The sequence below is a fragment of the Chenopodium album genome, chromosome 16 (genome assembly GCF_948465745.1).
Source record: "Chenopodium album chromosome 16, dcCheAlbu1.1, whole genome shotgun sequence".
Taxonomy (NCBI): Eukaryota; Viridiplantae; Streptophyta; class Magnoliopsida; order Caryophyllales; family Amaranthaceae; genus Chenopodium; species Chenopodium album.
Window position 1 is genome coordinate 19329739 of NC_137849.1, and position 72089 is coordinate 19401827.

The window sequence follows — 72089 nt, forward strand, 5'->3', positions numbered from 1 at the left end:
TGTGGTGTCAAATGAGCAAGGGCGTGCCATTGGGGCGTTCCCTACTGAGCGACGCGCTGCACTTCCCAGACCCGGGTGCAGTGATAAGTATGTAAGGGTTGCTAGGTCGTCGCCCAGAAGCGACGCGCCATATTGCCCAATTGTGGTGTCAAATAATCAAGGACTTGGAGTTGGGATCAGGAGGGAGCGTGGGAGAAAAGAATTTAGTTTGCGGATTGGTTCTTGGAATGTGGGGTCTCTTACGGGAAAATCAGCAGAATTGGTAGAAGTAATGAAAAGACGACGCGTGAACATCATGTGCCTCCAAGAGACAAGATGGACAGGAGAAGGAGCTCGAGGCTTGGTTTTGGGGTATAAGGTATGGTATGTTGGGCAAGAAACGAGCCACAGAACAAGGAATGGTGGAGCTAGGAACGGAGTTGGTGTGGTTCTCGATGAGAGGTTGGCAAAAGAGGTGATCGAGGTCTATCGGAAGAACGATAGGTTGATAAGGCTGAAGTTGCTATGTGGCAAGGAGATTGTGAATGTTATCAGTGTTTATGCTCCCCAAGTGGGTTTAGATGCAGAAGAGAAACGACAATTTTGGGAGGACCTAGACGAGGTGGTGCAGGGTGTCCACCACTCAGAGAAGTTATATATTGGAGGGGATCTAAATGGGCACGTTGGGGCGAGCCGAGATGGCTATGAGAGTGTCCATGGAGGCTTTGGGTATGGGCAGAGGGACGCCGGTGGTGAAGCTATTATGGATTTTGCCCAATCATATGATTTAATTTTGGCTAATACTTGGTTTAAGAAGAGGGATTCACACTTGATAACTTTTCGGAATGGAGCAAATGCAACTCAAATAGACTTCCTGCTCACAAGGAGCATAGATAGACAAAGTTGCATAAACTGTAAGGTTATCCCAGGGGAGAGTGTGGTCACCCAACACCGGCTATTGGTAATGACTATTCGTCTGAAAGAGAAGGCGAAGAAAAAAGTTAGACAAGAAGAACCAAGGATAAGATGGTGGACCCTAAGGGATGCAAAAGCTAAGGTTTTTACAGAAAAGGTAATTGAAGAAGCGGATTGGGATGGAGAGGTGGATCCGGACATGACCTGGTTACGAATGAAGAACTGTTTCCTAAGAGTGGCCAAAGAGGTCTTAGGGGAAGTAAGGGGAAGAACTTCGGTACAGAGAGATACTTCGTGGTGGAATGAAGAGGTGAAAGCAGTAATTAAGCAAAAAAGGGAATGCTATCAAGCCTTAGGAAAATGTAGGAGTGATGAAACCTTTGCAGCGTATAAGGAGGCTAAGAGTAAGGCAAAGGCAGCTGTTCGCCAAGCAAAAGAAAAGGCATATCAGGAGGTTTATGAAAAGCTTGATTCCAAGGAGGGAGAAAGGATCATTTATAAGATGGCAAAGAGAAGACAAGAGGCAAGGAAGGATATTGGCATGGTGAAGTGTGTCAAAGATAAGAACCAAATGGTCCTAGTGCAAGAGGAGGGCATCAAGGACAGGTGGAAGGGGTACTTCGATGAATTATTTAATGGAAGTAATGGAGTTGTGATAGGAGATACCTCTATGAGTGATGAAGAAATCAACATGGAGTATGTGCGAAGGATTAGGAGAGTAGAGGTGGAGATTGCACTGAGGAAGATGAAACCTAAGAAGGCGGTTGGCCCTGATGGGGTACCGATAGAGGTGTGGAGGTGTTTGGGTAAGATTGGTATTGATTGGTTAACAAACCTTTTCAACAAGATATGGACGGCTACAAGGATCCCACAAGATTGGAGGAAGAGCACCTTGGTCCCGGTTTATAAAAACAAAGGAGACGCTCAAGATTGTTCTAACTATCGAGGAATTAAGCTTATGAGCCATACTATGAAGTTGTGGGAAAGGGTGATTGAACAAAGGTTGAGGGCATGCACAAGCATTTCAGATAACCAATTTGGTTTTATGCCTGGGAGATCTACTATGGAGGCAATCCATTTGATAAGACAAATGATGGAGTTTTATAGGGTAAAGAAGAAAGATCTTCATATGGTCTTTATTGATTTAGAGAAGGCATATGACAAGGTGCCAAGAGAGATACTTTGGTGGGCAATGTTGAAGAAAGGTATCCCACGAAGGTATGTAGACCTAGTTAAGGATATGTATCGGGATGTGTCAACAAATGTGAGGACATGCGGAGGGTTGACAAAAGATTTCCCTATTACAATCGGATTGCATCAAGGGTCTGCATTAAGCCCTTTTCTTTTTGCAACGGTTCTAGACGAATTAACTAGACCAATTCAAGATGAGGTTCCATGGTGTATGCTGTTCGCAGATGATATCGTTTTGGTGGATGAGACTAAGGATGGGGTTAATGTCAAGTTGGAGCAATGGAGGCAAAGGTTGGAATCTAGAGGGTTTAAGCTAAGTCGGAGTAAGACTGAATATTTGGTATGTCGTTTTGGCACTCAGAGGGGGACAAGCAATGAAGTGGTGAGTTTGGATGGAAAGGATTTGACCATGAGTGAATGTTTTAAGTACCTAGGGTCGATCATCCAGAAGAATGGTGACATTGATCAAGACGTGACCCACAGGATTAAGTCAGGGTGGCTTAAATGGAGAGCGGCCACGGGAGTGCTATGCGACCGCAGCATTCCCTTAAAGTTGAAGGGAAAATTCTACAGGACTGCCATAAGACCAGTGTTGCTCTATGGTACAGAATGTTGGGCTTCTAAGAAAGAGCATATTAAAAAGATGGAGGTTACGGAAATGCGCATGTTAAGGTGGATGTGTGGAAACACTTTAAGAGATAGAATCAGAAATGAGGTTATTCGCAAGAAAGTAGGTGTGGCGGGCATTGTAGATAAATTAAGGGAAAATCGTCTGCGTTGGTTTGGACATGTAAGACGGAGACCCGAGGGTGCACCGGTGCGAAGAGTGGAAGAGTGGGACCATGGAGGGATTAAACGAGGAAGAGGGAGACCAAAGATGACTTGGTTGGAAGGAGTGAGGAAGGATATGAAGTGCATGGATTTACGTGAGGATGAAGTTTTGGATCGTAAGGGATGGAGGAGAAAGATTTATGTTGATGACTACACGGAATAATCAAATTTGGTTCATGTTAGCCGACCCCACTTTTGGGATTAAGGCTTTGATTGATTGATTGATTGATTGATTGATTGATTGATTAAATTGATTTTTAAAACAAAGATTAAATTTTTTTTTTATATATTCGAAAAAGGAGGGAGGAATACATAACACATAAAAATTGTTTGCAAAGTATGAGATAGCATGACAACAATGTCACCTAAAAGATTGATTAAAACAGAGTTTCTAAAATTGGACATAGTGAGACATCTACTATTAGTAGGCTGATGCAGGGTTGAAGTCTGGCTTGATTGACTCATCTGGAACCAAGCCAAAGCCATAACTGAAGTGTGCCCTAATCTTGCAGCTTCTCCACCTAGGCCTGATCTTGATCTTGTTGTTATTGGCTGTCTTGATGTCTGCAAACAGGCCAAAGCATAAGTAATCAAAAGTTGGCCTTTAGTGTTAAGAACATACACAAATAACAATGTTAATCAACTTACTGAAGTTATTGCTGACCCATCAAGTGCTAATAGGACACCTATACCAACAAGAAGCTGGTTCCTACCTCTACCTTTGCCTCTTCCCCTAGTTGTTCCCCTTGCAGCACATGTTCCCCTTCCACCAATTGCAGCACCACCACCCCTTGCAGCACCACCTCCCCTACCAGAACCTCTTCCCCTTCCACCATCTGCATTCCCACTTCCCCTACTAGCCTGCCCTTCCATCTCTTAAGCCCCTACCCACGTGAATCATCCTTCCACCTCTACCTAATTGAGTAAGCTTCACAGTCATTGAATGGTGGCTAGAAGATGGTGCTGCCTGAGCAAATGTTATAACTTCTGCATCAACAGGCTCCTTCCTAGGCCTCCCTCTAGGGCTTGGCTAGTGTCTTTCTTAGGACACCTTCTTTTGTTATGTCCCTTTGTGTGGCACAGGGAGCAAGTCATTTCAACCCCATTCTTTGTAATGGTTCCTACCTTTTTGGGGTTTTCAAAAGGATCCTTGATCTTGTTTTTCCTAGGTCTCCCAGATCCAATTTTAATTGGAGGTGGGTCAATTGGACCGGAGACCTTAGGCCAATGCCTTTCCCCTTCACAAGGGGGAATAGATCCTAAACCAAACAAGCATTCAATTAATACTCACCAACAAAATCAAATAATATTACAGAAGGCATAGTTGACTAACTATACAATTAAGATTCATATTTGACTAAGTATAAAATTTAGACACATATTTGACTAAGTAATAAAGTGAAGAGTTTTCAGCTTTTTTAGTATAACATACCTGCATAAGCTTTGAGGTAGGTGACCTTGTGGTAGCACTGATCAACATAATGCTTAGTTTCTTTGCCAATGAAATACCAATAAAATAAATTGAAGGAAATACATGGCAACATGGGATACCAAGCATGTCCCATTTGTTACAGGTGCAGCTTTTGTTCTCCAAATTCACCACCAATTAGTCCAAGTAATAGCTCACATTGAATAGGGTTTCAGATGATGGCATGACCTCACATTCAGCTTCCTTTTGCTTCTCAATGTCCAACTTAGCTTAAATCCTTGGATATAACATTATAGTTGCTTTCATCATTACCTGCCTCTTCACAACTACCCTCTGCAAAGCTGTTCTTATATCCTCCTGGCAATAAAGCACTGGCTTGTATAATGTAGCCATTGAAAGTCTCAGCAATTTTACTTGTAATGGCATCTGTCTTGATGTCAGGTTTAAGAAAAGCCCTACAAAATACTTTGGGATTGTAGGCTTTGAAATCATTGGCAGCATCCATGTTCACTTTGACTAGTTTTTCAATGTTTTCATTGTAGTCAGCCATGTTATAAGATTTAGCAAACCTCCAAAATAGCAACTTCAATTCATCTCCCTTGTATGTCTTGTGCCAATGTGCAAAGATGTGTCTTGCACAAAGCCGGTGCTCTGCATTTGGCAGTGGCAGTACAGTTGAAACTCCATGCAAAATGCTTTGTGAAATAATACAAGGTATATAGTTTCAATAAATTTCCACAACTATTTCATACATAAAAAAACACAAAAAGAAAGTGTTTGGGTCATAACCTGATGCTCATCTGATGTGATTGTCACCCTGCTCCATCCTTTAGATCTAAGGTGGAATAAATTTGCTTAAAGAACCACTCCCAAAAATCATTATTCTCACTTTCAACAATTGCCCAACAAATTGGGAACATATGATCATTGTTGTCTCTTCCCACAGCAAACATAAGCTGACCTCCCAAAAATGTCTTGAGGAAACAAGCATCTACTGTAAGAACCTTCCTACATCCCACCAACCACCCAATTTTCAACCCTTCAAAGCATATGAACAACCTCTTAAAAGTTGGAGGGTCCTTCTCACTGTTAGTAACCAACTCCAAATTAGTACCTAGACTGCTACTATGCAATGCAACCATGTAACCCCCAAGCTTGTTGTAATGGTCATGCATAAAACCATGCAATATTCTATGAGCCTTGTACTTTACTTTATAAGCAAAGTCTCTACTCACCAACATCTTAAATGCTTTCCTAACACACTCTTGAATTTCCTTTGCAGCAAGTGAGGCATTGTCTTGAATACTGTGAAGCTACCCATCTTGTCTTCAGCTGTCTATTCCTGTGGCAAGTATGCACACCCTTTACAGTTTTAACAACTATACAAGCTCTCCTACTGTCCCATGAAGCATACACATAAAAAGGGCAAGTGTCAAGGCATCTCACACCTAACCTTTGTTGCCTTTGATTGTCACTCACTTTGTAATACACATCCCTGCCGTGTAGTATCCCATATCTAGCTACTGCATTCCTAAATTCATTCCTGTTTGCAAATCTCTGACTTACTTTCCAATTGAAACTCCTAAAGTCAGTGTGTGCTGAAGACACTAAAAGGCTTGACTTCCTCTTCTTCTTTAGTTCTAAGTCCTCTTCACCACTGTCAGGTGGAGTATGCACCTCCTCATCACTTTGTTCATAATCACTTTGTGGACCAGAACCCTCACCAACTTCAGTGTTTGCTCCCTCTTCAACTTCTGCCCTGGCACCAGAACCCTCACCAACTTCAGTGTTTGTCCCCTCACCAACTGCCTGCCCTATCTTCCTCCTCCTCCTCCTTTGTGTGCAAACACTTTGCTGCTTCTTTTTTGGATTTTTCTTGCAATGTCAATTAGCTTAACTGTTGTATCTCTGACCCTTTCCCTTGCTAAAGTGTACTCCTCATCCTCACTTTCTAATGGATACTGCAGCTCATCATCCAAGATCTCCTCCCTCTCCTCTACCTCTAAATCCTCCACCCCTTCTACCTCTTCCCCTGCTTTAGCTTCTCCACCTAAACCCTCACCAACTTCTGCCCCTTCCACAATTCTATCTTCTCCACCCTCACTTTCCTCATCTGAGTAAACCTCACCAAAAAAAAGGTTTTACCCCTTTCCCTTTGTCTAATTCTGGTGGGTTGTAAGGAGGGTCTTCTTTGTCACCCTCAGAATTATCAGTTGGGATCAAATCATATATAGGAAGAGGGCTATCAGGTCTTGAATCTTTCCACTCATAATTTTTCACAAGGTCACTGCTAGTTTGTGAAGCTGCAAGAAGGTTTGAGGCTATGGGATGTGTTTTACCAAATGTGGATTTAGGGTTTATAACATATGTAACTCTAAAAGTACTTTGGTTGGGTGAAATACTGGTTGGTGGAATGGAAACAAATGGAGTGGGAGAATCTGGTTTGGCCTTTAATGAGCTGTCATGGGCTTTTTGGGAAGGTTCACAAATAGTCAAGGGTGGCTGACTTTTCTTCCTTGGACTAGATCTCACTTGTGATCCCCTCTTTATAGGCAATTTTTTTGGTCTCACACATTTAGGCTGTTTTGATGTAGGCTTAGGTTAAGAAGAGAAGGGCATTAGGTCATTTTCACCATGTACAGCATACACCTCTACAACCCTACTACTAAGTGACACATAAATCATCTCCCTCATAGTGTCATCATCATTCACTTGCCTCAACCCACCTGCAAACTTAGTTCAGGAACTAAGTACATAAACCCCTGAATTTTATCCTTATATTTTGCACACTTCATAACCAACTCCAGAAGATAGAAAGCACACAGTTCATCAGGGTCCACATTAAAGGTTCTACCTTTACCATTGCTATAACACAACTCACCACTGTCAAGGTGTTTAAACACCCCTCCATGCCACATTTTCAAGGTAATTTTAGTAGTAAACGTACCTAATTTAACATAAACTGCATTACAATCAGGAATAAATTCACACCATGCATTTAGGGTTCGGACAAAAACAACACAAATCAACAAAAACAAAACACCAAAAAAATACAAACCCACATCAATTCGGAGCCATAATTAACAAAGAAATTAAAATTCCATTCACAAATTTATGAATTTCGAGTTTAATTCATTAGGGTTTCAGATTTAGTTGCAAATTTATGTGCAATTTCAGCGAAATTTAGGGTTCAAAAGCTTACCTAAAATGGAAGTTCTTCTCTTTTCAGAGATCCCCTATTGCTTCTCCTTCACAGATTTGGATGATCGTGACGTTAAGGCAAAGTACAATTCTGGTTGAAGCTTCAATAATGGCATCAATTTCCCTTTTTTTTCTCGTTGATGGTACTCAGTTGTAGTAATTCAAGTAGTAAATGAAGGGGATGGAGTAGCAGAGAGAGTAAAGAGAGTAGTCGGGAGGGAGAACTCATCTCCTTAAGGTAACCTTCTAATCCGGTTTCAAGTAAAATTGGTGCAATAGAATTAAAGGTAGGCAAAGTTCGGAGTGATGGTGAATAAACGAAAGTAGGGATTATTATTGGAGGACGAGGCAAAGTTCAGATTATTGGTGGCAATTTTTCCTAGATTTAAAGCTCTCATAATAGAGCCAAATAACTTACAATAGACCAAAGCATTAAGGATAGTCCACGTGGGAAGGAACCCAGAGAGCACTCAATAATATTCACGGATGCTTCTATAGCATCTGAATTGAGACCTTCTTCCATCTTTGCTAGCTCAAATTCAGATAAACGGTTAAAGCATCTCAAAACACATAGTAATCCACAGTAAATCATGAGACTCAATCCGACTGGTTTTGGTTAGAGTTATTATTTACTAATATATTGAAATCAAACATTGGGGCAACATGCGTAATATAATAATTGGAGACAATTCTAGACTTCAATAAACACATTTGTGAGCTACCATGATTATTCTTAGCATCATATAAGTAAACATCTTTTAATTAACCTCGCAACTAATTACACAATGCTGAAAATAGAGGAACTAATTGTTTAAAGCTCCAAACTTCTGAAATTAAGACCATACCTTTAAAGAGACAACCTTCTTCTCAAATCTGCTTATGATCTCACCAACCTACATACTATAAAAATTGATTTTAGAATCGTAACACACAATCTGACACTAAAATCTTCCTCATATAAAAAGTGATTTCAGAATCGCAACACAATCTGACACTAAGATCTTCCTCATACATGGTTACCAGTGCTCAATTAGGTCTTCCTCATACTTGATAATGTCAAACCAAAAATCAAGTTCATACATGGTCTTCATTACTCAATTAGATCCTCAAAAAATTTAGTTCATCCCGACTTAGTCAACCCTAATCAAGTGCTTAAAAAGAGAATTCAGGCAAAATTCAAATCAAATTTCTATGTATGATAACATTTCACATACCATCAACAAATTTTTTTTTTTTTTTTTCAAAAAAAAATCAGCAACTTATTAGGAAGAGTATAATTACAAACATCAAGGTTATGACTTAACGGGCTTTTATAGCATGCAACAGAAAATCCACATACAAATTTTCAAGCAGAAATAGACGATTCCCAAAGTTAAATTAACAAGACTAAAAATCTAATCTGAAACTGAATACTCAATTTGCTATTTTGAATAGATCACCATACTTTATACTGCAATAAATTAAAACCTTAAAAAATAGAGAGAATAAGAAAGAAAAAAGAGAAACCATAAAACTTTTGGAATAAAAAAACAGATTGAATATCAGATGGAATTAACACATCCGGGAATTGAGTCATTAAGCACATGATCCACAACTACCAACTTTCTCCTGTCGTTCAGATCTTTTCTTCCATCCCTCTGATCTTCTTTACCTTCCTATATCACTAATTTCAGTCTAAATTTCATAAATTTTCTACTAACACCTCTAAAATCAAATACTTATGACTTTACATATAGATCGTATTCTTCTTACTCCTTCATTTGATTATCTTTTAATTGTTCATCCTTAAGTAGTACAAATAGGTTTTCTTGGTTAAGTCTTGAATAAGAGTAAATTGTTGAAATATACCTTAGATAGCTAATATGTTTGTTCTAGAATAATAAATTAAACGTGTTTAATCCTCAAAAAAAATTCCCAATTAGAAAAAGTTACAACTTTCCTCAAATAAACTTTATGAAAGAACAAAACCAATAAAAACTAAACCTACTAACATAAAACCAACAGCAAAACATTCTAATTCATACCACTATCTTTGCTTTTTTGCAGATTCTCAGAATTCACTACCTCTGTTGCAACAAAGAGTACATACAGTTACAAGTACGAGCCACCAAAACCTGCCGAAAACAACCCATTTAAGAGGATGTTTAAGGTGATTATTCACCTCCTTCGATGCTTGGGATTCTTCTTTTATGTTCATTCATGTTTCTCTATAAATAAAAGAAGCTTTATTTCTGATTTTTACACTTGAAAAATACATCAAGCATAATAGTGTAAACACATTCTCTATTGGGCATAAGTTACTTGATTCAAACCTTCCACCCAAAAGTGTCTTTGTGTGAAAGTAGTGTGTTAACCTTAGTGCTCATGCCGGCGAATACAATTGAGCACCTTGGTTGCGCCGGAATTTCATTTTCAAATCACCGATATTGTTCCATTATTTGTGAGATTGTCTTTTTGATCTTACTTATATATTTTTATACTATTTGTACTAAATTACCCCTTTTATTTACAACAAATATAACTAATTAAATCTAAATTTTATCATATAATTTTTATTTTAAAACCTTATTTATAATACATTATACATATAATGACCCGAGGCCCGGCCAAAAACTAGTTTTTATTAATATTTCAGTAAAAAGTTAAACTTGTCTCAAAATAGCTTATAGGAATTAATTATCTCAGCAATTTAAGAGGTCATCAAGAATAACATAGTCAAAGGACAATCCTAATGCCAATCTACCATACAAAGTGTCAATACAGATCTCATCTAGACACCACTTACCTCCTCCATTGGAGATTAAATATCAGAAGGGGCTTTGTATGCTCTTCGCCTCTTCGGAATACAAAGCAGCTTGTCCTAGCGCTGTAAGAAAAGTTTTGTCTCCTAGACTAATCAGTAATTTAGCCTCCAAAACAAACACAATGATGTAAAGGGGAAACAAAGGTATAAATGGAAAAAAAAATAGTAATAATAACCTACATTAAGTAGATCAAATAGAATAAATTTGCAATCATCGGTAGCCACAATAATTGGCCTGATTAAATTGTTTTTCCTTTACTATTGTTTCTAGATTCCTATAATTTTTTTTTTTTAAAAAAAAAAAAAAAAAAAAAAAAAAAGGAAAAAAGAAAAAAAAGACAAACAAAAGCAACATAAAATGAATACCAAGATGAGAAGCAAAGATCTCTGATTTACTTCTAATCAAATCCTTTTGAGTATACTTGCACGTCGGTCATATTAGCTTTCCTCTAGAAATATAATGTCTAGGCCAGGTTGTGTAGTAAGTAAAGGGTGCTCTTACATATATAACCATGATAAATCCAAGTCCTTAAACAATTTAATTACATCCCAACCCATTAGCACCAACCACCAAAACTCTAGCATATTACCGAAGACAATCCCTCAACTGCAGATTTCAATCAAACCCACAAAAATTAAAGCAACTCCATCAAAGAAAACAAAGTAAAAAGCTTTAAGCACAACACCTGTTCGTAGTTATGACAACCCAAAAATAATCAGCAATACGTAACCTTCCAGAAAATGAAAACTCTAAAGTCTAAACACAAACCAAAACACATAAAAATCCAGAACCGCAAAATCTTACCATGTTCAAAAACAAGGTGATAAAAGGCAAAGCACAAATGACCAAGCAGACAAAATGACCAAGCCGCTTCCTGAGTCACCAAAAAAATGCACTCAGTCAAAACTCAAAACTATCAACCTTCAGCAGTTTTAATTAATTACAAACTCTAATTGAAATCGACAAATCAGCAGTAATGAGATAGTCTTTCAGAAACAAACTCTAATTGAAATTAACTCCATACTTTTGCAAAAGAGATTTTCATAAACCCGTGTTGTTTAGGATAAAAATACCCCAAGTACGTGGCCCAATCTCATAGTGACACGTGGCCCAATAAGAAGGCGACACATGGCATTATGAGAGGGTGACACGTGTCCTCCTCACAGGGTGACACATGTCAGCTATCTTTAAATACACAATACAACATCAGGAAGAGAAAAAGGCCTTGATTACATCAGGCCTAAATCCCGAGAAAAACCTTGAATGCCGTAAAACGGCGTCCCCCATGACACGTGGCGACCCCTGATTGCGCAGCCAATCACGTCACGAAATTCTACGGTATAAACCCTAGAGGGGCACATGTTCCCACCCCTATAAATACCCCAATCATTTATGATGGGGGGGATTACAACATAACATAAATATAGAGCATTAAAAAGCTCCAACTTCTCTCTACTTTCTCTCTCTAGCTTTTCTGATTTCCGATCTCTAAACGGAATATTCGTCGTTTTGCAGGTGTCCAAGTCTCATTGTCAGAAGAACGCGACCAGTATCCGAGGAGTTCACAAAAAACCCCGAAACATTTGGCGCCGTCTGTGGGGATACTCGTCCGTTATGGCAATAGATGGTCAGACACCTAATATTGGTCCTCGTCCAGGCGAGGACGGATATGTAAAAGACTTACGTACAACCATACATTCTAGCAATCCTTTGACTGCCTCATTTCAAGAGGCTGAACAACCACCTGTTACCCCAGCTACCCTAATGGCCGAGCTGACTAAGCTTCGCCAAGAGTTGGCCTCCAACCAACAAAAAGGGGGAGGAGGTGCTTCCAAGAAAACACACAACAAGACCAATGCAACTGATGCTGGTAATACCCCATTCCGTCGTCCGCATGGAAGGTCTCCCCGAGTCCCACGGACCAACCTCTCTAGTCTGTTGGCGAAAACACAGTCGGCTGGGGGGAGGGGCAGACAGCCGAAAAGAGTTGAGACTGAGCCGTCACAGCGTTTCAAAGACGCAAGGGATTACATTCGGCACAAGCAAAGGGATAGGGCCGCATATTCTGACACGGCCTCTACCCCAACCATGCCGGATGAAGCCTCCAACCAATCTTTCTCTCAATACACCAACACGGTCGTCTCCAGCAGAAGTCAAGCCGCTCATACCATTACTCCCAGACCAGTTCAGCCATCACAATATCAGCCCCCTCAAGTACTCAATGGGTTGATACAGCCAACTCCCCAAGTCTTTGGGCAATATGGGCCGTATGGCCAGGTGTTCGGCCAGGCTCCCTACCTGGCTGGAACGTCCGCGCAGCCTCAGCCCATCGATTGGCAGATGCGTTTGTTGAATTTGGGAGATAAGCCGCCTCCGTTTTCGCAAGATATACTAACGTCCCCTCAACGAGCAAAAGTGAAGAGTGTATTAGTGGGTGCCTATGATGGTACGGGCAACCTAGAGGAACATATTACCTCGTACAGGAATTTGATGTACTTGCAAAGTATAGATGATGCTACATGGTGCAGATGCTTCCCGACCACTCTTAAGGGGGTGGCCCAGGATTGGTTTAACAGCCTTCCAGTTGGATGCATAAATTGCTTTACTACCCTCAGTTTGTTGTTTGTGGGAAATTTCTCATACAACATCCCACCAAGAAAGACAAGTCTCAACTTGGCAACAATTGTTCAAGGGAAGAATGAAGGACTACGCTCATACGTCCAAAGATTTAACCAAGAAAAAGCCCAAATTCATAATCTTCCGGACGAAATGGCATACTCAGAATTTCTCCGGGGATTAAGGCATAATGGTTTTAAGTTTGATTTGGTAAGGAAAAAGATTCGGTCATACGCAGGTGTATTGCCGGAAGTCGAAGCCTATATTGAGGTCGCGGACTTTTGTTCGCTCACCAAATCAGAACAACCGGCCAAGGGGGCTGAAAAGAAGCAATCTTCTCGGCAAGACTCGGCCGGCCGAAAGAAAGAAGGAAGCAAAAGAAAAGAAATTTGGGTAGCTGATGACAAGCAACCCAAGTCAAAGAAAAGCAAGACGTACGAGCCTCAGTATGAGTTCAACAAGGATGGCTACTCCATTTTGATGGAGATAAAGGACAAGTTTGAGTTTGAGAAGCCTCTGCCTTTGAGAGGCTCGGCCCAGTACAGAAACAAGAACAAGTATTGTCATTACCACAAGGATGTTGGTCATGACACGAACGATTGTATCAATCTCAAGAGGCTGTTGGATAAGTTGGCCGACAAGTGTCTGCTGAAACCCTATGTGACCAAGTCCAAGTTCACTTACAAACGGACAGACAACACGTCCGAGAAAAAGCAACAAAGTGATAAGAAAAATGACAAGGAAGATGATGGGAATAGCACTGATTCAGGTTTTGTGGCCGTGATAATAGGAGGCTTTGCTTCAGGCGGCCTACCATGAAAGGAATCAAGCATGACGCTCGAAATTTGTCAAATGTGATGCAAACGGACGCCGTTAAGGCTGAGCCATTTCCTGAAGTGATCATAAGTGAGGCTGACCGTGGAGAGATCAAGGCTTTGCACAATGATCCCATGGTCTTTATCATGAAGATAGCAAATTTGAAGGTGGGACGAATATTGATTGATACGGGCAGTTCGGCCGACATTATCAGCCTGTCCGCCCTAAGAAATTTAAGCTTCCCAGAAGATGCTCTCCAGGACATCACTCACCCCTTGGTAAGATTTGGGGGGAATGTCATTCATCCCGTCGGACGGATTGATCTTCCAATCCGTTTTGGGCAGAAGGGAGAAGGGAGAAGGGAAAAACATGGTCGTCCGTTTCCTTGTTGTTAAAGAGCTGACTGGGTACAACGTCATCCTTGGCCGCCCCACTCTGAATGCAGCCAAGGTGGTCATAGTGCCTCACTTAATGTTATTGAAGTTTGAAAGGTCGGACGGAAAAATTGGAACAATTCAAGGAAGTCAGAAAATGGCTAAGGAATGTAATCAGCTGGCCGTGAAGCCAACAGCGCGCGGCCCAAAATTGTCCGAGTCAAAGGAAGAAGGAACCTCACTCCCAGCATACCAGGTCGGCCAGAAGCGTAAGGCAGCCAGGGCAGAAGAAGCCTAGCAATTAATGACTGTCGGCCGGCCAGATGAGTTGAGGCCCCAGCCGGCCGGCAGCCACCAGGATATAGTGCTTGACTCCAACCACCCAGAACGGACAGTTAGTGTCGGCACTATAGCTTTGGGATTGCTTGGGGATGAGTTAGTTCAGCTTTTAAGAGAATTCAAATATGTGTTTGCATTTGAAGTTGGTGAAATGCCAGGGAAAAGTCCTGACATGGCCATGCACAAGTTGGCCGTGAATCCTTTGATAAAACCTATCCGCCAGAAGAAGAGGAATCACGGAGAAGAGAGGAATCAGGCGCCGCAGCAGAGGTGAAAAAGCTACTGGACGCCGGTTTCATTCGGCAATGCTTCTACCCAGATTGGGTGGCCAATGTAGTTCTTGTGAAAAAGCTGAATGGGACTTGGAGAATGTGCGTGGACTACACGGACTTGAACAAGACCGTTTGGTTGACTCTACGGCCGGACACGCCCTAATGAGTTTTATGGACGCATACTCCAGATTCCACCAAATTCCTTTGTGGGAAGAAGATCAAGAAAAGACAGCGTTTGTGACCGAGCAGGGGTTGTACTGTTACAAAGCCATGTCATTCGGCCTCAAGAATGCCCCTACCACATTTCAGAGGCCTGTTAACACAGTCTTTAGAGACCAGCTCGGCCGGAACATGGAGGCGTACATTGATGACATGATTGTCAAGTCAAAAGAGTCGGTCGACCATCTCAAGGATTTACGAGAAACCGTTCACCGAACTCAGGCGGCATAAGATGATGTTGAATCCAAAGAAGTGTGTATTTGGTGTTGAGTCCGGCAAGTTTCTCGGATTTTTGATTGATCAACGTGGAATTGAGGCCAACCCTGAAAAAATTCAAGCCGTCCTTGACATGAAGTCTCCAAGAACAATTAAGGAGGTGCAAAGACTGGCCGGCTGTTTAGCAGCCCTTGGAAGATTTTTGTCAAGTGTCGTTACTTTTTTCAAACCATTAAGAAAAAAGTCATGTTCGAGTGGACAGAGGAGGCCGAGGAAGCATTGTACAGTTGAAAAGTCACTTGCATACATTGCCTCGCCTCGTCAGTCCGCTAAAGAATGAGAAGCTATATATCTATCTTGTCATCTCTGAACATTCTCTAAGTGCCGTCCTTCTTGCTGAGAGAGACGGCCATCAGGTCCCGGTGTATTTTATCAGCCATGTACTTCACAATGCTGAGCTTAAGTACCCCCCAATTGAAAAATTTGGCCTGGCCTTGTACATGGCATTAGGGCTGTACACCGGTCCAAAACCGGACCGGACCTGGACCGGACCTGTTGAGACCGGGACCTGAATCAAGATTTTTTAAGGACCGGAGACCGGACCTGATTTGACAGGTCCGGTTCCGGGTCAGACCTGAACAATCAGGTCCGGTCCCGGTTTTGGACCGGATAGACCTGAATCACCTTATAGATTTAAAAAAAAAAAAAAAATTCCAAATTCACAAATTGAATAAATATCAATGTATTCTACTCCGTATTATACATTTAATACTTGTAAATATTACTATAGTATCAACAATCAAAATTCAGTAAAAAATTTTCTCAAAAAAAAAAAAAAAAAAAATTCAGTAAAATTTGAACCCAAATTAAGAGAATAAAATTTAAATTACAAATCTAATTTGAAACTTACCGTAAGAAGACTAAGCATATAAGCCTAAACTTTAATTCTAATTAAAATGAACAAATCCAAAAAAAAAAAAATTGAATAATCTAGAATTGTAATCAGTTACGGGGACTAATGGTGGATCTCGCCTCTCGTAATGGACCCTTGGACGGTCACGCGCTAGAGCTTGTGGTGACCGATCGAATGACCGCAGTGGGAGGGCCGAATGTGAAGAGGTGGGGCTGGGTCGCGTGTTGGACTGGTGGGTCGACGGTGCAGCAGTGACAGCTCTGGTGCTTGACGTCGCAGTGGGTTGACGGTGGTGCAGCCGGCGGCAGCAACCTTGCCAGTTTGTGTGGGTGGAGAGAGATTATAGAGAATGATTGAGAATTAAGAGAGAGAGAAAGGAGGAAGGAAATGAGAAATTAGAAGTGACGGTTATGACTCTATGAGTGTTGCATTTAGGGTTTAGTAGGATATTAAGGGAATGCTGAACTTTTTTACAAAATAGAGCTTAAAACCGGTCTTCAGGTCCGGACCTGAAACCCCCGGGTTTGACCCGGACCGGACCTGAAAACCGGAATCCATGTTTTTTACAGACCGGGACCGGACCTGAATTTACCGGTCCGGTTCCGGTCCGGTCTAAACAGGTCCGGATCAGGTCGGGTTTCAGGTCCGGTCTAACTTATGTACACCCCTACATGGCATCAAAGAAGCTGCGGCCGTACTTTTTGGCACATTCAATTGTGGTCTACACAGACCAACCTTTGAAGAAGTCGTTCTCAACGTTAGAAGCAAGTGGCCGCATGCTTAAGTGGGCTTTGGAACTCAATGGCTTTGACCTTGTGTTTGAACCAAGAAAGGCAATTAAGGGGCAAGCTTTTGCGGATTTCTTGCCTGAAATGGCACGGCCTGATCTTCAGCCGGCCGGGGACCAGGTCTGAAAAGTGTTTGTGGATGGTAGTGCAACAGCGACCGGGTGTGGTGCTGGTGTTATATGTGAATCTCCTGAAGGAGACAAATATGAATATGCGTTGAGATTTCAGTTCCAAGCGTCAAACAATGAAGCTGAGTACGAAGCATTGTTGGCCGGCCTAAGGATGTGTAAAGCGGCCGGGGCAACCAAAGTTGAAGTGTGCTCGGACTCCCGGCTAATAATCCACCAAGTCAATGGTGGCTTCGAAGCTAGGGAGTCGGCCATGATGAAGTACATGCAGCTAGTGAAGGATAAGGCCGAGTGCCTAGATCATTTCTCTCTCAGACAAGTTCCTCGATCGGAAAATCATCAAGCGGACGCGCTCTCCAAATTGGCTTCCTCGGCATCATGTGATACTCCAAGATCAGTGTTTTGGGAAGTAAAGGAGAAAAGGAGTATTGATGCCGAGCCCGTTCAGATAATAGATAGAAGTTCAACCTGGATGGACGGAATTATTTCCTATCTAAGGGATGGAATACTTCCGGACGACCCAAAAGAGAGTTGGCTAATGAAGAGGAGAGCGGCCTGGTTCGAGATGAAGGATGGGGAGCTATTCAAAAAAGCTTTTGTGAAGCCTTATCTTAAATGTATAACTCCTGAAAGAGGGCATGATGTGTTGGATGACCTCCATCAGGGGCATTGTGGCTTACATATTGGAGGACGAGCCTTAGCTGAAAAAGCGACACATTTGGGATATTACTGGCCGAGCTTGAATACGGACGCCATGCAAATGGTGAAAAAATGTGACAAGTGCCAGAGGTTTTCAACCCTTGTTCATCGTCCAGCAAATAGTCTATCAGCCATCAGTAGTCCGCTTCCATTTGCTAAATGGGGCATGGACATTTTGGGGCCGTATACTCCTGCATCCGGCCAGAGACGATATTTACTAGTGGCAGTAGACTACTTTACTAAATGGGTTGAAGCTGAGGCCGTCCGGGGCATCAAATGGACGGATGTGTCAGCCTTCAATTGGAAGAGCATAATCACTCGGTATGGGGTACCTCAGTCAATGGTGTTCGACAATGGACCTCAGTTTGAGACGCGCCAACTCAAGGAATGGTTGGGGGACCAGGGCATAACTCATTGTTTTGCCTCAGTCGGCCGACCACAAGCCAATGGCCAAGTTGAGGCCTATAACAAGCTGATTTCAAATGGGATCAAGCGCAAGCTTGAAAAGGCGGGTGGTCTATGGGCAGATGAGTTGGTTAATGTGCTATGGTCTATACGGACAACAGCAAAGAGCTCAACAGGGGAGACTCCATTCTTTTTGGTCTATGGAGCTGAGGCTGTACTCCCAATTGAAATGTACGAGCCCACTTTGCGGGTAATGCTCTATGATGAATCGGCCAATTGGGAGGCCATGAAGACCGCTCTAGACTTTCTTCCAGAAGCTAGGGGCAATGAGGCGCTTAGAAATGAAATTTATCGCTTAAGGATGACAAGGGCATATAATCGCCGAGTGTCTAAGCGGCCACTCAAAATGGGGGATCTAGTGTTGAGGAAAATGGAAGCTGTTGGTCGTGCCAATGAGGACGGCAAGTTAACCCCAAACTGGGAGGGGCCGTACCGAATCAGGGAAGAAGTCCGAGACGGCACATATCGCCTTGAAGCAATTGATGGCCGTCAGATCCCACGGACATGGAACACTGACAATCTGAAGAAATATCATGTTTAAGTTTCTCTAAGTACTTAGCCAAAAAGCTGTGTAGACAGCTAGGTCTATTGACCGAGCCATGTAATCAAAGCCATACGGCCATAACAATGTACTTTTGACAAAATTAATGAAAAGTCAAGCATTGTTGAACTATTTTGCTATTTTACTTATCTTTATTTGCATATTATGATTTGTAATTAAAGGTCGAGTGAAATGACTTACTAAGTTGCTTCCAATATAGCAACACGGCTTATCAGTCTTACAAAGTGGCCGAAGCAACAAGGAAGCAAGATTGTTTCCGACGGAGCAATTCGGCCCAAAAAAAAAAAAAAAAAAAAAAAAAAACTGATTCAATTCAGAGAACAATGCGTCCGCACCAATTCAAAGCGGACGGTTGAGGCAAGGTATTCTGAACTTGTATAAAAAGCAAGTGTCCTTTACAAATAGGGCAAGGGCATACCTAGGCGTTTAGCCCGGCCGAGCCAGGAATCTCTAAGTTGAGATAATACTTGGGATTTCAAGGGTACGTCCGAGCGATAGTTTCAACGGACTACTCGTATAAAGATAGCTGAACGGCCAATTAAATTGATCCGGTGCTTCACCTAGTCCAAGGGCAATCATTACTTTGATTTGATTAACTTGCTAGTCGTCATACCCTTTAAGGCATAAAGACTACCAAGTTAATCAAACATCTTAGAGTATGGACTAGGCGAACACCGAATAAAGGGGCATACATTGCAAAAAATTGCTAAGTATGAAACAGAATTAAAGAACCGCTCAACGGGCGGACGAAATCTTCATTAAACTGACCGCGCAAAAGGCGGCCGAAATGTTTACAAAATCGCTCAAACAGGCGGCCTCAAAATAAGAACAAAAAAAAGTACAGAATAAGCTAAGTAAAGCTGAAAAAAGAAGAAAAAGCTGGGTAACTGAGCAGACGGTTGCTGGAGGACCTGAGCCCTACTTAGCCGTATCATCCTTGGCAGGCTCCTCCGCAACCTTGGCGTCTTCGGCCGGAGCGGCATCACCGTCCGCCTCCTCCTCCTCATCTCCCTCTTCCTCGTCCTCTCCGGACTCAGGAGAGGTAACTACCAGCTCTGGAGGAGGCTGGCCGGCCTTCTTCGCATCTTCTCTGAGGCAAACATAGTTCAGCCGCTTCTTGAAGCGTTCTTCATAGTAAGCGGCCTCACCGTCATCCACCATCAGCTGGAAGGCATCGAAGAAGTATGCCCTAAGCCTGTCTTCGGCATTCTGCTCAATGCGGACGATTTCCTCCGCGCTGGGCGGCCGAGGAGCTTTTAGCTGCTCAGCATAGTCCGAAACGGACTTCTTCAAGGCCTCAACCTCGGCCTTCAGCGCGTCCGCTTCGTCCAAAGCAGACTTAAGGTTGGCTTGGGCCAACTTCAGCTCACTCTTCAAGGTCTTAGACGCCTCGAAGCCCAGCCTCCATTTTTCCTTCTCTAGGACGGCCTCGTCCCTTTCAACCCTCAAGGCCTCCCTAGCCAAGGACTCTTGTTCGAGTGCCTTGCCCAGTTTGACCAGGTCCTCTGTTTGCCGCGCCGCCTTGTCGGACAGCGCGGTTATCTGGGTCTCAAAATGCACCCTTTGGACGGCGGCCGTCCCAGTCACAGCGTCCTCGGCCTTTCTAATCTCAAGCCAAGCTTGCTTCAGCCGCTCGTTCTCTTTATCCTTCCATTCAAGGAAGGCGTTCAGGCGGAGGAAGAGCTGCGGATAGAAGAAGGAAACTTAGTCAAATATAGAAAAATTTGCTAAGTGTTGGAAAGAAAAGGTATAGAAAAAAGGAGACGTACCTCAGCACTACAGTTGAGCATAGGGCCGAGGAAGCCCTCATTGATTCCCCGCAGCCTATCACGCTGCGCTTGGGGAACCGCGCGAACCAGTGGAGAAGCTTGGAGGAGAGAGATTGATGGGAGGGGGCGGCAAAGAGGTATCCCCCTCGTTGTCTAAACGGCTAGCAGTGTCACTGGCCGACTGACTGGCATTTAGCCAATCAGATTTTTTAACTACCTCGACATGCGGAGTCGAGGTGAGGCCGGTCATTTTTTCCGGGGTTGACTTACCCCCGTCGTCCATAGGGACGGATGCGTCGTGGACCTGATCAGCAACAGGATCCACGGACTTGGAGGCCTCGCTTTGTACCAGCCGAGATTGATCTCCTTTAGACTGCGTTTGAGCAGTCTGCGACTTAGTCTTGGCCGCGGATTTGGAGGGCGTCTTCGTGGCAACCGTCTTCCTCCTTTTGGATGCGTTCGCATCAGGAGTGGAAGAAGCCGGCTGCTTTCTTCTTGCCTTTGGGGTAGAGGAAGACTGTAAACATACAAGCAAGTTAGAAAAATTACACAAGGCAGAAAGCATGTCAGTGTCCGTGTGAATTGGGGAAGGAGCTCCCTTCCAACATGCATGAACGGACGAAATGCGTCCGTGCAAACTTAGGAAGCAGGTTCCTCCCAATACAGCAGAACGGACAATAAAAAAGAAAGACTCAAAAATAAACTAAGTGTTTACCTCCTTGATTTGCTCGTACATCTTGAAACGAGCCTTGTAGCGGGCAATGTCCACCTCAGACATAGCCACTTCTCCCTTTTGTGTTGGGTCAAGCATAGCGTACGCCTCCGCTGCAAAGAGAAAAAAGCAAAGTGTTAGAATATTTTTCTAAAAAACTCTACGTGCGTACAAAAGGTTTATATATCTAAATGTCCACCTTGGGGCATGTTCTGGTACAGGCCGTACACAGACATAAAGGTAGTGTCTCTAAGCCAATTGGCTAGAGGAACCCAATGGCGAGGGACACGTTCAGTTTTGTTACCCCGCTTGACCCGGTTGACCTTGAAATATTCAAGTTGGTGCTCTTGGCTTGGATGGATGGGCGGCTTGTCAGGTTTGTGATCCCCACGTCCGAGGTGAATAGGATCTGGACGGCACTTATTCATGCGGAGGTTGAACTCCGCATCTTTGGTTTTGATGCGGTAGAAACGGTGCTTCCAGTCCCTCCATTTGCTGACACGGTCGACCACAACCATGTAATCCCTGGTTGCACTCAAGACGAGCCAACCATCCGTATCTTTTTCCAGCCGTGTAAGTGAGTGCATCTCACAGAAGACCGCAAAGTCTGGCGTGAAACCCTTGCAGATGCACGTCACCAAGTACCCAAATATGTTTAACCAACTGTTTGGCGTCAGTTGGAAAAGGCCAATGTCATACTCGTCCAGAACTGTCCGGACGAATGGATGAAGAGGGAAGCGAAGGCCTACATCCAAGGCGGCCCTATAAACGCAAAAAGCCCTTTTGCGCGGCTTCTCATCATCCCAGGTAGCCACAGCAATGGCTTTCTTGGGGACTTGTATCTCAAATCCCTCCCCCAAATGGAGGGACTCCTTGTACTCCTCAAATTCTTTCTTCAAGAACTTCAGGGCCGTCTCTCCAACTGTACAGGCGTACGGGTCCCTGAAGTTATCAATGTTGGTGACGTTCTCTTCGGCCGCCGCCTCACCTTCGGCCGTCTCACCCACGGCCTCTTTCTCAACTTCTTCTTCTTCCATTTGGTGAGAGGGGGCACTCCCGAATTCTGAAGACAGCACCCTATCCAGGTCTGCTGCCTCGGCCGAGCTTCGGCCTCTTGAGCTGAGTACGCCCGTGGAAGAAGGAGCGCCCTCCTCAACTAATGGACGCTTGCCTTTGTCTTTGGCAGCGTCCGCCTCGTTCCCCGAAGAAGGGGCGTTGCGAATAGGCAGATCGGACGGTTCCCTGATTGAGATTCCCGTCATAGATCTGTCCGCCCCGCCCAGTTGGAGCAGAGGTTGAGAGGAAGAGGGGACAGACGAACCAGCAGCGTCCGCCCCAAAATTGGTAGGATGGTCTTTGCAGGCTACCAGCTCGGCCTCATCCATGACTGAGCTGACAAATTGAGGGAACCTAAGTTCCGGAGCAGGGGTGGACGAGGCGCCTTGAGCATGTTGGCGTTCCTCGAAAGAAGAAGTGACCTCCACAGCCAAGTGATGAGAGCCAGTGGAGGCGGTCATTGTTTGGGTGGTGGAGGTAGTCTCCACCTCCATGGTACTTGGGTTATTAGGGTCATAAGGGACCCTAGGGTGAACCAGACTACCGTCTGGGTTCCTGGCCGCATGAAGCTCGCGCGTACGCATTGTTCTTGCCATTGCCTGTGGGGACAGAGAAGAATAAGTGGGGGTGAGTATGTACGCACCAGACATAGACTCACTCCAAGGAGGAGACAACTCTTCTCCGTCCACTCTAGACTCCTCAGTCCCAGGCGAACGGCCGGCCTCATGAGGAGAGTCGGACGAAGCCGAGTATGGATCCAGAATTGAAATAAAAGAAAAAAATACAAGTAAAGAAAAGAAAGAAATATAGACGGCCTACCTTTGTACGTTCCGAAAGCTTCGAAAGTGTTCTTGGTGTTGTTGAAGATTGACTGGAAAACTCAAAAATGCCCGGACAACTCAAACTCACGGCGGCGCTCTTGAAGATTAAAAGGAAAATCACTTTCTCTCACTAGACTGCTCTGACTTCTCTCTAGAATTCACAATTGGGTAAAGTGTGAAAATGAGAATTCACTTCCCATATTTATAGAATAAACTCATGGGGGCAAAATGGTAAAACCACCTTTCCCGCCTAAACATTCAAACTGTAATTTTTTGAGAAGTTACTCGAAGAAAAGGACAGAATGACGTTAGGGTTATGTTAACTTGTGAAAAAATCAGACGGACAATTGACGGCACGTCAAAGTGAGTTGAAGTGAGTTAAAGTGAGTTAAGTCCCAAATTCAAGAGATTTACACCTTCAACACTTAGTCTCCAAAACTTAAAAATATCTAAGAGGAAAATGCATCCGCCCAGTTCCCAGACGTTTAGTCCAAAAGGGAAAGTTCAGACGTACGCAGCATGATGAAAGAACCATAGAGTACACTTGAAATCAAGGAAGCCCAATCCATTTCAAAAATATGTGGACGCTCTGGGTAGTTAGGAGATAAGCTCCTCCCAGAGTATCAGAACGTCCAGACCAAAATAGGAGGACGTCTAGTCCCACTGCTGAGGCCGCCCTGGGTAGTTAGGAGATAAGCTCCTCCCAGAGTATGAGGACGTCCAGTCCAAAATATGTGGACGTCCCGATGAGCTAGGAGATAAGCTCCTCCCAGAGCATGAAAACGTCCGGTCCAAAGTATGTGGACGTCCAAATGAACTAGGGGTTAAGCCTCACTCAGAGTACGAGAACGTCCAGTACACAATATGGACGCCCAAATGAGCAAGAAGACAAGCTCACTCCAGACTACGAGGACGTCCAGAACAAAATATACGGACGTCCAGGTAGCAAAAAGAGCTTTGAGTCCAAAGTATATGGACGTCCAGGGAGGTAAACCCAACCCAGAGTACATGGACGTCCAAAATGGAAGATCAGAGGAGGTGGCCAGTAAGTGTACGAGCCACCCCCTCTGAGGGGCAAATGTTTAGGGTAAAAATACCCCAAGTACGTGGCCCAATCTCATAGTGACACGTGGCCCAATAAGAAGGCGACACATGGCATTATGAGAGGGTGACACGTGTCCTCCTGACATGGTGACACATGTCAGCTATCTATAAATACACAATACAACATCAGGAAGAGAAAAAGGCCTTGATTACATCAGGCCCAAATCCCGAGAAAAACCTTGAATGCCGTAAAACGGCGTCCCCCATGACACGTGGCGACCCCTGATTGCGCAGCCAATCACGTCACGAAATTCTAGGGTATAAACCCTAGAGGGGCACATGTTCCCACCCCTATAAATACCCCAATCATTTATGATGGAGGGGGGGATTACAACATAACATAAATATAGAGCATTAAAAAGCTCCAACTTCTCTCTACTTTCTCTCTCTAGCTTTTCCGATTTCCGATCTCTAACCTGATCGTCGAAGGCGATATTCCGATAAACGGAATATTCGTTGTTTTGCAGGTGTCCAAGTCTCATTGTCAGAAGAACGCGACCAGTATCCGAGGAGTTCACAAAAAACCCCGAAACACGTGTAACTTTAAACAATAAATAGCCTATATAAGCAAACAACCACCTATAAATCAGGTCAAGATATAAGCAATTAACAATTCATAAATCCAATAATCACAAGAAATAAACACCCTCTAACCAAACAAGAACTTTCACAAAATATAGCAAATCAACAATCTTTGTCATTCAAAAAATACCAACCACAAATTCATTTTTAAACCAGCACAGTTATAACCAAAAAAACATAATAAATAATATTTCAAGAATCATTTTTAATTTAGTAAATTAGTTCAAGTAATATATAATCTTCCTCACAATCTGTTCAGCAGATTTTTTAAGCAATTTTTATAAAGTTCAAAATGTTCAGTCAGACGCTTGTCTTAGATGTGGAGCCGAATATGAACAATACCACCAGCTTGTAACACATTAACAACAAATACTTAGCATCAGAGAATAGCAAAGAAGTTTGCAGACAGTAATTCTTACAGATGAAGAATAGTGTTTTCGACTACACATCCAGAATTCAAAAGGCTTAGTAAACATACCATATGGATATTCTCTGTTTCTTCTCCACTGTATATCTAAACGATCTCCTGGCTTCAAATCATCCAGGCAATCAGACACATGAAGCTCATACGCAGGATTATCAACAGAAGGTACTCTGATTCTACTCCAGTATGTGTTTTCCTCTACGGTCTTTCGGCCATGCAGGGTATACCTTAAGTACATAAGAACAACTTCATTAACAAACTCTTCCATTAAAACTATCAGACCCAACAATTCATTTACTCAAAAATATAAATTCAAGGTCAAATTATATAAAAATTTGATAACTTTCTACCATGTACTTCATCTTACCTAGCTTGGAAAGTGTATGATTTGGGTTGTAGCTAAGTTTAGCATCATAATATGACAGCGCAAATCCATCATGTCCATTCTGCAATAATAGAAATTGTTAAGGCCTACAATCTATGCTTGATTATATAAATAAATGAGCACAAAACAGCTAAACATGCCTCTATAATACGCAATTTTATACCGAATAACTTGTAAACACCTCATGATTATAAACATGAGACGGGAACCAAAACTTGCCGCTTTCAAGACAAAGATACCAACCCATGATTGAATCAGGTGGTAAACAACCCTTAAGCTCACTTTTACCTATCAATTTTGGCCTAATCAATGATGAAAAGGGCAACAAACCAAAATAATTCCTAATAATTCCTCCATTGTTGCTACCACCGAAGGAAAATTTCATCTTATTAAGGGCCATATGTTCATGCCAATTTACAAAAACAGCATTACCAGGCCAATCACTCTTCCCCATTTGCTCTTCATATGTTTCTCCTACATATATGATTACTCCTACGAACACTAGCCAAGCTGCACAAATCAGTCGGTGAAAGCCGTTCTAGAATCATATCCAAGTCCAAGTCTGGCAAATCCAAAACTGATATTCCCTCATCCTCCACCCTAACAAACCCAACCGTATGAACTTTTCTCACTGGACTCAAATAAGTAGCCTAAAAACACCATAAACAAGCCCCCTCTTTCTCATATAACATACAAGGGACTTAGATAATCTACCCAAAAAAAGGTAGAAAGTAGCCTCATCTTAGCTAGTTTAATTGGTAACAAAGACGACTTGACAACAAAGATGAATGAGAAACAAGATATTAAGAAAAAAAGCACTTGACTTAAAGCAAATAGTATATATCATACTTCGTATAATTGTATACTAACCAATAAGAATATTGTGCAATATCTGAGAATTTATTGTACCAAGTGATTGCACAACGTACTATACTTATATATAATACTCCCAACTTTTTAAGTGGGAGAAAAATCTAAGCAATCTTAACGATTTGATGAGGGTTCAGCTAATTATAGGAATTTTTCTTGGGAAAAACCTTAATAAAGTCAGTTTTAAAGAGGAGCAATCTGTAGATACCTTGACCGACACGGATTTAACTTCAAATCAAAGAATCTACTCTGATCCCTCCACTTTTCTTAAGTCCCGTGAAAAAGGCAAATTGTTAACTATAAATGGGACAGAAAGAGTAATAATTTAAGAATATTAACACAGGATGTATCAAATAATTAGTAAGCTGCTGCATAAATGCTAAAGGGTATCTGGATAGAGTGAATTTGACACCAACTTTAATAACAGAAATTATACAGGGACACCAATCACAGCATAGTGGGCAATTAATACAATCCCATTCAATTCCTTTGACCGGTCGCTTCGAGCTTCCAGTTAAAATAATCAAAAGTAATGTGGATGATTTTGTTTCAAACTTGTGAAACAGACCAAAAACAAAGATTTGATCAATCAAACAAGATAATGGTAAACTTATTGCAAACCCCAGATGCTCAAATCTGTAAAATTCTGCTCTTACATTATATAAAGCATAAATATTGGAGAAAAAAAAAGGGTTATAAAGTAGGAAAAATTTGACACTAAGTTAAGAAGAATCACCAAAATGAATGAAACCCAGAAATAACCAGAAAAAGAAATTACATCATATAACCAGAAATAACAGTTGAATTAAGTAATGTAGAAAGCTTGAAAAAATTAAGCAGTGAATTGTAAATCCGCAATTCTATTCAACTGCAGCTAAATACAAAGCAAGATTACCACCGCCGTCATCATTAAGGTGTGCGAATTGGGATAGAAGAGGAGTGAGAAAGTGGAAGGATGGGAAAATGAAGAGGAAGAAGACAAGAAGGACAATTCTGAAAGTAAAATGTAAAGGAGGGAGGAAAATAAAGAAAATAAAGACACCTTAGTTAATGAAGGGTAGTATCGTAATTGCACACAACAACGGCAAAAATGGACGTTGCGCTATTCATAAGGAACAGCAACCGAGCATTAGACTCTTAAAAAGGTTTACTAGTCGTGGAGTGCGCTCGAAAAATTTCAAATGCAAATTATGATTGCTTTTTATAAGTACATTAACTAGTGAGTAGGCCGAGCGTTGCCTCACGAGATCACTTTTTATAGTTGTGCAACTATTAGTTTTTAAAAGCATTTAATACGGAGTAGTATGTTTGTAGTACATATTGTTTCGAGTGAAAACAATGGGACCTTCGGACAAGTCCTTTCTGGTGGGCTAAAGACTGAACTCGGTCTAAGTGGAGGCTGGGCCGAGGATTTCCTGCACAGCAAACACACTAAACTGGCCTCGGGGGTGTGCCGAGGAAGGCCCCTCCGATGCCGAAGTCGGAACGGTGTTTAGAGAGAGAAAGCTATGCAAGAGTATTAATTGCTTGAGGCTTTTAGTGAATAAATGTAGAGAGACAAGATTGATTGCTTTTATACCTTGATATAATAGGAGAAATGAGCCTTGGGTCTAGTGGGCTTACCACGTTGACTGGGCCTTTGACTTGACTTGGCATTGATTAGAGAGTTGAACCTTGACCTTGGGCTTGGTAATTGAATCATTTATGAACTGGCCCAATTGGAGTAAATTGGACCCAAACAACTTGCCTCCCAGACCCGATTCGGAAGCATGTGAGTTGGGTTTTTGACTTAAATGGAGGGAAGTAAATGATTTAATTTAATTTTTTGAATTTGACAGTTATTAGTGAAATAACTGCTATTTAGAGAGTAATTAAGGAAGTTGGAAGGTTTAGTGGGAAATTTAAGTTAGTGAGGGGTGTTTAACGGCTATTTAGAGTGAGTTAGTGGGATTTAATGGCGCGGACTCCCAGAATTCCCATTTCTGACAATATTTAGACCACTCGCCCCACTTTCTCTCCTCATTTCTTTGCCAAACATAATCGAATCCTGCAAAAATCTCACAGCGAAACCCAGTGCGACTTCCAATTTCCGCTTATTGACTGGGATTAAACTTCCGAAACAAAAATCCGTTGCTCCGACCTTGTAGATCGGCGAATTTCGCTTCTGATAAAGGTAATTTTCCCCGAAGTTTCTTCGGTTTTCTTTGATTTCCAGCGTACCCTTGTTTTTTCGAATTTCTTTCTTTTTCCCGATTTCTTCGATTTTCCGACGACTGGGATGGCCGGAGACCGAGGAAAGAGGCCAATTGAGTCTGAGGAGGAGGAAGAAGTTCCCCCGCCAAGTCTTTTGCGCAACCGGTTGTTGGACGAGTCGTAACCCTCGCCAATTTGAAAGAGGGGAATCTTCTGGTGCAAGCGCGCCTATTGCGGCGGTGCCCCTGAATTCGGCGACGCCGCGCTGCTCAGGGACTGCTAGCACCTCTAGCCGAGGTGCAAATCCTCCGCTGAGCGGAGCCTGGGAATTGCTTGCAGGAGCGAGTGAGTAGAGGGACGTCACGGCCAACCGAGGGATAATGAGGACTGGCCCTTACCCTTAGTGGGTAAATAATGATGCCACTTACCAGTTTGCCGAGCAAATTGAGATCTACTACGGTATATTTGAGAAAGATGGGTATTGGTGCCGAATGCCCACTGCCGAGGATCGAATTTATCGTCCTCCCCCGACATCGGAGTGTACATCCGCCAACTGCAGGGCGGTCTTCGGTTTCCCTTGCACCCCTTTATAGTGGATGTGCTGAACTCCTACAACATCTCCCTTTTCCAGCTGATTCCTGGCAGCATCCGAAGGCTGATGACTTTCCTCTAGACCTGCCTTTTTTATGGTTTGAAGCCGAGCCTTTACGTTTTTCGGCGGCTCCACAAATTGACCAGGAATAACTAGTCCGATGATGATCATGGGCCTGGCCGGTGGCGAATTGAAACTGCCCGAGGTCATCTTACTTCTTGGTCGAATGATACCTCAGACAAGGAATGGCGAGGCCAGTGGATCTAGGTTTGGGCGCCTTACAAAGAAAGCCATCCAAATTTCTATGGCGCGCCGAGGTAATTGAGCAATCTCGATCCTAAGACGAGCAAGATTGGGGTTGGCGATCCCCCTAGAAGGGTTCACTGAGGTTGAGAAGAGGTTACTGACCCTCTTCGGTAAAGTGAGGAATCCGGGGGGAAGAGGAATGAGGGCCCAAGCGCCCGAGACCTGATTCCCCTGCTACCATTATGCTTTCAAAGAGAAGATGCTTGCTGTCGTCGGCCTCCGCCGAAAGTACCAAGGGGGTAAGGATTTCGGCTGGGGCGAGGTTTTTTTATTTTCATTTTTCTTTCATTCAGCCTTCTGTCTTTGTTTGACTAACACTGGTTCTTTGCCTTCTTAGTGCTGACCGAAGCAAATTCCGGAATTGATTACCGTTTGCTCGGAATAAACTCCGAGAGACAAGTGACCAACCGAGCTCTGGACTTCTTAGAAGCTACAGAGCGGCCAATTACTCTTAAGGACAAGAAGTTTTCGATTGTCAGCTCTACCCAGTACTTGAAGCAGAAAGCTTGGTGGTAGAAGCAAGATCCGCTCTTCCTCTTGGGACCTCAAGAGCTAGCTATAGCCAGTGCTGCGGCTGAGACTCACGCAGTTGCAGAGGCCTTAGCAGCTAGACCTGTAGAGGAGGAGGAGGAAGAGGAAGAGGACGGGGAAGCTGAGGACAAACGTCTGTTAGCCTCGATAAGTCCCTGAGACTTTGCCTTAGTCGTTCTTTCCTTTTGTTTTCTTTCCTGCCGAGGAAATTGTGTTGTTGTTTTTGTTGCTTTTTTTTTTTTACTTGTTGCTCATGCTACTCCTTGCCCCCCTATTTTCTTTTGTTGCAGGACGAGGAAGAGGAAAACAAAGCAGAGTTTGAAGAGGAAGAGTCTTTAGAAGAAGAGATGGTGTTGCGCCGAAGAAGGGCGGTTATCAACCCCGGGCAGTTCGTATATGCCCCTCCTCCACCAAAAACATCTCGGCTTGATGAGGACAAGCCCGAGGAGCAACGAGAAGAAGTTCCTCCCCCTCCTGAGGTGCCTGCCAAAGGAGGTGAAACTGAGAAGACTCCTCCCCCCTCCGAGAAACATGGGGAGGAGGAAGTGATGCAACCAACTCCCCCTCCTAAGCAATTTGATGGGACTCAGGGGGGTGAGTCTTTCGTAGAAGGAGTGATGTCCCCTCGGCACGTGGCTGAACCATTCACCGCCGAGATCCAGCATGAATTTGAGAAGCTAGATGCCTCTGCCGAGGGTGGCAGTAAGGATGGTGATGTGGAGATCTTAGATGAGATTCCACAAGTTTTTGCTGAAGAGAAGCTGAGGGAGGCTGAGGAAGAGAAGAAAGTTGCAGAGCAGCAGAACAACATGCCCTCCTCTTCAGCAGCTGGCTCTTTCGGGACCTTCCATTCCTCTAAAATGGGGTTTAGTTCGGCCCCCCCTTGTTCTGGTTCCCGAGCGTGCCAGAGTTACGCTCGATGCGTGTCGTCATTCAGCCACGGCATACTTCGGCGATCCAGCCAATGCTTCCTAGCTGGAGACGGCGAGGTACTGGATCGCTGTAGCTGCTGCTGGTGCTCCCGAGGTTCCGGATAGGGTGCCAGATCCCCTCCTTGAGAATCAAATGCTGTTGATGCAGGTAAATTCTTGTACTTAAGTTATATTTTCACTTAAGTTTTTTTTTTAACTTCTGCTTCTGCCTCTTGTAGACTACTCAGAACCATTTTCTGACAATCGCAATGAGCGACGAGCTAAAGGCCAAGCTCGAGGAAGCTGAACGCAGAAAGGTCGAAGCTGAGACGGTTGCTGCTGAAGCCGAAGAGGAGTGCAAAAAGATGGCCTCCACATTCCAGACCTTCTGCCAGGAGATGGAGCAGAATGTTTTCCCCACCATTGACCAGGGTGAGGCTCTGATCAACGAGTAAGTGATTGTCTTCTCTAGCTCAAATCATTTGCACAAACCATCCAATCTATTATATAAAGTTGTGACTTCTAAAAGCAATCAAATTAAAGCTTTATTTTATGATCTTAATCAATTTTTATTGCCTTCTCATCTCACACTAGCAATTTTGTAGACACCGTGACTGATTTTTTTGGACAGAAGTGTGAAGAAACTCAGAAGGTGGACATTGAAATTGAGTGAGAAATTATGGTCGAGGTTTTTTAAACTTGATCTGTAAATTAGATGGTGGGGGTATGGTTTACTTGGGTTTCGAAGGGATGGGGCTTCAATTCAGAGGTGCGCCCATGGGTTTCGAGTTTTCCGGGGAGGAGGTTCGTCGGTCCAATGGGGTGGGGGTTAGATGAGAGGAGGTGAGGTGACAATTTGGGGTTGAGGGGCCTGTCTGGTGGAGCTGCGAGGAAAGGAAAAGAGGGTTTTTTTTTTGGGTGGTGGTTATGGTGGAGTGGTGATGGCTGTAGAAGGTGGTGTTTATGGTGTGTGTGGTTGTGTTGCTTTTAAAAATAAAATTCTTTTAAAAAAAAATTAACTTGTTGAACAGGTTATAGGTAAGTGGGACTGTTTTGGGAAGATATGGGGTTAAAGGTGGGATTATTATCAGATTAATTAAAGGTGGGATTATTCTTTTTCATTTTTCCAATATAATTTGCGTACTAACTAACATTAATCTATATATATATATAAATTGAAAGTAATTATAATCAATATATATATATATAAATTGAAAGTAATTATAATCAAGAGTGTTGGGTACACGCAAGCTATATATTCTAGGTGTGTTGAAGCCAATTTTACACAAATATAATAGTTGAAATATTATTAGCCAATTCAATTAGTCAAATCAAATGAAGACTTATTAAATACGTTATGTTATATTCCCTCTGTTCCTAAATGATCTTCCCGTTTGTCAAATTTTACGGGAATTAATTAAGAAATGAGAGGAGAAATACAAAATGGGGAATTTTGTGTTTTCAAAGCGTCCAAAAATGAAAATAACATGAGAACAACATTTTGAAACGCCTAAAAAAACAGGAAAATCATTTAGAGACGGGAGTAATATAAATTGAAAGTACTTGTAATTCAAAAGATTTTCTTAGGTTGAATAATGTCTAGATACCAAATGTAACGAAATGGAGGGTGTAAGTGTGTAACTAGAGATTAGAGTGTTTAAAATGGATAAAATTCAAGTTAGGGAGAGAGTAGAGAGCGGGAAACTGTGTATTACACACAATAAAATCCAGATGTCATCTTTCAAGTGGTGATTAAGAATGTTGTTGTTAGTTGCCAAAACTCTTACAAATTTTGTTTGTCGTACATGTTGGAAGGCTTGTAGCCTCTCACTAATTTCTCTCTCTTGATCATTCCACTCCACTCTCTGCCTCTCATTCCAACCTTAACTTCTGTGTCACTCTACTTATGATCATCGTCTTCAACTCATCATTGATCAGGCTCTTTTTGGTTTTTGTAAGTACCAATTGCTATCTTATTCTTATTTTTGTTGAATGCATGCCTAATATCGAGGAATTTTAGTTCAATTTTGTCATCTTATTTACTGGAATTGTTGTGAGTTACCCGGTTCATATTTGAATTTGTCTATATTAATATACCATTCTAATTAATTCCCACATGACTATTTTTTTTTTTTTTTTGGGTTGTATGTTGGTGGATTTACTCGTTGGTAAAAGTTATTTTTAATTGGACCACGTATGTATTGTAAATGGAACAAACAGAAACAAATGAAGATACTATGAAATAGAAGCTTTTTGGTACAAATTGTGTAGGGTTTTGTGGAAATTTAATTTGGTTTCACTTAGGGGATGCTTGATTTTCATGTATTGTTGTCAAAATTTCTGATTATGTTGAGTATTCATGTATCAAAAATGGTTATTTGATTGGTAATTGATGGACTATTAAAATCAATCCTGCAAGGATCGATTTGTATACTCTATCATAAGTTGAAGCTTTTGGTTGAGTTGGTCCCTTTTAAGTGGAATATTTCGTGCTAGGTATGAAGGGGTTATGCCGCAGCCACATTTCAAACCCAAGGGCTCTCATGTGAGGGGGCGTGGTAGAGTATATAAATTGATCTTGGGCTTCGCAGATGATCCTTTAATAGTAATATTTAGTTCATTTTTATATATTTTTCACCATGTAGATTGTTTTTCTTGGGTGTTTAGAGAGTCACAATGGCAGGTGATGAGAATTGATTCCAAGATCTTTTGAAATCGGGAGGGGAACTTTCCACTTGAGCTAACCGTCACTCCCAGAATCACAGGTTGTTTGATGCTAATAGATAGATAGTATCTGGTGTTGCACCATCAGGGTACACTCTAGATCGAATAATGTTTTCCACAGAAGGGTTTGGTGCTTTTTGGCCTTTTGGGTGTCTTGTACCTTGGGTTGTGTGGCTAATTAAGTGTAGAATAGTGGGAGAGCATAAGGTGTGGTAGGTATTATATCAAAATATGAGACTCTGATAATTTCTAGTGGGCCGGGATAATAAAAAGGTAACAATATGAGGCATCCATTTTAGAAGTTTGAAAATCATTATGGGATGGAATGAGTATATTTGATTCTGCCCAAAAGCCTACTTAGCAAATGTATGTCATTGTGCGCTGCAATTTCAAATGTATATGCTATATCATTGTTGAGCTCTTAATAAAGATGACAACTCTTGTTATACGGTTCCATATAGGTCCAATTGCGTGCAAAATCAACATGAATGAAGTATTAATGTATAACAGATAATAATCTGCCTGAGTTGGGTAAAGAATACTTACTAGATAGATTGGCTAAAGCAATAACAGAATCTTCCAATGTTCTATCTGAACAACTGTCAAGTTACTCTTTCGAGGTTTTATACATTGAAGTTTTATGTTTGGAGTCTTCTGCAGGGATCTTAATCTTATAACGAAAGATGGCATCAGCTTTCAAAGGAATGATGATCAGAACTGTCCCTGATAGATGCGCAGATACACAATTGAAAGTGAAGCACTCAGAACAGATTGGTTATTTGCAAGACCAAAATTTACTTGATTGTAACCATTGCAAAAGTATTCAACATGTTCGATTGCAGAAGAGAACATGCCTGCGTCCATTTTCTAGCCATATGAGGTCACAGGTTGTCATGGCTCTGGTCTCTGACCCAATTTCCACCACTAATAAGGTAGACTATAACAGTATAACTAGTTATTTGTGTTTTGAACAAGGCATATAGATCCCAGCAGTCACTTGCATCAGTTTCCCATTCTTCCCATGCATGATGTATAGTTCCTCTTTTATTATTGCCATTCGTGTTTAATTGAAATTTATAATCATTAATCTCATGATCTCATCTGTTTATCAGCATAAAACTTGAATAACTAAGATGCAATATTTGTCAGTTTTATGTAATTTTCTTTAATCATACAGCGAGTATTCACTTTCGGTAAAGGAAGAAGTGAAGGCAATAAGAGCATGAAGTCCTTGGTAAGTCATTGGCTTGAAATATATAGATTTGATGAATGAATTAAAGTTTTCACTTGAAGTTAATTATGTTTTCCTGTAGTCATTGGATCGTATTTGTAAGAGAAGTAAACAAGCTTGAGTGTAATTTCTTTTGCCTGCATCATAGTACCATAATATTCCAGCTAACTGTCCCGGCAATAACTTTTAGCATTTTACTTAGAAGTGTATCATAGTTTGTGGTGCTGAGATATCTCCTTCGTCGATTCATAATGCGCACCTGGGAGTTAAAAGAGCATGTGTTGCAGAAATGGTTTAATATTTTACTAAATTAGAGTGTACTCGTGCTAACACACGGCATGTATGTAGCTTGTTTATTTAGAAAGAAAAACAATAGGAGATGTAGAAGTTATACAAAAAAAAAAAAAAAAAAAAAAAAAAAAAAGTGGAAGTTATAGAAAAAAATAAAAAAGAGAACTAAAATCCATGAGATTTGAGAATTGGGCTTTTGGAGGGTTGTGATTAAATGACTCTGCAATCATATAAAAGATAGTCTGTGTTGCTGAGATATCCCCTTGCCAATCATTATGTAGTTGGGAGGCAAAGGAGCAAATCTTGCAGAAATGGCCAGCATAGGCTTATCCGTTCCGCCTGGGTTAACCATATCTACTGAAGCATGCCAAGAGTACCAGGACCATGGAAAAAAGCTTCCCGAAAGTTTGTGGGAGGAAATCCTGGAGGGATTGAGAGTGATAGAAAATGACATGGGAGCTTCTCTGGGAGACCCTTCTAAGCCTCTTCTACTTTCAGTTCGTTCTGGTGCTGCGGTAAGAGACTACAATGTCTTATTATTGGTTTAATATATTTTGTTATTAGAAGTTGGTTTAATTGCTTTCTTTTTGCTCCCTAATAGTAGTTGGTTCTATGTGTCTACAGATTTCAATGCCTGGAATGATGGACACTGTCCTCAACCTTGGACTTAATGATACAGTGGTTGTAGGCCTAGCAGCAAAAAGCGGAGAACGATTTGCCTATGACTCATTTAGGCGTTTCTTGGACATGTTTGGCGGTGTAGTAAGTAATTACTTCCATGTAGTTTCACCTATTATTTCCTTAGTAAATGACTTTACCAGTCTCCCTTTTCTTTGCTTAAAAATTGTCCTGTAAAATGCATATTTTCACAATCAGAGGCATCTTAAATGATTTGCATGACTTTTGTGTGAATAGCTTTATTATTAACTTAATTTTGACTCTTTTTCTCTTTTCTTTTTTAATTTTATATCTATTTTCAAATGAGTTATTGTGTAAGCTGGTTCTCCAAATCTTGCTTCTAGTTTAGATATATGACTTCAAGCTTTGTATCAATCAATTCTCTAGCTAATGTTCAAATTTTGACTCCAAGGTCATGGGTATACCTCACTCAGCATTTGAGGAGAAGTTAGAATTGTTGAAGCAAGCAAAAGGAGTTAAGCTTGACACCGAGCTAACTGCTTCTGATCTTAAAGAGCTTATAGAGCAGTACAAGAATGTGTATCTTGAAGTCAAAGGAGAGACTTTCCCTGCTGGTACCAAATAAAATATGCTTCGCTATCCTTCTCATTTTCCAAGCCTAGATTAGTTTGGATTATTTCAGTATTTGAGTTTCCTTCTTTTGCATGTTTATTAAATATGTAGATCCAGAGAAACAACTTCAGTTAGCTATTCAAGCAGTATTTGATTCCTGGGACAGTCCGCGGGCTATTAAGTATCGGAGCATCAACCAGATATCTGGGTTGAAAGGGACTGCAGTTAATATTCAGTCTATGGTGTTTGGCAACATGGGAAATACTTCAGGGACAGGTGTTCTTTTTACGCGAAACCCAAGCACTGGTGAAAAGAAGCTCTATGGGGAGTTTTTAGTTAATGCTCAGGTATATCTACAAACTTGTACAAATCTTAGAGGACATTACTGTTGCTCTTTATCACGACCATTGAAGCACTGCATACACAGGGAGAAGATGTAGTTGCTGGCATTAGAACACCTGAAGATTTGGACACCATGAAAAGCTGCATGCCTGAAGCCTATAAGGAACTTGTGGAGAACTGTGAAATTTTGGAACAACATTACAAGGATATGATGGTAATAATTGATAACATATCATAATAGACTTTAATTAAACACTAGTTTTCTTGCTTGTGCACATTAGATCTGAAATAAGGAAGTTTTGTTAGCCAAATAATAGAATTTGTAGCAATAATCATCCGGTGGATCATTTATGTTAACACAGGATATTGAATTCACTGTTCAAGAAAATAGGCTGTGGATGTTGCAATGCAGATCTGGTAAGCGAACCGGGAAAGGTGCTGTGAAAATAGCTGTCGACATGGTGAATGAAGGAATAGTTGACATTCGAACTGTTATTAAGATGGTAGAACCTCAACATCTTGATCAACTTCTTCACCCTCAGGTATACCTTATTATCTGAAATTTACTGTCCACTTCCGTATTATAGCAATGAGTTGGTGACTACTGTTTAGCTGTAGAATATGAGTTGGTGACTACTGTTTAGCTGTAGAATATCATCTTTTCCAAGAAGTTTTATAATGGAACCACACATTCACTTTAGATGACCATCCAGAAGAAAGTAGGAGCTAATTGAGATCGGGACTCCAGTAGGTGGAAAATGAATATAGACACTCATTTCTAAGGCTGTATGGATTCCTTAAGTTGCTATTTGCCATGCTCTACATATGCACTCATTTCTAAAAAATTATCTTTGATAGAAATGTTTTCGCAAATAACTATCTTAACAATCTTTGTCATGAACAACTATTTTACATTCATCTTAAGCTACCACTGCGTGTCAACTTTTTCCATTGAAATTAAAAACTACAATAGGTCAATTGGTAGTCGTTAAATCAAAAGGTTTAATATTGTACTTCTTTATTAAAAAAAATGTATTAGGAAGCTATGTATTATAAATTTATAATTGATTTGAATATGATAGGTAGTTCTAGATTTTATTTTTTATTTTTAAAATATGTACATATATAGCATATGCTACCCAATCGATCTAGTTTTCACTTGGTCATAAACTCAAAATGTTCATATGTTTATGTTTTGGAACAACTTTATAAGGGTAATTCCTGCATATTTCTTCACCTCACTTAATGTACTTTTAAAAGACTAATGTTTTATTGCCTTGAACGTTAAACTTATTCCATACTTCTTAATATAGAATGGCCGTATAGTAGTTGTACAAGAATAGGTGTCTGAGCTTATTAATTAATTCAGCACAACCTGTAGACCCCTAGTCACTTTTATGTTATGTTACATGGACTCTATGTTTCACCTCAACACTTCATTTTGGGCCAAAGTACTCATGTCAGACATGGTTACCTGAGTCCAAGTAACATAGCTGCTATGTAACCCACTACCTGCATTATTTACCTTTGTAGCATGAGATATGCTATTTATGGAATTTTTTTCCTCGGTTGTATATGCATTAGTTTGAAGACCCATCTGCATATAAAGACAGAGTGATTGCCTGTGGACTGCCAGCATCTCCTGGAGCTGCTGTGGGGCAGATTGTATTCAGTGCTGAGGATGCTGAAGCCTGGCATGCTCAAGGGAATAGTGTCATTCTGGTATGATATATACTTTTTGTTTTTCTTGCTTTGTATTTTTTTTTTTTATTATTATTCTGAGAAAGTTAAACTCCAAATGAAATGTCAGGGACCAACTTCTTATGTTTTACATGTTAAAAAGTAGCCAACATGGAGAGGGAGAGTTTCTCTAAAGAAAAAAAAAAAAAAAAAAAAAAAAAACATGGAGAGGGAGAGGGAGAGCATCAGCAACTCTACTTCCCTAGGGTGGGGTGTTGAAATTATATTAAAAGAGATGAGAGAGGGGAAAGAATAACATGAACATAGTACATGACTGATTATATATAGAATGTGACTAACTAACTAGAGCTACAAACTAGGAACCTTATCCCATGATCTCATAATCTAATATCATGCCTAACCCACTATCTACATGATCTCCACAACTAAGACCTTAACGAAAACTTCAAACATTGATGATATCCCTTAAGGATGATAAATATGCCACTACAACTACATGTTTGAGGACTTGTTCTCTTCAACTTGTTTCAGATGCTTATTACTTATTCCTTAAACATTCACATCAAAGGAGATCATAACTTTTAATTACCATTTACTTATTGGTAAATTTTTGTTAATTGCATATTAAAAAAAATACATATTTGAAAAGTTCTTAATGAGACAAATCTCACAAGATCTTTCTTTATAGATTATTATTAAAATGCGATCAAAGTTTAGTCAAATTATTTAATTAGATCACATCAGACAAGATAATACAAATTCAAATCAGACCATATTAGTCCTTAATAAAATCAGACCAGATCTCCTTGTTTTAGGTGATATGTTCCTAAGCTATAGGAACTACTTTGAATCAGTAATCCAACATCCCTTTGATTCAAAGTTCATGGTGTTCATGTTCGACTTTGATCGAAATATCATTTCTTGAACACCATGAAGAGTTTGCTTTCCTCTTCATCATCTGAAGCAAATTTTGTTTCTCTTATAGAAATCAACTATGCCATAACTACAATTTCTTTATTCCATTCATTTGACATTTTTTTTTGTCAAATTTCGTAACATTTTGTGATGTATTTCATCGGTTACACAGTTTTATTGGTGTGCATTATCACTTCTGTCGCTCTTTTAATCTAACCCAACTAACATTTTGATATTATAAGAAAAGTAGATTAAGATAGAAAATGAACTTTCATTTTCTTAGTGCTTAAAATCTGTTGGAAGCATAGTGGACACACTAATGCACTAAACAATAACTCTTATATCTCTTATAAAATGTGTTTCGGAAATACATAATGCGTTTATATAGTAATTGGGAGTTATAATTGATTGTTCACCCATATATTTCTCTTTTTTTCTAATATAATAGCATACCCCTTAATTTAATCATTGTCATTCTTTATATTAAACCTGCAAAATCATTTGTCAAGTTTAGCTAATTTTAACACTCTCCCTTAAACTTGACTTTCTCACAATGCCAATTAACTTCTGCATCCTATTAAAATCTTCAAACTTTAATGGCTTTGTAAAGATGTCAGCAATTTAATCCAAAGACTTTACGAACTTCAATTCAATTTCTTTCTGTTCGATGCAGTGTTGTATAAAATGGAACCTTCTATCAATATGTTTGCTTCAGTCATGAAAGATCGGATTTTCCGCCAAAGCAAGAGCTGACTTGTTATTGGTCATAATCTCAGTGGGTTCCATTTGTGGTAGTTGTTCAACAATCTTCTAAGCTATATCGAATGACATTTGCATGAAGTAGTTGCAATGTATTATGATTCACATGTCGATAGTGTAACAATTGGTTGTTTATTTGAACTCCATGAAACAACATTGTTACCTAATAAATTATGAAACCTGTCGTGCTTTTTCGATCATCTATGTCTCTAGCAAAATCACTATCACAATATTGATCTTTTGAAGTAGAGTATAACAATCCATGGTCTAATGTACCTTTCAAGTATCGGAGAATTCCTGTTGCCACTTTTAGGTGAGAAGTAAATGGATTCTTAATAAAACGACTTACTAGTCCAACAACAAAAAAGATGTATTAGCGAGTACATGTCAAGTATCAAAAACTTCCTAGTAAACTTTTAAACAAGGTTGGATTCACCTTTTTCCCACTTGGATCATTCTTCGATAATTTCAACCCACATTCCAGTGGTGTGCTCACTGAATTAACCTTCAACATATTGAATTTCTTCAATACTCCTTTTGAATAATTTCCATCATCACTCTGAATAACTTTAATTCCTAAATATTAGGACTTGAGTCCCATATCTGTCATCTCAAATTCGCGTGCCATTCTTTTCATAAAATCTTCAAACATTTCAATACTACTTCCGGTGAAAATTAGACCAACTACATCGATGCAAACATAGAACATGTCGTTTCTCTTCTTAACATAAAGTGCATGCTCATGAATGCACTTTGAAAATCCATTTTCTTGCAAGTATTTATCGAGTCTACTATTCCATACTCGAGGTGCTTGCTTCAACCCATATAAAGCCTTTTTCAATCTCAATATTTTATTTTCTTGTCTGTTGACAACGTAACCTTCTGGTTGTTCAATGCAGATCTCGTCCTCTAGATATCAAGCGGATTTTACATCCATATGATGAATTTTCCATTGAAATTGTGCTACATCAAAAACCATAATGTCTCTAGTCGAGCAACTGGGGAAAATACCTCGTCATAATCAATTCCTTGTTTTCGCCTGTATCCTTTAGCAACAAGCCTTGCTTTGTACCTTTCAACAACATCTTTGCCATTCTTCTTGATTTTGAAAACCCATTTTACTCCTATTGCCTTCTTTTCTTTTGGAAGTGTTGCCATTCCCAGGTGTTGTTTTTCAAGTGTTGTTTTTCTCGATGGCATGTATCTCTTTATTCATCGGTTTAATCCATTCTCTTTGATCTTTTGCTCCATTGATTCAGTATCAGGAATAAGCAAAATAATAAAGCATTATCTTCTGTCCTTTCTGTAACTTCATAAAGATTAGAGAGGCTTCTATTTTTCTTTGGTGCTTCACTTAAACTAGACGAATCTCCACTTGAATGTTATGAATGTGATGACGCCATATGAGGAGATGGTCCTGAACATGATGTATTGAATATTTTTCATCAAAATAAGGAAGAAAGTTGAAAGATTCTTCCTATTCTATACTCCAATCCCATATTGCTTCTTCATCAAATTCTACATCTCTACTAACCACTGTATTGTTGGCACTTGGATTAAACAATTTGTAACCTTAGATTTTTCGTCATATCCTATACAAAGTAGTTTTTCACTTCGATCAAGTTTAGACCTTAGTTGCTTAGGAACTTGTGCATAAGCAACTGGACCAAATACTCGAAGATGTGATACACCGGGCTTCCATCCACTCCAAGCCTCTTGAGGTGTCAAAGTCTTTGAACTCTGTTGGTGAACGATTTGACAAATAAACTGCACATGCAACTGCTTTTGCCCAAAATTCTTTTGGCATCTTCTTATTTTTCAACATGAATCTTGCCATGTTGGGAATGGTTCCATTCTTCCATTTTGTTGTGGGGTTCTAGGAACAGTAAGCGGCCAGCGAATTCCTTGGTTTTCACAATATTTGTTGAATTCATTAGATATGATTTCACCACCTATGTCAGTCCTTAACGCTTTTATTTCATAACCACTTTCTTTCTCTACTAATGTCGTGAACTTCTTGAAAGTTCAAAAGCTTCAGATATATTTTTTAAGAAATAAGCCCATGTCTTCCTGCCATAATCATCAATGAAAAGCATAAAGTATGAATTGTTACCTAGTGATGAGGGTTTGATAGGTCCTCATAAATCTGAATTCACTAACTTAAGTGGCGTTGGAGCTCTTGAATTAATTTGTTTCGAAAAAGGGCTTCCTTGAATGTTTGCCAAGCAAACATGCTTCACAAAGTTGATTCGGATGATCAACATTGGATAATCCTTGTATCATTTTCCTGTGATCTAGTTCCTTTAGTCCTTCAAAATTAAGGTGACCAAATCTCATATGCCACTTCCAAGATGAATCTTCATTACACGTCTTCAAACACATAGGTCCAATTGTTTGTAAGTTTATCGAGAATATTCTGTTCTTTATCATAAAGACTATGGCTATAAGCTTAGAGTATCTATCACGTAGCCACAACTTTTGTCCCTCTATTATTATTTTACATCCGTTGACCTTCAAGAGATCACGTACACTTAAGATATTACTTCTTAAGTTAGGAATATAATAAACATCTGGAATTAATTTGTGACTAGAATCTTTTAATTCAGTCATTATTGTACATTTCTCTTCAATCATTACTTTTGATCCATCGCCAAAAGTAACATTCCCAACCACAGTTGTATCAAGATCAACAAATTTGTTTTTGTCTTTTGTCATATGATTACTTGCTCCATTCTCCAGATACCATGTGCAATTTTCATCTCTCTTGTCTTCTATCTTGAGAGCTAATAGCACGGTTGAATCTTCTACATCTTCTTTATCTTCAATAAGATTTGTTTCTTCATGCACCTTTTTAAAATTACATTCCCACTCAAAATGACCATATTGATCACAATTGTAATGTTGAATATTAGCTTTGTTATTGTTCTTTGAAACTGGTTCACTCCTGTTCTTCTTCCTCGACCTCGACCTCTAGTAGAATTCAACTCTATAAAAGTTATTGGTGTTTTGGTCTCTCTTCCTCTTCCCTGGCCATGTCCACGTCCTCGCCATGTCCACGTCCTCGTGGATCGACTTTACCACGTGATTGAAATCTTTGTTTATCACGTGTATCTTTTTTTATTATTAAAAGAGATTTTAACTTGCAACACTTGTTGCTCATGTTCCTTTTTACCTTTTTTAACTATTCTTTGTTTATACGCTCTAAGAGACCCATTTAATTTATCAATCGTCGTGGAATCCAAGTCTTTATTAGCCTCCTCGATAGCAACCACTACATGGTTGACATCATAATGAAGAGAGCGTAGTTTTTTTAACTACACAAGAGTCGACTCACCAAGCCTCTTCATTTGATTCACAACGTATAAAACTTTTCCAAAATAATTTAAGATGGATTCTTTATGAGACATCTCAAGGTGTTTAAACTCTCCTCTTAGAGTTTGAAGACGAACCTTCTTACTCAACTTACTCCTTCGAAGAGTCCATGCTTGTTTGGAGTTGGTTGAATTAGCAACTTTCTCAAACATATCATCATCCAATCCTTCATGGATGACCGTAAGTGAATTTTGATCCTTTTTCCTCTTGGTTACCAAAGCTTGTTCATCTGCCTTTACAAAACCTTTTTCAACAATCTCTACGCCAAGAATAATTCTCATTCGTAGAGACCATTTATCATATCTTTCTTTTGTGAGTTTGGGGGTATTGAAAAGCTATAACATTATTTTTTGTTGCCATGTCTTATATATAGCGTGGCTCTGGTACCATTTTGTTGGAAAGCGTGGTGGACACATAAATATAATTCACACAGTAATATAGAGAGGAAAACAAATGCATTAAACAAACAATAACTCTTATATCTTTTATAAAATGTGTTTCTTACACAAACTCAAATACATAATGCGATTATATAGTAGTTGGGAGTTATATTTGATTGTTCACCCGTATATTTCTCTTTTTCTCTAATAAAATAGCATACCCTTTAATTTACTCATAGTCATTCTTAAATTAAAGCCGCTAATTCATATAGTTAAGTTTAGCTAATTTTAACAAAAGCGAAGTACACAAAGGTCCTTTAAAGCTAAAGTCCAATAACAAATGAAAGCTAAACTTTAGGAACTACTTCCATATTTCACGGAACAACTAGCTAACCAAAACATGATAATAGAAAACACTAAGATATTTATACTAAGGGTCTATTTGGCAAAGTAGCTATAGGTGTTGGCCGTAAGCTATTTAGGTAGCCGTAAGCTGTTAAGAGTTAGTTGTTACATACTAAAATGCTTCTCATAATGAAAATTAATGTCAACAATCCTTTTTAACATACTACGTACTACAATAAATTAATTGTGTCGTCGAGTTAACCATAAAGAATCAACTATACTATCACGAATAACCTTCATATTAGTACAAATTGTTGTTCCAACTTCACCTTATGAACTAAGGGTGACATCTAGTTCAAATGAAGGTTAGTGAATACTTCTAACACTCGAAAAAGGGGATCATTGGTGAATATATTCTAATATAATTTATGAAGCGTAAAACTCACAACTATAATTTGTATTTGTGTCTCAACACTAAATTGCGGCATTTTATCTTCCATTTTTGCTTCAAGACTCCAAAACATCTCTCGATACGACTTCGAAGTGATGAGTGTAAATGATTAAAAGTTTTCACTTTATTTTGTGGAGGCATGATGCAGGATACCTTAACTTTGGATATGGTACTAGAAAACCACTTTGATCTAGATACCTTTTATCAGCCAAGTAATACATGCCTACATAAATTTGTTATTGAAAATTATCAAATAAATTTGTCATAACAACAATTTAAAAACGTATAATATAAAAAAAAATGGAAAAAATTGTAAGGAATGTATAACATATACATACCTTTGGGTGCTTTAATGCTAGAGTTCTAATAACGTGAAGAAAAACACGAGTATCATGTGTTGATCCCTCCCAACTAGCTAATATAAATGTGAAGAACCTATCAAAAAGACATGCAACAAATACATTAAATGTCGGAAGTCTTTTCCTTCCTCTATAAGGCATTTGTTGGGCTTTAGGCATTGTAGCTCCAATATGAGTGTCATGCTACATGAAACATAACAATTTGAATGAAATTTTGTCTAGAACTACCCTAAAGACAGGTTCATTTGTGAACAACTACCCGTTTTTTTATTTGTTTAGAACTACTCGCAAGTTATGAAACGTTTGGGTAGCACTACCCAGGAACGTTTTTCATCCAATTAAGACGTTACTAGGGCCCATACGGAGCCTTTGATGCATTGAACCATCAGCCTTCTTTTGAAACAACACCGGCGCACCATACGAAGCCTTTGATGGCTTGATTAAAACAACATCCAACAACCCATCTTGCTTGTGTAATTCGGCCAATTCAGATGGCCCCATCTGATACGGTGCCTTTGCAGGTAGCCTTGTACCGGACTCCCAACTCTATTGCATGATCCACCTTGCGCCTTGGTGGAAGCCTCTTCGGCAAATCTCCGACCATTAAGCCTTCAAATTCCTTCAACAAACCAGTAACTTCCTCCGGCACTTCGACAACAACATCTTTCTTCATTTCAACCAAGGAGGCCAAGAAAGTAGTTGCATAAACTATTAGGGTTCGACTAGTATGAATCATCAAAAGGAATCATACGATATAAAGAAACAGACTTTAAAAAACCTTCATATAAAAGAGTTTGAAAAAAGGTGAGCAAAGTTAGTAAACGAAAGAGTATTTAAGAATAATTAAGGGAGTTTGAGAATTAAAAATTAAATTCAAGAAAGTTTTAAAAGGGTGGTAAAAAAGTTCAAGTTAAAACATAAAGGGTTTATGCAACTTTTGTGATAATAAGAAAATTTTTCATTTGCATCCTCAAATAGGTTAAATTATTTTTTCCATTGAATTTTCGATTTCATATTTCCCAACTTTAACCGTTCCACTACTAGATGACATTATAATTACTTTCAAAATTTAAAATTTTACCACTTAAGATTTTGATGTTGGCTCTGATACCTCACATCATTATGTATGGTAGGAGCATGATGAACCTAGTTCAAGTTAATGCACTTGGGCTATCACAATTCAGATTCACACGTTCCTAGTTCAACCCCAAATTATATAGAATTCCCCACAACCACAATGGTTACTTAACCCCTTCTACCGTAGCCATATACTTGAGTTCTGTCATAGATTGAGCCACCGTAACTTGTAACATTGATGGAGCATTGTGTATTTAAAACGCATAACCAATAGTAGATTGTCATCTATCTAAATTACCAACCTTATCCGAGTTTATGAAGTCTAGACGAGTACACACCATGGCGTACATTAAACAGCCAACTACGCTAGCATAAGGTACATCATTTATCTAAGCCTTATCTTTTGCTGCAGTATGAGATTATTTACTAGAGCCTAAATGTAAAGCCAATGGAGTCACCACTAACTTAGCACTACTCTTTCGTCCTTTCGAAACCTTTCAATAACCCATTTAATGTAGCCTTTTTGGCTTAAAAACAATTTCCGGTTTGATCTCTCTTTTAATCTCCATACCTAATATATTCCGTGCTTAAATATTTAGTCATGCACCGAGTTGAATTTTTACCCTATCTATCTCCACCTTGCTCTTTGAAGCAATAAACACGTTATCCACATAAATAGTAGATAAATATAATCATTTCCACGAAATTTATGTATGTATACACAACAAATTATTTTTATAAACCTTTATTTTAACATTAAGTAATCAAATCACTTTTACCATTGTTGAGGATATTGCTTTAATCCATAAAGTGATTTTCTCAAACAACATATCTAATTCTCTTTACCACCAACCATATAAGAAGTATATCTTCACATCAAGTTATTCCAGCTCTAGATTTCCATGAGCTACATACGTCTTACACCCTAATAGAAGTATGTTTTACCATAGAAGAAAATATTTCATTGTAGTTAAAGCCTTCTTTCAATGTTAATCCCTTAGCCACTAGTCAACTTAGAAGGGTCCTATTTTTTTATGAAGAGATTGCATCTCTTCCCCTATAGAAACCAACTCTCGGCATTCTTATCTTTGATAGCTTGTTTAAAGGTGACCGACTCATCATCCTCCACCGAGAATGTATATTCTACCAAGTTTACTTGCCTATAATGCCTCGAAGGTTTCTCTAACCTAAACTTCTTAATTGATTCTGTGGCCTAGTGGATGCCAAAGTATTATACAGGGGTGGATCTATTCATGTGCATGGTGGTGCACGTGACTCACCAGGGGAAAAAATAAATAAATGAATAAATAAATAAATATCAAAGAGACCGCCTATTATAAACAGACGATCTTTTTTATGCTGCTACTGTACCTGAGTTTAGCACTACGTTAGTTTTTTTTTAAATATCAAAAAGACTGGTTATTTAGATAACCGGTCTCTTATCAGCTGACATTAAATTTGAATATTTGTTGCGCTGCTTTCTTTTTTTCATTAAAGAGACCGGTTATAATAACCGGTCTCTTAAGTTATCTCACTATTTTTTTTTTGTACTCCGCATAATTTTTTTTAATAATTCTTATTTCTATTTATACTATATTTGTGCAACCAAGTTTAATATTTTCCCATAAAACTTATCAATCAAGTAAAAAAATCATAAAGTTAATTTAATGTAATAATTTTACGGTACCATTTGTTTATAACATGTTATTTATTTGGAGTACGTACTTTCGACTTGTAAGATTGAATTTTTAAGCATTACAAGCTAAGAAACGCACACAATGCGTGCGTGTGCAATATAAGTAATCTATCAAACTCGATTCTTTGTTTTTTTTTTTTTCACAATATTATCTCTTTAATTATTCTAATAAACAAAATATTAGTAGGTTTAAGAATTGTTGATAAAAAATTATAAAAAATATATATGTTGATGTCATGTAGGCTAAATAATAAAATTTGACTTTCCTTAAAAAATTTAAAAAAGAAAAGAAGGAATTTTTTTTCTTTTTTTGAACTAACTAGTAGTTTTTTTTAGATGCTAGTTGCATTTTTTTTTTTTAAAAAAATAAAAATAAAAGATGAGAGAGGTATTTTGGGAAATTAAAATTTATCACCCAAAACCCCCTTTCACTTTATATATTACTATAGATTTTAGTTTATGTCCTATTTTTGGATTGAAATCATTTTGGTGAAATGTGTTTTTTTTGATATAATTTTTAGATTGAAACAAGTGATCAATTATTATTGATGGTGACTCACCAGTTCGAAAATCCTGGATCTGCCACTGGTATCATATTGTCGCTGTTGTAATAAATGTGCATTTATCTACTGAACCTCTTAATGATTAAACTCATCCTCCTTCTCATCTTGAACATGACTAGAATATGTTGTAATACATTACCCTTGACTAGAGAACGACGGTTATAGTGAGGGATGAGTGGTGAGGGTGAGAGAACAACGATAGTAATAGAATAAGAGTGGCGGTGTGTGGAAGATGAACGTGAAGAGATTGCTAATGGAGAGAAATTACATTAATATTTGCCCTAAGGAGGCATGGGTAATGATTACCCTCTAATAGGGGGTAAAGATTACGAGCACAAATTTGAACCCCATTCTAGGTGTTTCGGGTGTTTTTGGGTCCCTTGAGAGAGTTACAACTCGAAGATTGGATCCAACGAAGCCGCCTGTACCTGTAAAACAACGGAACTCCGGATGTTCGGAGGTCCGCCTCCGAAGGTTAAGTTAGTACGGGTTCGGAGTAAAAACGTGCGAAAAGTAAATATCTTCTCGGATTCCGAGATCAGGTGTTCTCTGTTTTCGAGAGTAATAAATGATGTAATGATTAAGACGTGCCCCAATAAATGGGGGAATCTCCCTATTTGTAGGGTCCTAGGAAAGTGTACCCTGCCCTAGGGTTTGATGACCTAGGGATTCGGGCTGCGCCGTTTTGCGGCTACCTCGGGAATTGGGTCTTGAAGGCCGCCAATTTCTGAGGGTATATCTGCTTGACACGTGGCGGTCCTTGAGAGGTCCATTTGGAGGCCTTCTCAGGTGACACGTGGCGAGCTCTCATTGTGCCATGTGGCGGGGTAGAAATACCCAAATCACTAGGCAAGTGATTTAGGCCCATAACATTTATCTCATGAGAATTATGGACTATCACATGAGTCTAGGCAGACCCTTAATTGGAACTATATTTAAAATATAGCAAGTCGGAGCCTCTAGATAATATCCACTTTCCATTAGAAAAGTGATTTATATAATCTTCATTATCAAGTTTACGTGCTGAGATCAAATTCAACAGAATATCTGGAACATGTGCAACATCATGTAGTGTTAGGTTGCAACCTTTATTGGTTTTCAAGCATACATTTCCAATAGTTTACCTTCTTGAACTTATGTGAATGCTGATTTCCTTGTCCCGACTAACATACATATGCATTATAAAAAGGTGAGGACCGAAACTAGTCCAGAGGATGTAGGGGGCATGCATGCAGCTGTTGGAATCTTGACTGCAAGGGGTGGAATGACATCTCATGCTGCTGTTGTGGCTCGTGGTTGGGGAAAGTGTTGTATTTCAGGGTGTTCTGAGATCCAAGTGAATGATACTAACAAGGTAATTCCTATGTTTACTTTATATTTTAACCTTGATCATTGTTTATCTGATGTGTGAGATTTATTGCTCATTTTCCAGGTTCTTGTGGTTGGAAACAAAGTAATATCTGAAGGCGAGTGGCTTTCTCTTAATGGATCAACTGGCGAAGTGATCTTAGGGAAAGAACCACTATCACCTCCTGCTCTCAGTGGGGACCTGGAAATCTTCATGTCATGGGCTGATAACATACGACGCCTTAAGGTTATACAGTTTCGACATACTGTTTCTCAATTCCATGCATTGCATTTTCCTCATCAAACTTGCCATCCCAAAATCTGGTCAGAATTACCTTGGAGTTATGTGCAGATATTAATTGTGTGAGTGATACATACAAGCATTCATTAAGCAACAGTAACTAGTGAGCGTACCTCCATGTTCCCTAAACAACTATGATTGATAGTATTTTATCTATGTAGCTTTCATTATAGACTGTTTCTTTGACATTGGCTATAGCAAGGCTAAAATCATGGAAAACATTGCAAATTATTATAAATTACATTCACTGTTAGTATATGTACAGGTCATGGCAAATGCAGATACTCCAGAAGATGCATTAGCAGCAAGAAACAATGGTGCTGAAGGAATTGGACTTTGTAGGACTGAGCACATGGTAGTTTACACTTTTTGTCTTAGTAATCTATCGTTATGAGATGATTTCATGATTTGTTGGTGTTGCTTTTATATTTATCAGTAGTTATCACAAAGAAGGGCTATTTCAATTTTGAAATAACATTATCATGCCCTCGATGCTAAGTTTTGTATATACCTGTAGTTTGATAGTGGAAATATGATTGCAAATATTTCAAATCTTGTTAGACTCAACTTTGACAGGAGTCATGCAGGAGTTGCCTTTAATTTTATTTCAATAATGGCTAAATCGTGTGTTGTCTGTCCTATTCAAGTAAGAAGTGATTTTAATAATATTTAGAAGGGGAGAAATTTCAGTCGGTTATGAAAAATTCACATGCCTTTGTTCTGGTCTGGTTCTTACAAGTCATTTAGTCATGAGATTCTTTTTTGTTAAAAATTTATATCATAATGTGCCAGATAACTCAAGGAAACATAATTACTGTATGCATTGTCTTAGTTCTTTGCTTCAGATGACAGGATAAAGACAGTGAGGAAGATGATAATGGCAATAACTCCTGAGCAGAGGAAAGTAGCTCTGGATCAGCTATTACCTTATCAGAGATCGGACTTTGAGGGGATTTTTCGAGCCATGGATGGCAAGAAAATTTTATATTTTGATGTTTATTTTGGTTAAGTTACCTTGTAAATAGGCGCTTTATTGTTATTATTATTTTGTTAATTTCAGGGCTTCCAGTTACAATAAGGTTGCTAGACCCTCCACTTCATGAATTTCTTCCAGAAGGTGACTTGGAACAAATTGTGAATGAACTGGCATCGGAAACTGGGATGGCAGAAGATGAAGTCTTCTCTAGAATAGAAAAGTTATCAGAAGTCAATCCCATGTTGGGTTTTAGGGGCTGCAGGTAATGAATAAGGTGTTCGCATATATATCTATTTATAAGTTATCAGAAGTCAATTAAGAGTTTTTTTTTTTTTTTTTTTTTTTTTTTTTTTTTTTTTTTTTTTTTTTTTGATATTCCATTATTTATCAGGGCATCACCATACCATCTGAAATGTAGTCTTTCTTCAAAAGACGTTTGTTATAATATTAAGCAAACACGATCAACTTAATACTTGTAGGAGGGGGGAGGGGGTCAGATGTACGCAGTCTTACAAAGAGGCTAATTCCTATAAATCCTTAATCAACAGAACTAACCTCTAATACTATACTAAAATTAAGAAATGAAAGAAATATTAAGAAGCCAACGTACTTTAAATCCCTTGTGATACTGATGTCAGAGAATAATGGATACTCTATAAATGGACACATAATGATTAAGCACATAAGCAGAATATCTAAACATTTCATTATGTGCACAATGACAGTGACCAAAGGGTCATTAGGTTATTATTAATTTTTTTCAGAACTTGTACTGATGGAACTTGATGTGTCCTTACAGGTTGGGAATATCATACCCTGAACTAACTGAAATGCAAGCACGTGCAATATTCCAAGCTGCAGTTTCAATGAGCAACCAGGGTATTGCAGTTCTTCCTGAGATTATGGTTCCTCTTGTCGGAACACCACAGGCATGGACCCTTTTCTTTTTGCCAACATTTATTTTCTTTTCTCTTTTGGACTTGTTACCTTTGTTAGAACACTAAATTTATTTCCTGAATAGCAGGATCAGTAGGCATAACACTTGTTGGGGATATTGTATTACTTTTATTGACTTCTTTTCAAAAATTTATTTTGATCCCCTTTGATTGTTGATTTGTAGGCTTTTTGTTTGTGTTATGCTCCCTAAACTATTGCATATTTGAGTGACAGGAGTTAGGGCATCAAGTGAGTTTGATACGAGAAGTAGCGACAAAGGTATTTTCTGAGATGGGTTCTTCCTTAAAATACAAGGTGGGAACAATGATTGAGATCCCAAGGGCAGCTCTAATTGCAGACGAGGTACAATAATATTACTTTCTTCCTCTTAAAGATTCATATAATAGCTTTAGTATGTACTCAGGTGGTTTCCAACATACAGCTCTAGCAGAGTGAAAATTACTACTAAAGCTAGGTTTATAGATAAACATCTATACAGTATAGTTACAGTTCATTGGAATTGTTTTATTTTTGTGCATAGTTGAGGTGCTACACTTACCTAAAATATTGAAGTACAATATTTTATTTTGTAGATTGCAAAGGAAGCAGAATTCTTCTCTTTTGGAACAAATGATCTCACACAGATGACATTCGGGTATAGCAGAGATGATGTTGGGAAGTTCCTTCCTGTATACTTGTCAAAAGGCATACTGCAAACTGACCCTTTTGTGGTAAGTCAGTCTGACTCAATACTCACATCCCACCAGAATTGGCAATCAATTAACTAGTCTTTACACAATGCTGCTCAATTTGAATTTAGGTTCTCGACCAAAAAGGTGTGGGCCAACTCATCAAACTTGCAACCGAGAAAGGTCGTGCTGCTAGGCCTAGCTTGAAGGTAAATTACAACATGGAAATCAATATGCCTTAATCATCAATCCATTTCAGAAATTGTTTAAACTTGAAGGTTTGTTCAAATTCAATTTATAGTCATTTTTTTAGGTCAGGTGCTAATTCAAAATAATTTACTAACCCCGTTTATTTTTTAACCTAACACTTTTCCATTAGCGCTATGCACATAGTAGCATAGTCCACTTTGACCAATGTTGGTAATTTATATGTAAGAAATCACATAGACAAGTTAGATCTTGTTGAATTTGTCTCGATATATATATTTAATTACAAATAACCAGGGCCGGTCCTGAGGAGTAGGCCTCGAGTGCGACCGCCTAGGGCCCACGCTAGAAAGGGGCCCAATTTTAAAAAAAAAAAATACAGTTTGCATACTTGTACCGTATAATTAAACTCCATACTTCTTACTCATTTAAAAAAAAGCTACTTTTAAAAAAGATAATTGCAACATTTATTTAACAATTAACATTAGCCGTAAATTAGGTGGAGATTACAATGCAATATAACCCTTCACTTCTTCTAATCTTGCGGTTTCTATGAGTATCTACTCCAAAATATTAATCTTTTCAATTACACCGTTTCATATTTATTCAATTTCTGAAATTCAAGCCTTTTAATTTTGACTAATTAATATTATGGAAACGATTAAGAATTGTCAATTGAGACGAATATGTTAGAAAACATCGATGTTGATTTAATTATAAATAATTTTGCATCAAAAAATACTAAAAGAAATCGCTTGTTATGATTTTTCAGGAGGGAAAATTTTATTTTTAATATTATGCAAAGTTATTATTGTGTATCGAGAATTAATATTTAAATAATATAAGTTATTTTTATTGTCTTTTATTTAAATTTATTGCGTATAAAAAAAATTGTTTAAGCAAGGGGCCCTTTTCTTACATTATGCCTAGGGCCCATAAATCTCTAGGAACGGGGCTACAAATAACAATCAAGTCAGTGTTTTTAATCCTAGAGTGATCATGTGTCTCGTGATGTGATGGTATTCATCTCTAAATAGCATTAAAGATTGATCACAAAAAAAATAAATAAAAAAAACAAAAAAAATAAATAAAATAAATAAAAAAACACAACAAAAGGCAACTCGTGGGCATTTTGGATCTGGTTGATCCTACTTGGCTCATGTTCCTGTTTCTGTAAATGAGCTGAGATTGAACTCAATATCATATTTGAGCAATAAAGTAGCTGAAAACAGTTATTGAGCTCTTGTAACAAATTTTAATTTTAATTTTGATGAAATTGCTCTATCATTTATCCTGAGGCCTAAACTTGTGTATACAAAGATAAGGAGATTCTTAGCACAGCTTTCCCGGGTTAAACACTGGCATGGAGTTGAGCACATTGAGCTGAGCTTGAACTTGAACTCAAATTTTCATTTAATCAGCACAATCCAGCCTATCAAGTTCAAGATGAGTTGTGCCTGAGTTTGTACTTGTTGAAATTATGCTAAGTTGAGTCAAGTCAGAATTCAATTCTGCTTGTGACCAGCCGTACTTTCATTGCTTTATCATGCAAACCTGTGATAAACTATATCAGGACCAACCTACCATTTATACTTTTCCATCTACTAAAACACACTAAATAGTACTTCGTATGTTTTTAATACACTCACAGGTGGGTATATGTGGAGAGCATGGGGGAGAGCCTTCATCTGTTGCATTTTTTGCCGAAGCTGGACTTGATTATGTTTCATGCTCACCATTCAGGTTTACCATGCTTATTCTTGTGCTTATACATTCTTGCCTAAGCATTTAATTTTATTTTTATTTTAATTTGAGCAGTCATATGAATATGGTTTTAATTCTGTTGACAGAGTTCCCATTGCAAGACTAGCTGCTGCTCAAGTTGCTGTTTGAAGTACACAAAGATGGTACATACATACTACACCAAATATAAATTGTAAATAATTGTATTGCACATCATATTTTACAGGTTTCACCACCATCCAATAAGAAGGGAGAAGCATCACTCTTATTTAAATGTGTAATATATGATGCAAAACAAGCGCTACTGTCAATTATGTATGACTTACAGTTCGCAGCTTGTGATCCTTTTTTTTCTAGTAGCTATTTTCGGATCTTTATGCTAAATAAGAGTTTCATTGATGAACCCTATTGTTATGGACAAAATTCAAGGTAAACTTCAATCAACAAAATAATGTCTTCATTTCACATCATTAAGCCTTTTCTTTTTGTATTGGCTTCGGGTAAGCTTTTTTTAACCTAGATCTTTGGCTCTGAAAGCAGAGAAAAGCCTACATTGTGTAGGATGATGATGAATTGATGATGATGATTACTTGTATCCTAAAAGATTAATTTGAAGCTTCACAAGTTCAAGTCAATTCTAAAATTCTTAAAACAAATCATGGCTCTGACCATCAAATAGCTTAAAACGTTTAAGAGTCAAAACCAAACTCACAATGTAGTAAATCTTTGGACTAGCCTATGAAATATGTATGGCTTGATAGCCCTGTAATAACCTATCTGGCGACCAGCAAGTCTAGCATTATGTTACAAGCACAATTTCTAATGTTTCCATCAGTTTATTATGGGGCTTAGAAAAAAATGTTACAAGCTCGGCAAGATTGTCTTACATCTGTGTAATGCGTGATCCTTGCTCATTTCGTTGAATCCTTAGCTTGTAATTTTTTATCTTTTTTCATAATTGGTGGTCATTGAAACTCGACCCATGATCTATTTTTACCCTATTGCATAAGGTGCTAGCATTGTAAGTTAACTTTGTCAGGAGAACATCTGCAGCTATAATGCCACAGACATACCTCTTTATTTGTTGGAATTAGAAGGCCGGTGTTGGAAATGCTGAACATCTTGACATATAATAATGCACATAATTTACCAGACTAACAGTAAATACTACAATATGAAAGACCTACAAAAACTAGACCTAAGACACATTTTTAAGGTCCTTGATATGTTCTTCGTTCAATCTTTACTTGTTTCTTCACTGATTTAAATGCAGCAAATACAGCTTCATGATCAACTGCGTTATCACGAGTATCATAGCTTGTTTCCGCAGAAGAGCTTCTGAGTATATCATATAATGAGCTGCCATTAGCTGTTTCACTTCTGATCTCTGTGTGTTGGGTACTCAATTTGGCCTGAGAGCCAGTAAATTTAGCTGAGCTATTCTTCTTCGGCTGATTTTCTTTTTGGCCCTGGATATGAAGTGTACATGTTTAGATCAAGATAAACGTATAAGACAATCAATATGCTACGATTGCTATGCAAACCCAAGTGTCCTTGAATACCTAAGCTTGAGTAACGCAAGAATGCAAAATATGATATGTATACATAGTATGTACATTTGCTTGTAGACAGCCATATTTTGATTCTAATTTAAGGGATCCAACATAGGAACTCAAGGTGAAATGAAGATTCACGTGAATATACATACCAGATTTTAGATATGGGGAGTATCAATTCAGAATTCATTATTAGTCTATTCTAACTCGCATTATAACTTGTAAGTAGGGATCTTATATGCTGTAGTCTGGATTAATCTGCAGATATTTGAAATTTGAGAATAGATGCTTCCTTATAATGTTAAAATGACTTGTGAATTAAGCTTTACCATATTGAGTGAGTCTTCCAGCGAAGTCATTGAGCTCCGGCTATTGCTGTCATCTCGTCCAAAAATAAATGATTTTCCAGTTTTTGGTCCATGCCTATGACTTGAAGGCCCAGGATGGCTGGATGCTCGTCGCAAAAAGGAAGACTACATTTTCAAAAGCAAAGTATCAAAGAATGATCAGTTACATAAACAGGGTATAAAAAATCAGCAGGGAAAGCATCTTTCAAAACATTCTGAACATTGTTGTTCAGAAGTCAGGCTGCTTACTTCCGAACCCAGCAGATCATACCATAACATACGAGTATTCATTACCTTTGAAGAGTCACTGCTGCTCCCTTTATTGAGTAGAGCTTCAAAAATTGCTAGAAAACAGAAAAACAAAAGACAATGAGAACAACAGCAGACAAACTATAAGGTAAAATTAAGTATACAATGCTAATCAAATAGGTCTGACTTTACATGGTGTTTTTGCTTTCTTGGTTTCAGGAGGAACATTAACCTTCTTTATACGACCTAGAACTTCTTTCGATGTCTCATCCGCTACTGGTGGCAGAACTTTGGGCTGCTTTTCCATTTCCTGATAGTGATTACCAGTAATTATAAGATTACACAGAGAGCAATTAGTAACTCTGGCAAGTATGAAACAGAAGTAGAATAAATATTTAGGTTGTAGTATCATATACCACTTTCTGAAGCAAGCACTGTTTAGACAACATTCTTTCTGTTTCTTCGTCATCAGATGACACGAAACCATCATCTTTATCAGTAAACATGAGAGGAATCATTTGCTTTAGCCTTTTTGTAGTTGCACGAGAACTGGACATGTGAGGTACATTCTTATCTTCTTCTTCATCATCTTCTTCTTCTCCATCACCATCTGTTCTGTCAGCATCCTCGTTATCAGAAATGGATGGCTCCCTCTTCTTCGTACCATACTTTAGCTTCTGCAAGAGCTTTTCTGTCACAGCTTCGTCGTGTTGCTGATCCCACTGCTGGTGCAATTGGTTGCGCATTTCACCATCAATTGGTTTTTCTTTAACATCAGTAGCAATATAATCACAATTTTCTTCCATGTCAGAATTATCCTCATCGTCTTGCTCTTGAGAGCGCAAAAGGTCATCATCGCTATCATCTTCCAATGCTTCTTCATCCACAAAGTCTTTGACTGGATCACCAGTCGCACTGGAACTTCTTCTTTGCAGGTGTTTTGGGTGGGGATCAGTATTTTCCTTGTCACTTTCTTCATCACTAGAAGAGCTGAAAAAAATGTACAAATACGATTATCAAGTTCAAGGTAATCAACAAAGAGCAAGCAAAAGCATGCCAAACAATCCTAAGCAAATATATCAAGTAAAATGGTAATTACTGGTCATCATCAACAGCTGCAGAATGGCCAGAATCCCATCTTAAGTTCATTGATGGTGCTGATGGAGTTATATCTTCATCAGGGCAGCTAGGTAATTCGTCGTGTTGTGAATTATTCCTTTCAGAATCCATTAACAAGTCCTACAGATTGTACATTCACAGTAAACAACTATAAGTTTAACAACAAAAACACAACTCCAAACAGCTTAAAAACTATTGTGAGAAAAAAAAAATGAAAGATATGTCAACAAGGCAACCTGTGTATCATTGATCGGAGCACGAAATGACTGTGTGATTTCATCCATAGAAGGCTGCATCAGATCACAAACATAAATTCTTAACAACCCTTACTCAAAATAATCAGAATCTTAATGCTTGTTTATTACAATAACAATAAACATGCCACAACATACTATTTGAATCAAATTCCACAAAAAAAAGTAACAATGTGATGCACTTACATTGCCACAAGTAGTTTGCTCATCACTTGATTCGGGTTTTTCTTCACTTGTTGGTATCAAGGAAACCGCGTTTTCCTTATCCTTTTCAACACCTCCATCATCCTTAACGTGATCTTTTTTGACACCTCCATCTTCCTTAGCCAGATCGTTTTTAGTACCTCCAACTTCCTTCGCCTCGTCTTTGTCAACACCTCCATCTAGCTCCTCATCCTCTTCGGTATAGGAAGCCCACTTTTTCGATACCTCCATCTTCCTTTTCCTGATCTTTTCCAACACCGAAGAAATCGATTTCTCAACCATAGGAATAGGCTTAAATCCCACACCTTTCATATCTACACAAAACCAATATACACTTATAAACACCAAAATAAATGCATAATAACCACGATATTATTCAAAAATCGATATCTCTGTTAATAAAACTACCTCTCATCACCCTTTGAAAATCTGCTTGCTGATTTGAACGCGCTTTCCTCTCCTAAAACAATCATTTTAACTTGAGAAATTTTAATTCAAACAACAAATTTAATAAAAACAAAACCAATTCACTATACTAGTATCAGAAATCCTTACTTTCTTCTCCTTTCGACTCGAAACAATCGATTTATTCTTCTCTAAATCACTCCTCACTCTTCTCTTCTTCTCTTTATTATCACGAAACTCAACCGAACTTGCCCTATTCTTCTTCTCCTGTTTGTTCTTCTTATTCTTATCAAAATCAGGATCATCATTCTCATCCTCAGACCCGAACCCATCAAAAATGTCATCAAAATCCAAAACCCGTTTCGCAGAAAACTGATTGGAATCCCCAAATAAAGGATCAAACTCATCATTCCCTGTATCCAACCCATCAATCTCATTACTCGGGGCGGAACTGGTAGTGACATCATTCGCAGTCGAATCGTTCTTTTTTAACCGCTTCATCTTCGGGTTCTGATCCGTTGGGGTAGGAGCTTCAGACTGCAGAAGTAGCAATTGATCTAAATCACTTTCGAAATCCATGAAAATGGAGGAGAGAGAAAAAGCTGAAAATGAGATCTGAAATTGTGAAGTATAGTAATTGGAAGACAGAGAAAGTAGTGAACAATTTTTTGGAAATAATTTAGTGGGAAAAAGGAGAAATTTGGAGAAATGGCGAAAATTTGAGTTAGGGAAATGAAAGTAAGGCGCGAAAGTGAAAATGTGAAGTGGCAAATTGTGAAAATAGCTCCCGCCTAAAAGTGAATGATGGGTGCGATCTGCCAAAAGTGCGCGGTTTCTGCGAAATGAGCTTAAACTTTAGTTTATTTTATTTTATGTGTAGGTAGTCTTTATGTGACACGATTAATCATCTTCTTAATAAAGTAAGATGTATTATTGAAATTGTGAATTGCGATTTCGTTGTAATGCACTCTAATTTTTTTTTTTTTTTTTTTTTTTTTTTTCGGGTGAGATAAGGTGATGTGATTTGTCTCTTTTTTTTTATTATTATTTTTTTTGGTTTAGAGTTTTACTAGCTTACTAGATTGTTTTAAAATAAGAATTGAATTATAGACTTTTAACACGTAATGAAAGAAAATAACTTTCTCATTTTTCCTAACTAATTTCTTATTAAATATGAATATACAATTCCCGAAAGTGCATAATTTTCATATTTAATTAAGAAATTTCAATTAAATTATATTATTAACTATTGTTAACAACTCGTAAATAACTAAATAGCATAATATGTGTAGAAAACCCAAAATTTAGAATTTAAAAATTCAATGGAATATATTTTTAAAGCTATGTTAAATAGGGTAGCTTAAAAAGGAAATATATATATTTATATATATATATGACATTATCCTTCTGGAGGGAAAAAATTAATAAAAAAGTGACACGTTCGCAATGATGACATCAGTGGTTGTTATTTTAGTATATATATATATATATATATAGTTTATGTTCAGCAAAATTAATTGTGGTTGTTAACATTAAGCCTGTTTACGGATCGGATATCCGAATACTTGGATATCAAAAATTGATATCCAATCCGATTTGAAAATTTCGAACATCTGATATTCGGATATCCAAAATTTTCGGATCGGATGTTTCGGATATCCATTATCCAATATTAAGTAAAATTGATTATGAGTACTTTTTAAATTTCACTAATTTTATCGCTAAGTTGTACAACATATTTTAACAAAATAGTTTTCGGACTTGTTCTCTTCACCTGAAACAAGTAGATCTAGTCTGAATTTTTTAAGATCTGATCAGAATTTTTCTGATCTGGTCTAGTTTGGTCTGATTTAATAATTTGACTAAAGTTTGACCGCATTTTAATACTAATCTATAAAGAAAAACATTATCAAAATGGATCTTGTTAGATTCGCCTCATCATGAACTTTTTAAATATGTAATTTTTATAATTTTTTTTACTACGCAATTAACGATATTTAATGATAAGTAAATGATAATCAAAAGTTCTGATCTGGTCTGATCTGAATCTTTCTGATCTGGTCTGATCTGATCTGAATTTATTAAGGAATAAGTAATAAGTATTTGATTTAAGTTGAAGAGAATAAGTCATTCCTTTTGCAATAAATACAATTATCAAATATATTAAGAATATTATAATAATTTAATAATACAGGGTTAGTTTTATATGAACAATTTAAATAAAAAATTATATATATCACTATTTTAGGTTTTATATTTCAGATATCCGAAATTTTGAAAAGAAATATCCAATTTTACATCCGATATCCGCTTTTTCGAATCGGATATCCGATCCGAAATTATAACTTGGATCGGATATCCAAAACTTTGGAATGATTGCGAATCGGATTTTCGAATTCTTGGATAGTTTTGTACAAGCCTAATTAACATAATTTTAATCTTACAATCGATTTTACAAGCTACAAACTATATTTGCTTATTTACATAAATCAAAATTTGTCATAAAAAACCTTTTAAATGGGTTATTTTGTGAAAAAAGGACCTTTAAAAGAGTGGCACTTTAGTACCTTAAAACAAAATGGATTTGTTAATTAGGACCTTTGACTAGTTTTACGCCATTGACCACCATTTTTTGGCCAAATTCATCATGTGAGCCGCACGTGACTTCAATTCCCCCCCCCCCCCCTCTTTTCTTTCCACCACCAAATCATCAATCAAGAGTCAAATCAAAGTCAAATTGGAAATCAAATAAGGGCCTGTTCAATTCAGCTCCAATCAGTTCAGTTCAGCTCAGCTTTTAATTTCCTTCTCTCATAAAATATTCATTTTATCTCTATTCAGTTCAGTTCAGCTCTAATCATTCACTTCAGTTCACTTCACCTCAGTAAATATGAACATGTTCTAAGAGGATTAAATGAGTGATTGTACCCAATATTACCATAATAATAAAATGGAAAATTTGTCAAGAATAAGTCAATCTTTGTGAGGTTAACTCAACCAACCTTTCAATTAACTAAGAATAAGTTGATTTTTAAGTGGTATTTTCTTTAAATAGGTCAAATGACCAACAACTTACTAAACAAGTCATTTCTTTCATTTTAATAAATAAAAATTATTTAGTTTAATTATTATTCAAAACCTTTATTTATAAAAAAAAAAAAACCACCCTCATTACTGACCAGGCCAACACCCTCATGCCTCACACCTCGCTGGCCATTGCATGCACCACCTCCCTCACCCCTCTCCTTTCTATCTCTGCCCTCCCACCGCCAATCCTCCACCTCTAAACCCCTTTATCTTGCCCTCCCTAAACGTCGGCCGACCTCCACTCTCCTCTACCTAACCCAACCCCTTTATCTTCCCCTCCCTAAACACTGGCCTTCGTCAGCCGAAACCAACCCAGTCCGCAAACCCACACCGATACCCACCTCAAAACAACCGTACCCAACTCGAATTCTCACCCTAACCACCAAAATATCACCATATTCACCCCAAACTCGACCCTAATCAGCGACGTCTACTCGAAAATCCACCCTGAAAAACTCAATACCCACCCAGTAAAAGCCAGTAAGCCACCACCCATAAATTCATACAAAAAAATAGAGAGAGAGAGAGGAGCAAAGGTGGCAATGCCGCGATGAGAGGGAAGATGAGAGAGTGAGTAAGGGATAGCCGGTGGTGTTTAGGCTGGTGTGATATAGCCGATGGGGGCTATTCTTCGTTGGGGAGAGGGGGATTAAGAAAAATATTATTTTAATTAAAAAATTACGTTATTTTAAATTTTAAAATAAACCAACCATATTAGGACATGTGGCATACTTAATCTAAACAACAAGTTACTACCAAAATCAACCGGTCATGACTCATTTTAGGAAGATATTGTATAAAGGTTGGATTATTTTTAGTTAATTCAAAGATTGGCTTATTTTTAGTTAATTTAAAAGTTGACTTATTTTGAGTTAATCGCCCAAATGGTAGCTTATTCTTGACAAATTTTTCTAATAAAATTAATATTTTTATTTTATTTATTTTATATCTATTATTTGTGTTTACAAATTTAACACGTTTGGTGGGTTGATTCCCATCTCGCTTCTCATTCTTCACATATCAAATTAAGCACCTTCAACACATAGAAGTGATGGTGAAGGAGGCAAAATGACGCAATTCTTGCAAATGTAATGATGATTGAAGCTAAGACTCAAGAAATAATTAGCAAAATAACTATATAATTTAAGGCTACTCCTTGAGAAAATCATCAAAATAGTGATGAAAAGAAAATCGCGATTCAAACTCTGAAGCAAACAAATTATTGCTCTTGAAAGAAAACTCTAGAAACATCTTAATTGAAGAAAGTGAAGGTAATAGCAATGGATTAAATTGTAACTAGTGTGTGGCCCCAGGGTGATGCACCGAATTTTGCTTTGAATATCAATACATACTACTTGGGCTATAAAACCATAAACTATATAATTACAAAGTGGACAATAATAACTAATAAAACTAAATAAGCACTCTCAAATAGATGTCTTGTACAAATTATAGTATTTAGTTTATTATAATTGAATATGAAGTGTAAGTAAAAGATAGCAAAGTTGGTAAGAACATTAATTTAGTTGTTAATGGTCTTGCGTTCAAACCTTGTGCTAAACACTGTTTATTGCAATTGAATCATGTTTATAATGTAATGGATGATGTGGCATATTACGGTGATGCGACATAATTTTAATACATGTGAAGATAAGTATAGATATAGACGATATGAAGACAAAGCTTAGTGCAAAAAGATGACAGCCTCACCACCATCCAATCAATTTAAAAGATAATAGTCAATAACAAATTATGGTCAAGATCAATACCAGACTTACACACCCCATTCTGTTCAACCACAAAAGGAGCAAGCATATAAGGAGGCAAAAAACAAGTATTCTTCTTATGACCAACTCTATTGCACCTTGAGCATAAAACAAAAAATTCTCATATCTAATATAAATCCATTTAAACTCAGAGTTTCCAAGGTCTAAGTAGAAGCCTGGTAGCAATGGTTCTAACGCACGAATTTGAAGCTTTACTCTAATCAAGCATCTAATTGATCCTGGAATGGGTTTGTCATTACACAAGATGTTCCCAGCCGAAGAAAGCATAGGTTTAACAAAATTGAACTCGCATAAGTTCAGAGATAACTCATCAAGATGTACCCATATAGCAGCCTCATCAAAACTATTATCTGTCCAATTCAAACATAGGCCTGAAAAGAACCGAAAAATTCAGAACAACTAGAGTGAATCTCCAAAGTTTTTTCACAACCATCACCCCACCCCAACCTCGGAGAAGCCAACTTAATAAAAGGCCCCTTATGTTTGCTACTACACCCTCCTCACTGTTAAAAAAGAGAAAATTGCACTCTGAACCAACAACACATATTAACCCTGCCCCTAAAGACCCTAGCCACATACCAACCCAATCTACTTTCTCCAACGCTAAAACACCCCAACCCAATCCATTAACAAAGCAGCATTATCTCGCCTCATACCTACATTGGAAAAAGAAGAGAAGGCTTGCTAAATTGATACCCTGTTCCCTTAATAAGCCTACCTTTCACCCCTCACCCTCTAGCATTTTTCCTCCAGTGGCTCGATCTTCTTTGTTCTTGGGGATAAAAAAATCCAGGATTGTTAATGGGCCTTTCTCCTCACAAAAATATCCTCTCAAACAGCCAAAACCCCCTCTTAAACAGTCGGTAGTTAATTCTCCATCTCCGGAGTGCGGGTCTGCGAAACAGAGTCGCCCGATAAAAAAACTTCGGTCAGCACGTTTTATTGAAAATGGCTGTGACACGTTCCGTACTTGGGTTAAGAACAAGTGTCCTGAAAAGAGAAGGAACTCTACCCTTGCACAATTAACACCTACTATTCCAATTTCTCGGGCTTCTCAACAGCAAGGTTGCTTCCCTTATTTTTCCCCTTGCAAGAAACGCAAGGGTTCTCCAGCTTCATATTCTCGAAGTTCTTCTGTGGGGATGGTGGCCTCCCCTAAAGTGCCACCTGGTTATCCATGAAGATTATGGCATGGAATTGTAGGGGTTTAGGACAAGCAGACTCCACTAAAATTCCTTATGTGCTCTCTTTAGTCCGCACTTTTGGTGTAGATATCGGGTTTCTTATGGAAACTATGCTTCCAGTTAGTAGTGTGATACAGAAATTATCCTCCTTACCTATTTTGGGTAGTTGTGGTATGGATTCTATAGGACTTAGTGGAGGGTTGGTTGTGTTTTGGTGTGCTTCGACTCATTTGGAGCCTGTTTATATGTCCTCAAATGTCGTACTCTGTAAATTGCTTTTGGGCAGTGATACAAAATATGTAGTGTTTGTGTATGGTTCGCCGCACGTAGCTGATAGATTAGCGGTTTGGCATACTATTTCTAAGATTCTCGACTCTCTGACAGGCTAAAGTCGTATCACCTAATCAAAAGTAATTACCTAAGTCCACTAGCTTATGCAGATAGGGAAGTAGGGTCGAATCCACAGGGAAACTGATCTTTCTACTCCTAATTAATTATTATAATCTAAATTATTAAAGTAACCAATATTTTTGTGAATAAAAGTCTATACTACGAAGATTATGAGTAAGGAGAATAATTAAGGAAGAAATCAATAATAATAAAGCCTAGGGCATAGGTTCACTAATAAACAATATTCCAGGGTAAAACACAATAATCAATCATCAATGCATTAATTAATCAGATCATAAAGGGCTTTCGCTACGTATTACAATCACAGAATTAATTTACCGGTATTAAATCTCATCTCTCGAATCTCGACCTAACCATTTATAAATTAATCTGCCTATTGAAACTAAACCTAAACATCAATTCTCATCTCTCGAATCTCGAATCAATATTGCTAAACTCATACAATTAAATCTGGCCAAATCTAATTGCATAGCATTAAAACAATCAATAGGAAATCAATTAAGCATTAATAATCAACAATCATAAAATTACCCTTTCATATTATTTATCAGATCCCCAAAAACCCTAGAAGGAAAACTACTCAGACATAATTAAAACTAAGCAAAACATAATATTTAAACAAGACATGAAAGAAAAATAGAATGAATAAAATACTGAGATTAATTAAGAGAGAAATCGTACCAAGACGGCGGAATTACAATAGAGTTGAGGAACAAGAAAGAAAATAAAGTCTAGAGAGAGAAAGTTGAGTAGAGAGAAGGAAGAGAATAAAAACTAGAGTAAGAATAATGAATAAGACTCCTAATCTTGCCTAATAAAAACACATTAATACTAAGCAAGACAATCACCGCTAAACAAAACAAATCGGAAATCAAAACTCCCTAATTCTACACGCGCCCGGTCAGGCAATGGCTCGCCCGACCGGGCCCGCCTTTTTTTCCTCTCAAATGCTTTCTCGCGCCCGGCCGGGCAGTGGCTCGCCCGACCGGGCCCGCCTTTTTTTGCCACTGATGATTTCTCGAGCCCGGTCGGGCGCGTGCACCGGGCGCGTGTTGATCTGGCCCGCCCGGCCGGGCGCGCCTCCGGGCGGAGAAGGTAGCCTTGGGCAAGGCTTTTGGGCCTCGAAACCTCCAACTCTTGGGCCTCCGAACTTGGCCCGAGTTCTCAAATCTTCATAACCGAGCCCTTAATCACCGATTTGATCCCTCCAATCGGCCTTGGGCTATCGAACGCGGTCGCGGTCTTCCAATACTTGAAGATGCTCCTCGAAAAACCCGGGAAAATGCTCCAAGTACACAAATTCCTACAAAACTCAAGCAAAACTACCAAAGCACTGGAAAACACAAATTAGTAATAAAAGTGGCTCGTAGGAGCCAAAAACACTACTAATTACGACCAAGGGACGGGGATAAAAATATATATAAAATGAACACATCAAACTCCCCCAAGCCAAACCTTTGCTTGTCCCTAAGCAAAGAGCTCCTCAATGAACAAATAAAACATGCCTCACCCCAATATAAAAATCAAGCACAAACGATTCAAGGCAAATCAAGTGAACATGCTTCAGAATCAACCAATCCTATCCATCTAATCACCCTTCATCCCCAACAATTGTCAAGTAGAGCAAACCACAAGAGCATATAGAATTCAAGACTAGTGCTCACACACTCAACTCTCATTTATGTGGCGAGTAAAAGATGTACTCGATCGCTCTCCATCCCAACCCCTTTATGTGAACAATGCCCTCCCAAACTCACAACCTCGTGTGTTTAAAAAGACATACACTCAACCTATTAGTCGACTCGGAATATGTCAAGTCATAACTTGCATTGATAAACAACACTTTCATATTTACACAACTCTATGCACAAGGTCAAAAGGTCTTTAAAGCTTGTAATGTAAGGCTAGGGTGAAAGGGTAGGATAAATTTGGGGAAATGTGAGAGAAAAGCTATGCATTAAGGGAGCCATTTCCTAATAAAACCATGACCAAATATAATGATCAAACATCTCCAACAACATAACTAACTCCAACAAAAACCACCAAATACAACTCCAATCATAATAATCAATCCCAATACTTATAAAATTCACTCATAAAAATATGATAATATAAACTAGAGTGAATAAACAAAATCAAACTCAAATATTTACAATGATACTCAACTTTTTTTTTCGATAAACCTTCACTTAGACAATTTGAACATCAAACTTATTTTTCTTTTTGCTCTTTTTTTTTCCTTTTTTTTCTTTTCTTTTCTAGAAGTTCACTTTCTTTTTTTTTATTTTCTTAAATTTTTTTTTTTGAACTTCTCTTTTTTTTTCTTTATCATCACACTTTTATTTTCCAAATATATACACAATAAAACTCATCAAATAAAGATATGATCAAGAACAAATAACTTCTCAAACCCACCCAAATTGTGCAAATAATGTGCACACTACAAACTCCCTCTCCTCACTCACTAATAGCTCCCCCAAGCCAAGCTTGGGACTAGTAACCAATGGGACAAACATGGCTTGTAATGTGGCTAAAAACAATAAAAGGGTCAAGGCAACAACATGGGTAGCAAGAAGGGAACAAATGTATCTAAATAAATCTGAAGGCCACCTAAAGAACAAATGCCTTCGTCCTCCACATATGCATAATAGTGAGTCATGAAACACTACTCATCGTTGCAAACCAATACTCAAATTCATTGACATACCAGGAACTAATCACACATTCCTAACCAAATCAACTAGTCAAGCACTATATTCACAAGTAGTTGGACAAAATTGACGCATGTTTAGGAATCCAAGTAACTAAACTTCAAATCATGATCAACTAATCCACAATGCTCAAAATCAAATACCAAGAATCAAAACAATTTTTCTCAAGTATGGGGCACAGGGAAGCATGATTTACAGTTCATTGGTTCGTATTTTTTTATTTTTTTTGATTGTTTTCAATTTTTTTGTATTTTTCATATAAGGAAAGAAATAAACTAATCTAAAAAGCAATAAATCTAAACTAACAAAACACACCAAAAATAATCAAAAAGGAAGAAGAAGAAAAAATATATACCAAATCCAAAAATCTCCCCCAAGCCAAGATCGGACAATGTCCTCATTGGCTCGAAAGTAGCCCAGCTGGCTACTCATCCTCATCCTGGTCCATCCGAGAGGAATCACCTGCTCCACCACTGGAACCTGCACCATCTGCACCAAAAGAGCTACCACCAAAATAGTTAGCTTGAAAAGTCCCCCCCGGCGGTCCCCCAAAAGGAATGTCCTGGCCGTACCCATGGAACGAGGAATAGTCTGTGTAAATACCATGGGCAGTGGGATCCCTATCGTATCCCTGAGGTGGGGGCTGGAACCAGTCTGGGTAAACAGCATCGTCGGGAATGTTGCCCCGACGAGCATAATCATCATAAATGGGGTAGAGTCCCCTACCCTGGTTCCTCTCTAGGTAACCTAGCCTCTGGTCGACAGAACCAATCATCTGTCTGAACTCGGTCTGGGTCTGCTCTATGCGACCTATGGCCTGGCCAATACTCTGCAAGTCCCAAACTGGGTCAGAGTCACCGTGAGGGACGGAATGGGACTGTCGGGGTGGTGATGGTGGCTGTGGAATGGGTTAAACTACGAGCTGTGGTTGAGCCTGGGCCTGCTGTGGATCCTCACCCCTAGCATGGGCAACTAACAGGGCGTAAATGTAGGACTCTTGCCCTGGGGGAAAGGCGGTCAGGTCTGGGTTGGGCAAAGGAAAAATGGGCAAGGGTTGTTCAGTCCCTGTCCTAATGCACCAATGGGTGACCTGGTTCTCGTCTACCCGCAACCACCCAAGCTCCTCAAGGTACCTAGAGGTCATGTAGGTGTCGGGTCCCATGTTAGTCATCCGGTGGGGTCCACTCTCTACAAAACCGGCCTTCTTGATGGCGATCCTAGTGATAAGGCCACCAAGACGGATGGGGGTAGTGTGGTGGTTGCTGGCCGTAGCGTGCCTACTTAGGTGGTGGATGATATACCGGGCTATGTTCAATTTCTCATACCCAAACATGTAATGGCCAATTACAGCTAGTTCATTGGTCTGACAGTTATGGGGTTCATTCCTACCTAGGAAACATACACCGGCAAATCTTTGCCACATTTTAGGGACGGGGTGGTGGATAGGCCTAGCACTAGCATGTTGTGCAGAAACATGAGGAATACCAGTCAAAGCTAAATACACATCCTCCATTTTAAACTCAGCATGCCATTGTCTGTTTAATTCCGGTTCCAGTTCAAACAATTTACAAAATTCCACAAAAGAAAGAGTGATGTTTTTATTGTTAAGCCTAAAAATTAATTTTGGACCACTTTTATGGTTTTGAATAACAAGAGATGACAAGAATTCACAGGTTAATTCACGGTATGTCGAATAATGCATATCTACAAATTTGCGCATACCAATATCATTCAAAAATCTCTTAACAAAGCCATAAATACCTAAAGCCTCTAAAGTGGGACGGTGTAACCACCGTGAGGGAATTACCTCTCGTCCGTAGAGCACCTCCAATTTCTCCCGTTGCTCCGCCGTCGCGATCTTGATCGTCGGCCACTGAACGAGTTGAAGAGCCGGGTCATATTGTTGGGATGACCCGCTTGAGCTTCCCCCGAGAAAATTCCTCGCCCTTTTAGCCGCCATTATGAGTGGTCAAAAATTAAATTTTGTGGAGTTTGAAAATTTTTGATGTAGGAGTGTAGAGGATGAAGAGAGGAGTAAAAATATGTGAAAAGTTTTGGATTTGGGTAAGAGATGAAGGAGAAATCTTAGAGAGAAGTCAGAGAAAAATAAGAGTTTTAGAGAGAGAAGGTGAAGGAAAAGAAAGAAAATGAAGGAAAGAAGAAGAAGAAAGGAGAAGAAGAAAGAAAAGAAAGACGGTGAGGTTGTCGCGCCCGGTCGGGCGGACGTTCGCCCGGTCGGGCGATCTGTTTGTTTCGTGTTTTATCACACGCGCCCGGTCGGGCGCCCACACCGCCCGGTCGGGCGGTAAATTCTTCTTCCGAATTTCTTCTTGCGCCCGGTCGGGCGGTCCTTCGCCCGGTCGGGCGGTTATTAAACAAATTCTAGGCCAACTCTCGCGCCCGGTCGGGCGAAGCTCCGCCCGGCCGGGCCAAATTTTAGTCCGTATACGTCAACTCTCGCGCCCGGTCGGGCGAAGCTCCGCCCGGCCGGGCCCGAGAGCAAGGTTTGACGATTCTACTTTCTTCAAATTTGGCTAACTCTTTTCCTGTAAACTGTACCAAAAACTCGTAAAACTCATTAAATTCCCTCCTCTCTCCTCTCATAAGAAAAAGAAGAAAAATAAAAATAAAAACAAATAAAATACGGGTTGCCTCCCGCAAAGCGCTGGTTTATCTAGGTCCCGCACGACCTACTTACCGTAGTTTTCTCAGGGTGAACTGGAGCTAGTCAGGTGTAGTAGTTCAACTGCACCAATCGTAGCCCCGTCATGATAAATCTTAAGCCTCTGACCATTTACCTTGAACTCATTACCATGCTCGTCAAACAACTCTACAGAACCGAACTTGTTGGCCTTTCTCACTGTGAAAGGACCCGACCACCTTGACTTCAACTTTCCTGGGAAAAGTTTAAGCCTAGAGTTGAACAACAACACCTTGTCACCCTCTTTGAATTCTCTCGGAAGGATCATCTTGTCGTGCCATCTCCTGGTCTTCTCCTTGTAGACTCGCGCACTATCATAGGCCATCAACCTAAACTCATCAAGCTGGTTAAGTTGTAGAAGCCTCTTTTCTCCCGCTAGCTTAGCGTCCAAATTGAGCCCTTTAATATCCCAATATGCCTTGTACTCTAACTCCACCGGAAGATGACATGCTTTACCATACACAAGTCTATAGGGAGTGGTACCTATAGGGGTCTTAAATGCGGTTCTATATGCCCAAAGGGTGTCATCCAACTTATCGCTCCAATCTTTCCTAGATTTTGCTACCACCTTCTCTAAGATGACCTTAATCTCGCGATTAGACACTTCGACTTGGCCACTAGTTTGGGGATGGTAGGCTAGCCCTGTCCTATGGTAAACACCATACTTCTTTAGGAGGGTATCTAACTTCCGCTCATGAAAGTGGGATCCTCCGTCACTGATTATGGCTCTAGGCACTCCAAATCTAGGAAAAATAGTTTTCTTGAAAAGCCTATGGACCACCTTGGCATCATTGGTAGGAGTGGCAATGGCTTCTACCCACTTGGATACATAATCTACGGCGACTAGTATATAACGGTTCCCTCTAGAGGAAGGGAACGGTCCCATGTAATCAACACCCCAAACATCAAAAATTTCTACTTCCAAAATCCCAGTTTGAGGCATCTCGTGCCGCCGCGAAATGTTGCCGGTCCTCTGGCAAGAGTCACAAGCCTGCACAAAAATGTTAGCATCCTTGAACATGGTGGGCCAATAGAATCCTGACTCGTTTATCTTGGCCACTGTTTTAGAGGGACCATGATGTCCTCCATAAGGTGAAGTGTGGCAGCTAGTGAGAATACCATGTACCTCCCATTCGGGGACACACCTGCGAAATAATCCATCTGCATACTCACGAAACAAAAAAGGATTATCCCAAAAATAATGTTTAACATCATACAGGAATTTCTTTTTTTGTTGGTAGGACAAGTCAAGAGGTAGAGTACCACCCACTAAATAATTTGCAAAATCGGCGTACCAGGGGTGTTGCTCTACTACTGCATACAGGTTGTCATCAGGGAATGAATCATCTATAGGGAGAAAATCCTTACCCTCATCATACCTGATTCGTGACAAGTGATCTGCCAC

The 72089-nt window shown here is 39.1% G+C and overlaps 3 protein-coding genes and 1 pseudogene across 5 annotated transcripts; 1 reads left to right on the forward strand and 3 right to left on the reverse strand.

Annotated features, from left to right (window-relative positions):
- Nucleotides 1-3190: 3190 nt before the first annotated feature.
- Nucleotides 3191-29207, reverse strand: LOC145583967 (F-box protein At2g41170-like; annotated as a pseudogene). The gene is made up of 11 exons (XR_014100324.1): nt 29102-29207; nt 25792-26428; nt 25593-25671; nt 25280-25452; nt 21242-21351; nt 11155-11224; nt 10332-10412; nt 7548-8446; nt 4349-7292; nt 3565-4175; nt 3191-3480 (listed from the first exon to the last, which is right to left on the reverse strand). The product of XR_014100324.1 is annotated as an F-box protein At2g41170-like (transcript).
- Nucleotides 3895-5586, reverse strand: LOC145583966 (uncharacterized). The gene is made up of 4 exons (XM_081640911.1): nt 5235-5586; nt 4658-4996; nt 4349-4408; nt 3895-4175 (listed from the first exon to the last, which is right to left on the reverse strand). Exons 1-4 carry the CDS (start codon nt 5584-5586, stop codon nt 3895-3897), a joined length of 1032 nt encoding a protein of 343 aa, XP_081497037.1.
- Nucleotides 29208-32811: 3604 nt separating the features above from the next.
- Nucleotides 32812-55134, forward strand: LOC145586289 (pyruvate, phosphate dikinase, chloroplastic). 2 transcript variants are annotated; one of them, XM_081643074.1, is made up of 21 exons: nt 32812-32967; nt 34398-34669; nt 34915-34971; nt 35541-35774; nt 35884-36021; nt 36350-36512; nt 36622-36857; nt 36938-37066; nt 37215-37394; nt 38437-38574; nt 49660-49824; nt 49903-50064; nt 50384-50473; nt 50951-51089; nt 51179-51356; nt 51894-52023; nt 52265-52393; nt 52624-52761; nt 52851-52928; nt 54578-54669; nt 54777-55134. In XM_081643074.1, the coding sequence occupies exons 2-21, from the start codon at nt 34421-34423 to the stop codon at nt 54817-54819; spliced, it is 2868 nt and encodes a 955-aa protein (XP_081499200.1). In that variant the 5' UTR covers nt 32812-32967; nt 34398-34420; the 3' UTR covers nt 54820-55134. The 2 variants fall into 2 exon arrangements, with proteins under 2 accessions (XP_081499200.1, XP_081499201.1); XM_081643075.1 differs by having other exon boundaries at nt 32827-32967; nt 34388-34669.
- Nucleotides 55135-55688: 554 nt separating this feature from the next.
- LOC145584995 (uncharacterized) lies at nt 55689-59497 on the reverse strand. Its single transcript, XM_081641763.1, has 10 exons — nt 58954-59497; nt 58807-58858; nt 58381-58712; nt 58177-58230; nt 57921-58060; nt 57238-57811; nt 57014-57131; nt 56867-56916; nt 56555-56698; nt 55689-56138 (listed from the first exon to the last, which is right to left on the reverse strand). Exons 1-10 carry the CDS (start codon nt 59380-59382, stop codon nt 55881-55883), a joined length of 2151 nt encoding a protein of 716 aa, XP_081497889.1. The 5' UTR covers nt 59383-59497; the 3' UTR covers nt 55689-55880.
- Nucleotides 59498-72089: the final 12592 nt, after the last annotated feature.

What these genes read in the sequence shown, in the direction of transcription:
- LOC145583966 (XM_081640911.1), bottom strand. Translation starts at nt 5,586, where the DNA reads ATGTTGGTGAGTAGAGACTTTGCTTATAAAGTAAAGTACAAGGCTCAT. An exon ending in TTGTTGGGCAATTGTTGAAA is followed by an intron (nt 4,997 to 5,234) that starts GTGAGAATAATG and finishes TGCCAAATGCAG; the next exon opens with AGCACCGGCTTTGTGCAAGA. An exon ending in CTACCTCAAAGCTTATGCAG is followed by an intron (nt 4,176 to 4,348) that starts GTATGTTATACT and finishes TGTTTGGTTTAG; the next exon opens with GATCTATTCCCCCTTGTGAA.
- LOC145586289 (XM_081643074.1), top strand. Translation starts at nt 34,421, where the DNA reads ATGGCATCAGCTTTCAAAGGAATGATGATCAGAACTGTCCCTGATAGA. An exon ending in CAATTTCCACCACTAATAAG is followed by an intron (nt 34,670 to 34,914) that starts GTAGACTATAAC and finishes TTAATCATACAG; the next exon opens with CGAGTATTCACTTTCGGTAA. An exon ending in TTGGGTTTTAGGGGCTGCAG is followed by an intron (nt 51,357 to 51,893) that starts GTAATGAATAAG and finishes GTGTCCTTACAG; the next exon opens with GTTGGGAATATCATACCCTG.
- LOC145584995 (XM_081641763.1), bottom strand. Translation starts at nt 59,382, where the DNA reads ATGGATTTCGAAAGTGATTTAGATCAATTGCTACTTCTGCAGTCTGAA. An exon ending in TTTTCAAAGGGTGATGAGAG is followed by an intron (nt 58,713 to 58,806) that starts GTAGTTTTATTA and finishes GGTTTTGTGTAG; the next exon opens with ATATGAAAGGTGTGGGATTT. An exon ending in CAAGAAAGCAAAAACACCAT is followed by an intron (nt 56,917 to 57,013) that starts GTAAAGTCAGAC and finishes TCTGTTTTCTAG; the next exon opens with CAATTTTTGAAGCTCTACTC.